The 54814-nt window shown below is 35.0% G+C and overlaps 1 protein-coding gene and 1 long non-coding RNA gene across 2 annotated transcripts; both read right to left on the bottom strand.

Moving 5' to 3' along the window:
* Positions 1-229: 229 nt before the first annotated feature.
* Positions 230-34849, bottom strand: LOC149414804 (ionotropic receptor 84a-like). The gene is made up of 9 exons (XM_089643389.1): positions 34532-34849; positions 29078-29248; positions 15186-15310; positions 12608-12775; positions 11922-12178; positions 11363-11574; positions 10845-10970; positions 6099-6247; positions 230-443 (listed from the first exon to the last, which is right to left on the bottom strand). Exons 1-9 carry the CDS (start codon positions 34847-34849, stop codon positions 230-232), a joined length of 1740 nt encoding a protein of 579 aa, XP_089499515.1.
* Positions 34850-44444: 9595 nt separating this feature from the next.
* Positions 44445-45294, bottom strand: LOC149414803 (uncharacterized). The gene is made up of 3 exons (XR_016303873.1): positions 44998-45294; positions 44798-44890; positions 44445-44637 (listed from the first exon to the last, which is right to left on the bottom strand). It is a non-coding gene; the product is annotated as an uncharacterized LOC149414803 (long non-coding RNA).
* Positions 45295-54814: the final 9520 nt, after the last annotated feature.

Below are 54814 nucleotides of genomic sequence, written 5' to 3'. Positions count from 1 at the left end.
TTGTTACAAGTTTGCTACAACTTTGTCTAAATTTGTTACAAGTGTGCTACAAGTTTGTTACAAGTTTGTCACAAGTTTATTACAAGTGTGTTACATTTAATTACAAGTTTGTTACAAATTGGTCATTTATTTTTAACAATTCTAAAACACACTCAGGTTTTTTCAATTTGCGTTAAAATTGAATAAAAATAAATTACAAGTTTGCATGTTTATAATCAGCTTTAAAAGTTTAAGACCTTGACCTCCTAGCCACGACCTCCTCCCCTACGAGGATGACGAGTGCAAGGGCGGCCCCGGCTACCAAAAGAATGAGCGCTGTGGCCACCTCTGTGATGGTGACGCTGGATATGCCGCCCTGCGCGCTGGGCGGACACTGAGGGCGGGGGTGGTGCCAAACCGCCCTCTGGTACTGCAAGATGCCGCTCTCGTGCATCTTGCGGAACCTTGACAAGATAAAAGAATGATGAACGATCATGAATGCAAATGTAGCAGGAAGTTCCTCCTTTGGCGATCCTTCCTCTCTGCCCACACAGTTCAACCGTCACGCCTCTGGAAGGAGAGACTCTGACGATGGAGGCATAGTTAGGCTATTTTTAGCCTTTGCTGATCACTAGAAATCTCCCAGTGACACGGAATAAAAATAACTCAAAAGCTCAAATAATTATAAGTAATAATTAGTCGCCAGAAATTTTTTTTTTTTTTTTTTTTTTTTTTTTTTTTTTTTTTTTTTTTTTTTTTTTTTTTTTTTTAAAAGAAAGACAAACATTCCCAGGTTACGAATACCCCAACAATGTTTGAAAATCTCCTACTACCACCACAGAAAGCCGAAAATGTTGCTTGTGTTGTGATGGAGGACTTAGCCAAAATATCAATACAAATTAAAAATATCTCCCGAGTAAAAATAAATGCCGCCAACGGGAATTGAACCCTTGACTTCTGATGTCCGGTCAGGTGCTCTGAAACCAGTGAGCTAAGTGGGCTTATTTCCAACCCGCCAAATGATTCAATATGTACTAGTACCTCAATCAACAATTAGTGCTTATTATATTTTTTCCACCTGTAAACAACCAACTTTATTTTTGTAGGAAAGACTTTGTTAGTGCTAAATTTCTCACTAGATGGCATCGAGACATATTATATCTTCATTTATTGGTGAAATATTTTTGACTTGTCAAATATTATTATTTTTTTTAATTTAAACTAATGTTTATAAGACAAAGTTTTATGCATAACAAAAAGGATGTAAAATAATTACAAGCAATAATTAGGCGACTGATTATTGCTTATAATTATTTGTTATCCTTTATGCTGTGCATAAAACCTTGTCTCATAAACATTTGTTTATCATTAAAAAAATAACAAAACTAATTTGTGTGCTAGATCAAAATTATGATCTAAATCTAAACGACAATTATTATTCTCGTTGTGATTATTTAAAATTTAATACGAATTATATGTATATTAGGGTGTCCCAAAAAAATTAAAGTTGTTATTTTTGAACGCATACCCTCTTATTTTGTTTTAATAATGACAAAACACTTATAAAAAAAATTTCGTTTACTTTGGACAACTGCAACTCGTGCCGACTTGCAAAGCTCATCGTGTTGATGAGCTTGTAGTAACTTGCTATTTTGTTAGTAAACGAAAATCACTCGTTCAGGCAAGATTTTGTTAGATTTACGCACTTCTAAAAAGAGTATATTTTTAATAGGAGTCGTAAAACACCAAATATCGGGTTCTAAACTGTCATCTAATGGACAAGTTCTTGAAGTTTTGTTCTACAATATCCGGAAAGTGAATTTAACTGTCAATATATACCAAATATAGCCATAGTTGGTATTAAAAGCTGTGTTTGAAGTAAAAATCAGTCAAGTGACTACAAGCCCTGACATACCACTCTTCAAAAAATTTCGAGATAACTGTAAAAATGTTGATCCCGATAAAATTCAGTGCTACAGAGAAAATCTTACATTGCACCTAACCGCTTCCGAAATCGATGATTTGCTTGATTTTTACCGTACTGCACTGACAACAAAAATACTTGGAGATGACCATTGAGAGTTTTTAGAGCTCTGTGTGATAGTTTTAGGAGGAGATACAGCGAGAAAATTTAAGATTCGGCCTCCAGGTGCTCGATGGATGGCAAAGGCGCTTTATTCCTTGAAAATATCATTAATTTGTGCTCAATTTAAATTTACCGGCAAGGATAAGGCGGCACTTTTAGACGTTTGCACAGGCAATAATGTGTATGAACAGTCATAGTAACATCCTATGTCAAGCCATGGTTACAATGTATTATAGCAGTTAAAGCACCTTACCAGGACTTGTGCTTTTTGAAATCGATGAAGGCTTAAGAAAAAATTGATGAAAACATCTCAATGGCAGCTTTATTTCTGTTCAGTAAGAAGTTATGGTATTTGACCGATTAAGGATCTATTTTATCGCTGTTTGACGACGCTGTGGATCAAACAACTAAAATAAAAAAGCTCGAAATATCAAAAAAAATAATTTATCAACACATGACACACGTTACATCCCATCGAAGGAAGATCTTGATGGTAAATTGTATGGTAAGTTTATTAAGTAGTTTAAATTGTGTTTTGTATTGAGGTTTTTGTTCATATCATAATTTAGTGACTTTGGTTTCAGAGAAAAATATTTACGACTTCATTTCAGTCAAGAGCAAGTATTTTAGTCCAGTCAGTGGGGGATAAAAAAGGGCTCCACCTTGCAAAAGTTTAGGTAGTAGCGATTTTCACATATGTTGTTAAGATTGGGACTCTAAAGAAAAGAAAAAGTTTTCGACCTTGGGAGGGTCGAGCTCGACCCGCCATCTTGGATTGAAGGTGCCAAAATTTGGTTTTTTCTAAATAATTATGAAGTGGTTGATTTTACAACCAAATTTTTTAACATAAACTTAAAGACAACTAAATTACCTACATTTTTTGTAAAAAGTTTTTTTTGTAAGTCTAATAGGTAACGAGTTACAGCGGTTGAAAGAAGAAAATTTTGACAAAAAATTGTAAAACTCCAGTTTTCTTGATAAATTGTGTAGGAACATATTACACAATATCATTCTAACGTATTTCTACGTTACAATATACTTATATAGCATCATCCGATATCATATCATATATCATCATCATCAAGAAGGAATGCGCAAAGGTACGAAATCATCATTTTATGGTGTTTTCGAACAACTTCCAGAAGGCGTGCAACTTGAAGGTAGCAAAATTAAAGTTGTGGATGGAGGATATCTTTTACATAAAGTTGTATGGAATCGGAATGATTATTTTGGGTCAATTTGCGAAAAGTACGTTCACTATGTAAGAAATCACTATGGATCACATGCAGTCATTGTTTTCGATGGATATCCGCTTGATGGTGGAGAAAAAAATACGAAAACCGCAGAAAGACTTCGCCGATCGAAGAAGCACGTGTCTGCAGATTTTTTTTTCGATGAAACAATGCCAGTTCAAGTTTCACAAGAACGATTTTTAGCCAATGAAAATAACAAAGTCCGTCTGATTTCGATGCTTACAAAGCAATTTATACAGGATGATTTTACAGCTAAGCAGGCTGAAGAAGATGCTGATGAGTTAATTGTCAATACTACGATTTCCGTGTGTTCATCATATGACGCTGTTTTCATTATTGGCGAAGACATTGATCTCCTAGTTCTGCTGACAGCATTAGCACCACCCAAAAGTAGTATATATCTTCGCAAACCCGGGAGAGGCAAAACTTTTGAAAGACTGTATTCCGCGAATAGTGTGAAATACAAAGAGGCGGCTGAGAATATTCTGTTTCTTCATGCCTTTAGCGGCTGCGATACAACATCGTCCTTCTTCAACCAAGGAAAAACAAAATTTTGTTCGCTTGTGCAAAACGACACAAGACTCAATGCCATGATAGGAATCTTCAAACAACATGATGCAACACCAGAAGACATAGCAGTTGCAGGAACACGCTTTCTTGTTGCTTTGTACGGGGGTGACATGGATAAGGAAACCTTGGAAGAAGTCCGCTACAAACGTTTCGCAAAGTCGACAGCAAAAAGCAAATTCAATCTTGCCTCTTTGGCACCAACGAACGACGCTACACGGTACCATGCATTTAGAACGTACCATCTAGTCCAAAAATGGTAAGGAATCCAAAAAAATCCAGAAAACTGGGGCTGGAAACGTGACACCAACGGGCTTGTTCCAGTAAGAATCCAGCACCCGAGACTTTATTAAAATTTATTTCATGCAATTGTAAAAAAGGATGCGGCGTTGCATGTGGCTGCAGGAAAGCTGAATTGAAGTGTTCTATTGTATGTGGGTGCTGTAATGGTCAAACATGCCGAAATTCGCCAGAGGTTCACATCGATGTCGAGGACGAAGAAGAAGAGATTTTGTCAATGGAAGCCCAGAATCTCAGTATCACGTGCAATGAGTTAGATGATGACATTGATGACGAAGACTGTTATTAAGTAACATAATTTATAGTAACATAATTCATAGTAATGTAACATAATTTCGAAATCTACCATCGCTGGTATATCTGTGGAGTAGACCTACACAATAAAAAAAATGCGCCATGTTCTCTACCTCATGGTGGTGTGGAAATGAGTTAACAAAATTATTATAATTATGTAATGAATAACCCGAAAAAATTACAAAGTTGGGAATTTCATCATTTTTTAGAAAAATATTCACATTTCCGCCACTGTAACTCGTTACCTATTAGACTTACAAAAAAAAACTTCGTGCAAAAAATGTAGGTAATTTAGTTTTCTTTAAGTTTTCTTTCCACAACGTGGTTGTAAAAACGACCACTTCACAATTATTTTGAAAAAAACAAATTTTGGCACCTTCAATCCAAGATGGCGGGTCGAGCTCGACCCTCCCAAGGTCTAAAACTTTTTTTTTTCCTTGGAGTCCCAATCTTAACAACATATATCAAAATCGCTACTACCTAACCTTTTGCAAGGTAAAACTCCCCACTGACTGGACTATTTGTTTGATCGTCTGAAAACAGATGCTAGTTTTCTTAACGAATTACCTACGATGTGGTCAAATAATGCTTCGTATCAAGAAGTAAGAAAGAAGGTGTCGCCGCTGAGGGTAGTGAATGATACAGCTGAAAGAACTGTTAAGTTAATGCAAGATTTTCATGGCTTAATCTCACGGTCGAAGAGGAACAAAAATAATTTTTGTTACGATGCGTTCAGGATCACCGGAAGATTTATCCTGACTGTAAAAAACAATTTATGAAGAAAAAAATTAACCAATAAACCATTTTTAAATATAAAATACTACATAATTGAACAGTTGTGCATTTTTAAATTTTATTTATCCGACAAAAATGAAAGTTGAAAATCCTTCCATATCAACTCTGTACCATATGTTTGGCATCAAGTCGGCACGGGTTGCCGTTGTTTAATCAAAATATTATTTATTATATGAGTTATTGGGATCAAATAAAATAAAATAAGAGGGTATGCATATTTAAATTCATGAAAAAAAAATTCTTCCTTATGTCCTGGGACACCCTAATGTATATATATTTATCTATCCCTTTAGGAAGCCTTTGTGCTTCTTGCGAAGACCGAACAAGATGTTATTTTATTTGCTAACCAGACATCGGATATTATATGTGATCTGTGAAAGAGCGATGAAACTAGATCAATCGCCTTTGAGAATGAAAAGTTCTTTGAAAGTTATGACACAAATTACTTACAAGTTGGTAAATACAAGCTATGAAAGTTATTTGAAAGATGTTTTTTCAAAATTGAAAAAAAAATCCATTGTTTTCAAATCCAAAATTTGTATGTTTGTTAATAGCAACTAGCGAAATTATGTGTGTTTGTTGCAAGTTTATAAATTTTTTTGTTGATGTTATAGTTTGTTATCAAGTGAGTCAGTTGCCCCCACAATTATTTATCGAGTTATTTCGAGATTTTGTTGCAATAAATTGAAGAGAAAATATATTGAAAGTTTGCTGCAAATTCATATTTGCAACAAATTTGGCTTAGATTGAAGTTATGAAAGAAATTTGACGATTGTGGTGAGAAATGACGAAAAACTGTTGAAACATTTTATAGTAATACGTACCCTTTGGTTATAATTTCTCTATAGGGGGAGTACTTGCGAGTAATTGTGATAACAGGCTTTGCGGGAAATAGTTGAATCTCTGCTAATTCACACACTGCGCGTTCACTGAAGGTTTCTGGGATCATTTTGTAGGCAGTAGCAACATCAATCTTTAAAAAAATATCTATTCGTTACATCGTTGAATATTTTTAATAAATATTACAAAGTCAGAATACGGTACTGATACCAACCCTAATGTATGGTAGTGAGACATGAAACTCGCAGAAGGATGAAAGTAGACTGAATTCTGTACATCTGGTACAACTTTGTATGACGGCGTTAAAATGTGGAGATCCGAAAATGTAAGCGTAGTGGTTAAAATAAAGGAAGGGAATCTTTGGGATTGGACTTACCAGAGAACACATAAAAATGGAACTACATATAACTAACTAACTAACTAACTAACCATCACGCCGTTTCCCCGCAGGGGTAGGCAGAGAGGACGGACCGCCAAACAACTCGGTCTTGGCACACACTCCTTGCCTCATTCACATTCATACATCGTCTCATACATACTCTTCTATTATTCTGACTCTTGACATGGCCCGACTCGAGTATCTGATTCACTTGATCGTGCCATGTCTTTCTCGGGCGTCCCCGACTTCTGCTACCATTCGCATTTGCATCATATATCCTCCTTACACTCCTATCTTCGCTCATTCGCTCTACATGCCCAAACCATCTAAGCGTCCCTTTCTTAATCTTACTCATTACGCTTACATCCGCCTTGCACTCTTTGCGGATCTCCACATTCCTCACACGATCAAACATGGTTTTACCACACATACGCCTCAGGGATCTCATTTCAACAGCATTCAATCTACTTTCATCCTTTCTTTGCCAGTTCCATGCCTCACTTCCATACATCAAGGTAGGTACCAGCACTCCGTTGTGGACTGCTAACTTCGCTTCTTTGGACAATTTTTTGTTAGCGCCAACGGCGTTCAGTCCTCCATTAACGGAATTACCTGCATTTACCCTTCTTTCAATATCTCTGTCAGCCTTCCCATCTCTCGTAAACATACTTCCTAAATACACAAACTCATTCACCTGCTCCAAGTATTCCTCATTCACAATTATATTGCACACTGTTTTCGTACTCTCTCTTTCAAACACCATTACTTTAGACTTACTTACATTCATCATTAACTCATTCTTCATGCATACTTCGTTCATTCTAGACACGAGAGACTGCAGATCTTCTATACTATTAGCAATCAGCACCGCATCATCAGCATACAACAGGCAACATACTTTCAAATTATTCAAATTCGCGCCCAATCCCACCTCTTTCAATTCTTGCATACAATTATCCATGTAAAGATTGAATAACCACGGTGACATTACGCAGCCTTGTTTAACACCTTTTGTGATATCAAACCACCCCGTAAAATCACCGTTCACCCTAACACATGCAACGCTTCCCTCATACAGAGACGCGATTGCCTGAGTCAGATTTGTATTCACTCCATACTTGGACAACACCTTCCATAGCTTTTTCCTGTCGACTCGGTCGTATGCTTTTTGTAGATCTACAAAGGCACAGAAAAGTTTCTGGTTTTTTGCCAGAAACTTTTCAGTGAGCATACGCAATGAGAAGATCTGGTCCATGCACCCCCTTCCACTCATAAAAGCACCTTGCACATCCCATATTTTATCTTTTGTTTCCTTTCTTACTCTTTCAATCAAAATTCTACCATACAACTTGCCAACTGAACTTAGCAGGCTAATAGCCCTATGATTCCCACATTCCATACGTGACCCTTTACCTTTGTATAATGGCATGATCACAGCCCTTCTCCAATCTAAAGGCGTATAACCTTCCTTTAAACATTGGTTAAAAAGATTGCACAACCATGTGAGAATTATACGGCTACCTCCTTTAAAATATTCAGCAGCAATATTGTCAAACCCGACAGCCTTACCATTCTTCATACATTTAATCGAACTTTCTATCTCATCCATGCTAATTTCGGAAACATTCACTCCATCGTCATTCATATCTGATTCGCCGCTGGAATCACTGTCACTCACTTCGCTTTCGAAGACTTCCTCGAAATAATTCATCCATCTCTCTTTTATTTTTTCCTCATTCGTCAACATTTTTCCATCTTTTGATTTTATCACTTTCATGCTTCCGTTTTCTGGGCCACTCCGGGACCTTTTGACTTCTTTCCAAAACAACTTAATGTTTTCTTGGAAATGGTTTGTCATTTTCATTCCTTCTTCCTCTTCCAGGCGTTTCTTTCGTTCTTTCACTCCAACTCTTACTTTTTTCTTACACTCCTTATATACTTCTTTCGCTCGATACTTCTCTTCGCTGGAAGCACTGCCAGCCGCAATCAGACATAACCATGCTTTCTTCTTCTCTGAGACCAGTGCTTTAATCTTATCATCCCACCACGCATCACCTTTCTTCCTACCTTGCGTACTTATTCCACAAACCTCCCTAGCAGATTCACAAAGACACACTTTTATGTGGTTCCATGTTTCGTCTATGCTTAGACCATCCATTTCCTTCGCATTCAATCTTATCTCTGCACAATTCACATACTTACTTCTCACATTATCGTTTTGTAGTTTTTCTATTTTGACTCTTGTTGGAGTTAGTACCGTTTTCACTTTAGAGCGCCAACCGCGAAAGAGGTTTACTCTTGACACTACAAGAAAGTGGTCAGTTTCGACTTCAGCCCCTCTGAAAACTCTTGTGTCCTCGGTAACAGCTCTCAACCTAGAGTCAATTACTACAAAATCAATAATTGACCTCTCATTTCCTCTTTCCCACGTATATTGGTGGATACCTTTATGATCGAAGAAAGTATTCGACACAAACAGGTTCCACTCTAAACATACTTCAAGTATTCTGTTCCCGTTGTCATTCGTTCTTTTATCCCCAAACATACCTAAGACCGAATCAAATCCGTCGCGTCTAATTCCCACCCACCCATTCATATTATGTTATAATCCTTTCGTTCATATTTTTTAGTCTCATTACATCATTCACACCAGTCCAAAAATCATCTTTCACTTCATCGCTTTCAGAATTAACAGGGGCGTAGCAAATAACAAGAAACACCCTTGTCAAACCGATTTTAAATCTGATCCACATTATTCTCGGACTTACACATTCATACTGCAACATACATTCAATCATTCTGGGAGACAGTAGCGCTGCAACACCTTGACAAGCCCTCTCCGTATCTGGTCTCCCAGACCAAATGACGAGCCTATCATTATGCTGCATTGTACCGCTACCCTTTTTCATACTCTCTGTTATACACAGTACGTCCAAACATTTGCTCACCATAGTATCACACAGTTCGTTCATCTTTCTTTCCATTCCTCCTCTAATGTTCCATGTACCAATTCGACATTGATCACGTTCCGTCCTCCTCTTTGCGCCACCGAAGGGTTGGCGATGTGATGGATAGCGAACCTCATCGACATCTTTGTCGGCCATTCCCTTCCAAGTACTACTTAAACATCTTACTTATACAACTTAACATATCGTTACACACATAAAAAAATACATATTTATACGCTTAATATAACATTAATATAACATTTAACTTAATCCTAAACTCAACCAAAGAAAAAACTGTTCCAGAATGGCTAAACAAATACACTACCACTAAAAATAGATATCTTATCACTTTATAATTGTTTTAAAACACTCCATGTAGACAGCAAACCAAAGAGTCATTATTCCACGCGCGGAAGGGCACGAGCGGTGGGGAGCGGAGGTTGCGGCAGGGGTTGCATGAGTCGCCAAATGACTCTCTTCTTGTACAGGTTAAGGGTAGATTCCGAGAAACGATGATTCTGTGGCCTAAGCAATGTCATATGGCCCACATCCTATAACGGCACTGTATGCGTCGGACAGCGGGGTTTGCAGTATTGGTGCGGGTAGACGAGGGGCAAGGGGCAAGGGCCGAAGGGATGATCACATCTGGTGAATGTTCAAAGCACTGGTCTCGTATTATAGAAACTGGAATTCACACATCTTAGGATTAAAAATATTATTTGTCACCTATTCTTAAAGTCACTATACGTCCACACTGGTCACAGTAAAATTAGTTTTTAGTACACTTAAGCAACTTGTATACAGTAAGGAACATTTATTTACACGTTTAAGGGCGGAATATATGAAATATCCCTTGTAATTGTCGAAGAACGACGAGACCGACCAAAACGCGTCAGGCTGCTCCGAGAGCCCGACAACGATATATCTATAATATAACAACATATATATCTATAATATGTTAGTATTTTCCCCATATTGGCTACTTATATCCCTATCAAGCAAATAAAATATATTTTTATATGTTAGGGAGTTTTTTTTAAATTAAAATCCCTTGAAAAGAAAGAATTTGTTGACATTGCCGAAGGGCAAAGCTGGCGTTCAACAGATAAAATTTTACATTGCCGACAGGCAATACTTGCGCACAAGCGGTTAGTGGTCGAATGAATCGGGGATGCCTGAGAACGATACGGCACGATCAAGTGAATCAAATGGTGAATCAGTGGTTATGTCATAACAGAAGATTGTGCACGAAACGATATATGAATTAACTGTGTGAGAAAGAGATGTGTGGCTATCTCATATCCTCTCGGTGAAACGGCTTGATGGTTAGATAGTTGAGTCTATTGAAGATATGTTTTTTTTGGCAGGTGAAGAATACTTGTATACATTATGAAGGTACTTACCTGAAAAGCGTAACCACCTTTCCTAACCTTTTCCAGGCCGATTTTCGGTTCTACAAAGTTGGATGTAGTGCTCTTTGGGATCACTTTACGCTTGTATAGTTCCAGCGCCACGGGATCGGTTGTGGTCTGAAATAAATTAGAAAAGGGTCCATTAGGAATACGCTTGGTATACAATAGCCGTTTACTTTTAGGACATTTCGCACACGGACCAGTGCTCATAATCTAAGAAGAAGATTACAACTGTCTCCATTTTTGCATCTGCCCTGATGATGGATATTGCATGGCTATTCGTAACGTTGACTCTACAAAACCAGTAAAAACAGCGCTGCTTCTCAACCCAAATGTCAAGAAACAGATATTTTTTATTATGTGAAAATGCACTCTGCGCAAAGAAAGAAAGGTTAAAATTGTTGTTAAATTAAATTTTAGTAATCCTACACAACGTTCGCTTAGGATATAATACTGTTTCTATAAGTGTACGCTTAGATTTGTTTGGTAAAAGTGGTAGTTAGACTAACCTCAAAGAAATCATAGTTATAAGGAATATCTTCGATTAGAACTTCGAGATCACTTCTGAGAAGATCCGCAATGCTGTTGATGGTCCGTGCGGGTTCAGATAGCAGGGAAGAAACAATAGAGGCTGAGTAGAACTGGTACAGGATGAAGGTAAAGATCAGAAGGAACAAGGAGATAGTCCTGCCACTGGGTATGGTAGGATTGTGCATGATACCTGGAAAGTTCAAGAATAATACATGAGATCACCTATCACGGGCAAAAACCCTTCTAATTATTATAAGCTATTATTGTATTATTATGTCTCTTTGAACAAGTTGCTCGTTACACTGAGAACTCAAACTTGGAGAAACCCGTGGTCACTGAAAACATGGAAGGCAGGAGAAGCAGAGAAAGATCACAGTTGTAAATATGAGGAATCAACTATATTCGGAATATCTCTCTTCGGTGTCCGCAGCTCTCCACACAGTGGTCCTGCGGGCTAAGACTGCCAACTGTAAAGCATCTCTATGCCTTGAGGTGATTTTATCGCACGACGGAGATGTTATTATAATGAATGATTACCTTGCTGAAACAATGCTCCGGGAAGCACCAAGAGCAGAGTATAATTCCACGAATCATCCTCCCTCATCTCAGCCGAGTGCTGCGTGTCATCCTGCTCGAGGAAGCTGGCTTCATGCCGCAGGGCAATCCTCAGGAGTATGGTCACCAGGGTTAGGACTCCAATGGTCGCCCACCAGACATTGGCCGCCAGAGGCTTGGTGAAACTATCCTTGTTGAGACCGGAGTCTTTGGTTGGATGCCTGAATATTAGTGCTGGCCTACAAGAGAATTGTCCGAATATCAATGTCCAATAATAGATCCATTTAAATTTAGCGGTTCAAATTTAAGAAAGTAAGTATCTTTTGCATAACCTCACTGAGGGACAGCCTGGATTCGCCTGGGTCCGCCGTTCTTAGGAAAAGCCACCGTGCCCACATGATGTACAGACCACTGAACATGTGGTCTACGAATGCCCTCTGTATAAATTCCATGGCGGGATTGATTAGGTCGACAGGGCGACGCTTGAGGCTCTAGACTGGCTTACTTTCTTAGATGTTCCCCTCGGACCCACCCATCATACGAAAGCTGAATAGTAATCTGAGTATGGCGATGTCTCCTAGTTCTACAACCTGCTTTTCCACCCGAGTTTCGGAAGGTCGTTTATATATTATTTCTGTATATTAGTAAGTATTTTTGAAGTTTGTTACCTTGCAAGCCACGTTATAGCAGTCTGGTCCACGATGTGGAATCGTTCAGACTTGAATTGGGTCGGGGTTATGGACAGTTCTGCTTCGTTCCTAACAAGAACGCCAATGACCCCAGTCCATGAACCATTCTTGATGTAGCCCCAGCTATTGGTTCGCTGAATCTTCGTTCTAAACAAATTACATTAAGTGATAATAATTACCATTATCAATAGGAATAGGAAGTCGTTGCTTTTGGGCCGTTCAAGTATAATGTAAGAACTATAGGGTGGCAGGCGGGTCTTTGCTTTGCTTATTTTTGATGACATGGGGGGGTGGGGGGCAGTGGCGGCCAGCTAATATGTGCTCCCGAGCGCCGAACAACCAACAAGATTTCCGACATGGCTAATCACAATACGAAACTCGGTTCGGTTATAATATCTCATTCAAAATGTACCTACTTATTAAGCGCGCTTAACTTGCAGACCGACTTTGACTTGTGCCTATGTTCGTAGCAGTTCGTTTTCGATTGCGATCCAAAATTTAACTGCTTTGTCGCATGTTCTGTGGAACAGTCGAAAGCGTGGGTACATACCAGTTCATACTATTCTTTGCAAATAATACCTTATCAAGGACGGCGTTCGGGGTTTTACCACCACATCAGAAGGAACGGTTTATTCAGTAGAAAGTTCAACTAAAACGCGTATGTTTGATATTATTGTCGATATCGTGGTTTCAATTTACCATCTGCTATTTTTCCGCTTCTTCGATACAAGCATACAGGATAAAACTTGTCATTAAGAGATAAGTGATGGTCAGATTACTTATTATCAGTTTAGTCAGTACTCGCCGTTGCCGGGCATTTAAAGTCTGTTTAATTTAAAACTTTTCTTACTCTGCGAAAGTTTTGAAGTTTAATTGCAGGTTATATCGATCTTGTATATCAATTATTAATAAGGCATATCATTTGCAGGTTATACTAATTTATGATTACTTTTGTATTTGTTCAACGTATAAATTAAGAATGAGTTTGAATGTGGAATACATTAAGAACAATAGGTCGAGTTTTGAAAACAAAGTGATAATAAAAAAATGCCGGTCCACTTAAAACCTAAACTGATAATAAAACAAGAGTGCAAATCTGGATCGAATAAGTTTACTCGATCATTTAAAAAAACAATGTAGGTATAACAAAGCTTCGTAGCTCTGTGCATGTGATCAATTGAATAGTTTATTTTGTTTTACGTGTTTAATTTATGATATTGATTCAGTTTGGACAATCAGCGGTGTTACTGATGTAACTCCTCTTTCTGAAAAAATCAAAAAACATAATTCTTGTCATTTACATTTACAAAAGGTTTTGAGCTTAAAGGTTTTAGGAAAAGTTGACATCAGAATGCAATTGGATTCAGGCTACCGTGCCTAAGTTAAACACCATAATGAGCTATTTAATAAAAATCGATAGAGGTCAAATTTCCCAGAACATGATTTCAATGTGACGCTTAAAACGTATGACTTTCTAAATAAAGTTCAGTAAAAGGTGAACCATGTGCAATTTACGCCCGCGACGATTTTTCAAAAGCTAACGGCGCTTTATCAATTTTACAACTTTTTTATAGTACTTGTTTATTAGAAGACTTTCCCGAGACTGTGAAATTACTAAAACATTTGTGCACCATTTATGACCTTTGGAATGACCTCAGTTGAAAGCTAAAGATTTTTCTCGACGTTAAAAAAATAAAATCTTTTTTAAACACGTTGAGCCAGGACAGACTGAACGCACTATCAGTGTTAAACATTGATAGAGGTCTTCGCTAAACAAAAGGAGCAGAGAATAAAATTTCTTTATAAATAGTTATGTACCTTTATTTAATTTATTTTATGACTTAATGTTGTAATCCGGTGAACCCCCACATATTTTGACCACCAGCCGCCACTGGTGGGGGGTCGAGATAGTGATTACGTCAGCACTGCTCAGCAGTAGTTATTTTTTTTTACACTTTGCAACCCACACATTGTCTATGTTTGAAAACCGAATACATATTCGGGGATTCCCACTAATAATTAATACGTTTAGGTACTCGCTTAAAAAACAGAATACATTAAAAGAAAAATGCATATAGGTACCAATTTTTATGTAAGCATGGGAGGGGGGGGGGGTAAGAGCTTTGCTTACTTTTGGTGACAAGGGGGAAGAGGGGGTAAATAATTGTAATAAATCTGCTTACGTAATACTTGAACGGCCCCTTTACTGTTGCTAGCAATACATGTGCTCTCATATTTCATATATTAAATACATTAGCTGACCGACTGCGAAGAAATATTAATAATTATAAAGGTGTTTATTTGAACGCTTCGTAAGCCAAATAAAAATAAGGAATTCATCATAACTTTTTATTTTATTTGGGTGCCTTAAAAAGTTTTTAATAATTTTCCTTTCAAAGTTTCGCGGTATGAGCGTGGAATACGGAGTATATCAAATATAGAAAATATAATAGACGAGTAGAATTTTTAAAAAGAGCAATAATATAAGATATATATTTTTTTTAACCTATCTGCCTACCCCCATGGAGAAGACTGATGGTTAGTGCTAGTTACTTACTTGAAGTTATACATCTCCATTAGAATGAGATAAAGGATGTAGTTATGCCTGTGCATAGTGTCCATTTCAACGTCAAATGGTGTTGACAGATAGTCCATAAAGCTTCCACGAATCTTATTAGTTATCTATAAAAAAAACGTTATTTCGCATTTAAGTGACACGGAGTTGTATAGCTTCATGTATACCTACAGGGTGTTAAGGGGAGTACTTGATTACCAGTGATACCTGACATTATTTGTAGTAAAAATCGTACATGAAATTTTGATTTCTGGTGACATTTTTTGTAAACATTTTTTTAACATTTTTTTTTAAACAACAGTGAACTCCGACACTAACCGTCTAATAGTATTTTTTTATGTCTTTGAATGTGTATGTTAGGTTTATTTTATGTTTACATTTTTTTTTATTATTTATTAAAGGAAAAAGTACATATAAGTAATAAGGTTTAATCTTCCAGAGAAGCATTAGCTTGTGGTTGGAAGAGGAGTGTACATTATATTATTGTAGATATTACATTATTGTATTTTACGTAGAATCAAGAGAAGTAGGGAAAAAAATATTGAGAGTAAATTGTACTACTAGTAGCTATAATATATAAATGTAGCTATAATTTGATGATGTAATTAGTTTCTGGAATAAAGACCATATCATTATTATTTGTATTAATACGTATATAGTATGTATACTATACTATATAAATGTTAATACAAAAGTTGCTTCCTAAGTACAATAATAATTTTCATTTTTTTGATAATTTTTCATTCAAATATTTTTTCAAAATGCTCAGGGAGTTGATTGAAAAAGTTTCTTCCTTGGTATGTATAGTAATTTTGTGCAAAGGAAGTGTTTAATTTTGGAAATGGAAAAATGTATTTAAGTCGAGTACGGTTTTCAGTTAGAAATTGGTTCTTTTCTTTTTCTTTTATGATTTGAATTAATGAATTTTTAATGTACAGATCTTTAAAAGGAGGTACCTGAAATTCTTTGAATAAGCGGTCTGTTTGGCAGTCCGAAGGTTTTTTTAAAAATGATTTTAATAATTATTTTCTCCACGACTTCTATTGGGAGGAGGTTAGTTTTATATGCAGATCCCCAACTAAAGATGGCATATTGTAAAGAGTTTATTGAACCAAAGCATAGTACGAGTATATTAAGTATAGGTTTTTTTTCGACAAAATTTCTGATTCTTAAAAATTTTTATATATTTGTTTTCTAATTTTTTTTACAACTTGACATATTTCGTCTTTCATTTAAAATTTTTATCTATAATTATTCTTAGATATTTGATTACGTTTGTTTTTTTTTTAATATTGAGCAGTTTGTGATACAATAATTTTTATCTCGTGTTTTAGAATTGTTATGTATGATAGTGTCAAAATGTTTAGAGGTGTCTTTTGAATATATTGCAAATGGAATGACGATTTTTTTTATCGCTATTTAGTGATAATAAATTAATGTCGAAGAAATTCTTAAGAGTGTTTATGTCTTCTGTGGCTTTTAGCGTTATTTTTTCCCAAGTATTTTCCTTTATTATTAGTACTGTATTGTTGACATATGAAGTAATTTGTCCATGTTATGGTTGAAAGAAAATATCGTTAACGTATATGGTAAAACGAATTGGTCCAAGCACCGTACCTTGTGGGATTCCAAAGTCCGATGTTTCTTTATCGCTATTAACGTGATTAATTTTGAGGACTTGCGGGCGATTTTTTACATAGTTGGTAATCCATTTAATCGCGCTGTCTTTTATACTTATATTTTCCAATTTTCTCAGTAGAATTTCAAGGGATATGCTGTCAAAAGCTTTTCTGAGATCAATAAAAATACCTGCACATTTTTCGCCATTATCTAATGATTCGTATATATGTGAAGTTGCATTAGCAAAAGCGTCTTGTGTGCTGTGTGATTTTATAAAACCTAATTGGTTTTTGTGTAGGATTTTATTGTTTTCAAGGAAATTGACCAACTGTTTTTAACGATTTTTTCAAAAATCTTTCCTATGTTTGAGATTAGACAGATGGGGCGATAAGTAGTTATTTGTTGTGAATCTCCAGCTTCATAAATAGGTGAAATCAATGTGTTCTTGTGGCTTGTTGGAAAAATCCCTTTATCAAACTTAAGTTTATCAAATGAGAAATGGGTTTTATTAAATGATTTTTTTTAAAATTTTAGAATATGTACCGTAATATTATTGAATCCGGTAGACAAACCTCCTTTCATGCCTTCTATTATTTTTAAAATTTCACACTCAGACGTTGTTTCAAACTTTGACATTTTTTTTGATTCTGTAAATTTACAATAGTTTATTAATATTTTTCGCTAGATTTTTTCCAACATTGGTAAAAAAATAATAATATAAGTTTGCACATTTTTTAAGCTCAATTAGCATCTATGATTTTGTTTTCATGTTCAATGTACTTGGGTTTTTTTAGTATTTTCCATGGCTAAATTAACTGTTCTCCATATTTGTTCATTGTTATTGTCTGCAGATAGTATTTTCTTTTTGAAATAGTCCTCCTTACTTTTTTTAATACAGAATGTTAATTTTTTTTTGTAAAAAATGGATGCTTTTCATTCATGGGATTTTCCAATGTTGTTTTATAAAGTTTTTCTTTGTGTCTGATTGATATTATAAGTCCTTGGGTTATCCAAGGTTTTAAACATCTAAGTTTTGATTTTATTTGAACTGTAGTTTCAATAGTCGATTATTTTTATATTATATCGGTTTTCCAAATAATTGACTTCACTTTGTGCAGATTTTTGCAATTTATATTAGTCCAGATATAGTCTTAACAAGATGGAGCGTGACATTTTATTTATCTTGTATTTTTTTATACATGATATGAAATTATGTTTATTCTTGTTATTATCTAAGAAGTTTTCATTAATATTAAGATTAAAATCTCCCGCAATAAAGCACAGCTTATTTTTTTAAATTTTAACAGTATGTGTTTAAAATCATTAATAAACGAAATAATATTCTACCCGTGTGTTCTATAAACAGCAATCATATGGTACTTGTATTTCGATACAGTTTACTAAATGTAAAGGATGTTATTTTGACAATACTAAATTTATTGTGTATAAATATTACTAGTCCACTGTTTATATTGATGTCTATTTTGGTTGAAACATAATTATATTCTGGTAAGTAAATAGAGGGTGACTCGGTGTTAGTATATGTTTCGGATAAAACTATTAGGTCTGGTTTTTTATTTAAATTGTTTAATTTTAAAATTAATTCATCACAATTTTTTTTACACGATATTTTATCGATATGAAAAATGAAGATATCATTTAGATTCCTGGATATAAGTTCGTTACACGAATCAGTGGACACACATTCATATTCTTGAATTTTAAAATTTTTCAATTTCTTTATGTATGAATTCATTCATTTGAATTAATTAAGGATTTTCTAGAGTAATGTTTCTGAAATCATCCTTAAAAGTTTCATTATATGCTTGTATTCGTTTAGCCGCCATAATAAGAATTATTTTATTTACGTTTAACTTACTATGTAAGCAATTAGCTCGCTGGAAAAGTGCGTCTTTCGCTGTGATATTTGAATAATAATATTTCACAGTTACAACAATATCGTTATTTCTATTTATCGCGTATTATGTGTTTAATTATAATTCGGTATACAAATAGTACTCGCTGGCGAATATTCAAATATTGTTGCCTGAATTATGTGTTTTTTAGGTGATAAGCGTGTAATGATTTGTAAATGTCTCGGTTAACACTATGCAGTCCGGCTGAATTTTTAAAATGTTGATGTTAATAATAAATTAATTTCAATTTCGGGAGGTACATCGAATATTTTATTTTATTAAATATGTTTTTTTCCTGGGTATTTCTTCTGCCTTTATGTCCTATTTGGAACTTTTGCTGATTTCATTCTTCAGTTTGGTTGCATCTTCTTTTTTAGGGTAAGTTGTAATTAATCGATTGTTGGTTAATTCTTTCATACTGCTTACTCCGATACCCAGAACAGATATTTTTTATTTTATTCTATATTTCTATGTTTCTTTGAGTTGATCTTGATTGTGGTTAGTACTTAAAGGTGTTATTATTATAGGGAAATTTTTTGGTTATGTTAAGTTATGTAAAATATATAGTAAAGTTATGTAAAATGTTCGGTTATGTTAAGTTATGTTAAATAATGTTATGTTTACGTTATGTTTATGTTATGTTTATGTTATGTTTATGTTATGTTTATGTTATGTTTATGTTATGTTTATGTTATGTTTGTGTTATGTTTATGTTATGTTTATGTTATGTTTATGTTATGTTTATGTTATGTTTATGTTATGTTTATGTTATGTTTATGTTATGTTTATGTTATGTTTATGTTATGTTTATGTTATGTTTATGTTATGTTTATGTTATGTTTATGTTTATGTTATGTTTATGTTATGTTTATGTTATGTTTATGTTATGTTTATGTTATGTTTATGTTATGTTTATGTTATGTTTATGTTATGTTTATATTATGTTTATGTTATGTTTATGTTATGTTTTTTTTTGTTAATGTTATGTTTACGTTATGTTTACGTTATGTTTATGTTATGTTTATGTTATGTTTATTTTATGTTATGTTTATTTTATGTTATGTTTATTTTATGTTATGTTTATGTTATGTTTATGTTATGTTTATGTTATGTTTATGTTATGTTTATGTTATGTTATGGTTATGTTTATGTTTATGTTATGTTTATGTTATGTTTATGTTATGTTTATGTTATGTTTATGTTATGTTTATGTTATGTTTATGTTATGTTTATGTTATGTTTATGTTATGTTTATGTTATGTTTATGTTATGTTTATGTTATGTTTATGTTATGTTTTTTTTTGTTAATGTTATGTTTACGTTATGTTTACGTTATGTTTATGTTATGTTTATGTTATGTTTATTTTATGTTATGTTTATTTTATGTTATGTTTATTTTATGTTATGTTTATGTTATGTTTATGTTATGTTTATGTTATGTTTATGTTATGTTATGGTTATGTTTATGTTATGTTTATGTTATGTTTATGTTATGTTTATGTTATGTTTATGTTATGTTTATGTTATGTTTATGTTATGTTTATGTTATGTTTATGTTATGTTTATGTTATGTTTATGTTATGTTATGTTTTTGTTATGTTTTTATTATGTTTATGACATAATCTAACCAAACCAGAATTATTTCTAATTTATACCAATAATTGCCTCAAAATACATAGATATCTGAAACTTACCGCAACAACACAGTCAATTGTAATTCCTTCCAAATTACGCCGTTGAGAGATTGTATCACCAAGGAGATAGATTCGCCAACGACCCAAATTTATAAATTTTTCTTCATCGGAATGCCAGTCTGAAATATATAGGCACATTTAAACGGGATTGCGTATTCAATTATAAATAATAAGTTTTTGAGAAAAGGCCACAGTATAAAAGGTTTAAAAATGTCTTAATATTGGCATCAGTTACAGTTATCCTATTTCTATAGGGTGACGCAACGCCTGGTTTTTCTAGCAGGAGTAGTAACTTCGGCTTTATTTATAATTTTTGTACTTCGAACTCCAACTAGGCTTTTTAAATAATAATAATAATCCTTTATAAATTTTCTTCTGCTTTCCAGGCAAATGTCACGAAATTTGGCGATCATTTCTAGGCGCAGTGTGTCTCTGTCCTCTCTATTTCAGACTTCTCTGACTTACTATGGGTATTTTCTATTAAGTTTATAAATAAAATTAGCAAAAAATTTGTATGTGCCTTACTGAAATAATTAGAAAAAAACTCTAGTGTGACCAATAATATGGCCATTGACTGAATTATCCTCTTTTCATCCTCACACGTCTCACAATAAAATGAAGAAAAAAAACAATGAATACTACCCATGACTTTATCCTGCCGACTAACCATCTACGCAGGGCAAGCCCTGTGCGGGCGCAATCTGAGCAGTCTGCTCCAAGCGCCAACTTGCCAGACGCCAAGGAACAATGGAACCAAGACGCTGATAATATCTAACACAGCGCCCTTGAGGTTTTTATTAGCGCTAGGCGCCGTTTGGCTTTGTGTCAGAAGGGATGTACCCATTGCTACACATCTCTTCAGACTCGTGGATGGTTTGAAAACTAGGCTATCATGGAGAGTATTTATTTCTATGTTCCCTGTGGTTATCTCCGTCACCGATGGTGTAGACTGTGGACTGTTTTATCTCCCGGCCTGCAGGACTAACTTGCCAATAGTCATGCCAGTGGGGCTCGGAATCTTGCTGTTGAACAGAATCAGTTCGAATATCGACATATTTAGCCAAAAATAAAGCTGTCCAAGGCTAGCTCTGTTACTTCTAGTATTGTTGATGTACAAACTGTTTATATTCATGTAATTATTTTTAACAAATGTATTTAAAAACACACTAAATGAACAATTTTAAAATGTTTTTAAATAATAAACAGAATTGAATGAGTCAAACTGAGACAAATCATGCACATTCGATGGTATACGATAGATCTCTAGTTCTACAGACGATCATGGATTTATATGTCTGTTACTCCTGGACTCACAGACCCACAGATTCCTACCCACCCCTCATAACAAATCATGCGCATTCGATGGCCTACGATAGATCTCTAGTTTTATTGACGTTCATGGATTTATATGTCCGTTACTCCTGGACACACAGACCCACAGATTCCTACCAACCCCTCATAACTTTTCCTTAACAGAACTTTATCTGCTTCCTTTCCTTAAAAGACCCTAAAACACAGCATCCTCAAAGAAGAGATAGGGCCCGAGGGATTTTTTTTTCTTCCGGGAGTCGGGAGTCTGGAGTTATATCCAAAACAATTTAATTAGAGACCCAATATTGCCGGTGCATAAAATATGCCCTAAATAACATTTTTAATGAGAAAATTTAATAAGGAAGTAAATAAATCAATACATCAGTTAATATTATAGATAATTTTAACAAACCTTTTTTGTAAGATTTGAATCTTTCGCATTGCTCTTTTCTGTCGCTTATTCCTCTCATAGGCGTCATATTTTGACCGAAAAACGTTCCAGGTTGAGAAATATGGCCATCTAAAGTTGGAAACCAAAAACCGTAGAATTTTACTAGGATTTTGCCGCCATACTTAAGACCAGGATTGTAAAAGTCGTAAATGGTCCAGGGATCTAAAATAAAATACAAATGTAATATGTATTTTCGTATAAATAAATAGTATTGGCTGTGTTAATTTTGTTATATCATATTTATTTTCTTCGGCCCTTGTGATGGTCCGCCATCTAGGGTGATTTTGCGAAATATCTTATTTATTTTCGTCTTTCGCTCTTTTGATGGTTCACCATCTAGGGTGATTTTGCGAAATATCTTATTTATTTTCGTCGTTCGCCCCTGTGATGGTTCACCATCTAGGGTGATTTTGCGAAATATCTTATTTATTTTCGTCGTTCGCCCTTGTGATGGTTCACCATCTAGGGTGATTTTGCGAAATATCTTATTTATTTTCGTCGTTCGCCCCTGTGATGGTTCACCATCTAGGGTGATTTTGCGAAATATCTTATTTATTTTCGTCGTTCGCCCTTGTGATGGTTCACCATCTAGGGTGATTTTGTGTAACATCTTATCTATTTTCGTCGTTCGCCCTTGTGATGGTTCACCATCTAGGGTGATTTTGTGTAACATCTTATCTATTTTCGTCGTTCGCCCTTGTGATGGTTCACCATCTAGGGTGATTTTGTGTAACATCTTATCTATTTTCGTCGTTCGCCCTTGTGATGGTTCACCATCTAGGGTGATTTTGTGTAACATCTTATCTATTTTCGTCGTTCGCCCTTGTGATGGTTCACCATCTAGGGTGATTTTGTGTAACATCTTATCTATTTTCGTCGTTCGCCCTTGTGATGGTTCACCATCTAGGGTGATTTTGTGTAACATCTTATCTATTTTCGTCGTTCGCCCTTGTGATGGTTCACCATCTAGGGTGATTTTGTGTAACATCTTATCTATTTTCGTCGTTCGCCCTTGTGATGGTTCACCATCTAGGGTGATTTTGTGTAACATCTTATCTATTTTCGTCGTTCGCCCTTGTGATGGTTCACCATCTAGGGTGATTTTGTGTAACATCTTATCTATTTTCGTCGTTCGCCCTTGTGATGGTTCACCATCTAGGGTGATTTTGTGTAACATCTTATCTATTTTCGTCGTTCGCCCTTGTGATGGTTCACCATCTAGGGTGATCTGGTGTAATATCATGGACCTTATGGGGCTTTTAAGGTTAATCGGTAATATAGATCATTATATTCGTAGATATTAAACACCGCAATGTAAAAAAAATTATGTTTGGGATATGAATTTGACTTTGAAAGTGAAATCCTTGATATTTGTTACATCGATACCTTTTGAGTTGTTCCCTGGAGATGCAAACAAGATGCTACTATCCAGTCTCAGTCCTAAAGGGGTCAAAAGTGTGGTCGCTTTCTTCAAATCCTCTCCAATAAGCAGCCAATGATGATTTTCGTCCAAAAGCTCCATCTCGGAGGCCTGAGTGGAAATAACCATCGACATTAAAGGGATGCATATTCTGAAATTATCTTGAAATTCCGTAATGGCCACATACACACCGTAAAATGGTAGCGATGAGGTTAAAATTGACAGCTAGTCACGAATTACAAAAAAAATCACCAAAACGTATTTGAAATGCTCGGGTATTTTAATCAATGTATGTGTAATCATTGTAGACAGTATTAATTTTAATCAATATATTTTGTAATCATTGAAGACCGCATTAATTTTAATCAATGTATTGGGTAATCATTGAAACAGTATTCATTTTAATCAATGTCAATACATTTTTAACAGCCGCGTCACCGCTGCTAGGTTCATCATATTATCATAATCAGACCGCACGTATAGGATGGCGAAGAAAACTGCTGATAATACGAACGTGAAGGAATGCACGGTGATGCAAAACGTTCATACAATGAACCTAGTCAGCGGTCCTGCCGGTTCGATGTCCAGACGCTGCTCCAACCCGTGGAAGACGAGAACAAAGGAATCAGCACCTATATAAGCGGAGAAGAACCTAAGTACATCATCATTGCATTCAACAAGTCCGACTCGGCATAACGTTAGTCTGCGCCTCGACCCCGTGACATCGTCGCCAGTCAGCATCTCCCGCTCATCTGCCGTCATCAATCATTGAAGACAATATTAATTTTTATCAATGTATTGTGTTATCATTGAAGAAAGTTATAATTTCCGGGGTTCGCTCTACTACTGAGCTTATTAGACCTTATCCCCTTCAGTAATATCTTTCTCAAGGCTGAGGTCCTGAGTTCAGTTCCTAGATGCGACCAAATCTTTTTCTTACTTTTCTGTTTCAAATTTTCCTTTGAGAGTGGTTAATATTGTCTTCATGGATTAAAATAATACAGGGTTTTCCAATAAGAGGTGTTATTTTGATATTCAATCTTAAAATATCAATGGTTTGATGCTTGTGTGGCACGTAGCGCCGTCTTGTTGAAAGTAAACGTTGTCCAGATCAATACCATATAATTCCGGCCATAACAAATCATTAATCATCTCTCGATAGCGCAATCCATTCACCGTAACTGTTGCTCAAGCCTCATTTTCGAAAAAGTAAGGTCCAATGACTCCGCCGGACCATAAACCGTACCAAACAGTCACACGTTGAGGATACAGAGGCTTTTCAATAATAACTCTTGGGTTTTCCGAGCCCCAGATGCGACAATTTTGCTTGCCACCGAGGTGGAAATGGGCCTCATCATTCAAGATGATTTGCATTTGATTCACTCAAGTGAATTTTGATAATTTCAATGCGTTGTTGAAGCGTGTATCGTTTACTAATGGCGTAGTTTCTACTTGTCAAATCTCAAAAAATGACAGCTTCAAAAGTAACAGCCACCGAAATAGCGGGCCATTCAAAATAACACCTCTTATTGGAAAACCCTATACAATTTGAGGTTTTACTAATTAAGTTAGATAAAAATAAAAATAAAGTATTATATACTTACTCCCGCTAACATTCTTAGCAACTCTTACAAAGGTCTAGTGGTTTCCTGTCAAACATTATTTTTTGTTTATTTTAAAAATTTGCTGTAGATAAATATGTATTGGTGAAATACGTTAAAATAGGCTATATTGTGTTTTCTTGCGTAAGCATCGCCTGCATCTGAATATAGCGTGGGATCCCCTAACATCACACGCTACGTCATTGCGTACACAGAAGAAACTGCTTGATAGTGAGAATAGATCTTTGGCAAGCCTTTAAAAGTTAGTCAAATAAAAATAATAATAAAGTTAAAGTAAATAACTCGAAAATATAAAATATTTAAAAAATCATTCAACTGACAGGCTGCTGCGATTGATACTCGACGAAATCATTTCACTGGTTCGACCCACTCGTTGTTCGAGTGGAATGACTTTTGACGTTTGGCGTATATGTAAGTGTGTACCTTCGACGAGACTAAAGAATAAGAATGTCGACCGATGTATGTTCTTTCGACGGCGATTGCGAGCGGCCTGGATTGGAGAATCGATACCCTGGTCGACAGACCAAGAAATTGTGCAGTGGGATGATCGAGACTACAAGTTATTCATTGGTTTCATTCATGTACTCTGTTATAATAATGGCCTCGTTAAATTAATGATACTACAAAATATAATTGATAAGTTTTATTCTTTAGAACACACATCACTGGTAACAAAAAACGACCATCCTCGAATTCCGTAATTATTTGATTGTTGTTATTGATCCGTTATTTAGAGAGAGAAGAGAAAGAAAATGGGCTTGCAAGCCTATTTATAAACTAATTCATTTGAATGTATTGATACATAATCACAATTATTGCCCTTAAGGGATACATCTGTCGGATATTTCAATTACTCAATACAGATACAGGTGGCATTTTCGTTGGTTTGATTCTTGGCTAAAGTCGGAACATACTCGATGACGTAAAATTTAAGATTTTTTGGCAACTTTAAATCCTGCTGCCTGCGAATGCTCCAGGCTATTGATATACAAGGCTTCAGGACCATTCTTTATGCACAACTCTCGTTCAAATGAACTCAAATTTGCTTTGAATTTAAATTTCATTTTCAAAAATCGAACTGATTGTGTGAAGAATTCGGACTGTCCCGTGAATTTTCGCAGAGCTAGTTATAAAATTAATCATCGTAAAACTATTTGTAAGTTGGAAATGTGCAGGTCTAATTATTATAGCTTGGTTGGGCAGTGTAATTAATATTTATCATTCCATAAAACTGTCAATTAATGAGCATAAAGCCTGTTGGCCTATTTCAGCACATCGCTCGACATACATTCCCATTGGTAGTGTATGCCGAGCGATGTGCTGAAATAGACTAAGCCATGATGTTCCTTATGTTCTTAACTTTTTTATAATCATTTTATACTCATACCTGCTTCCGTGGGTGGTTTGTATTGAATTAGGTAACGTGAGATTTGTTTGTGAAAGGTTAGGTTCATTGATGTATTATACTAGATTAGCCCTGTCTAGCTAAATTCATTTTTAAAATGACCCCACATAGCGTACGTCACAAATATGGAGATGAACTTAACAACCCAACTCTGTTTAAACTCCTTGTACAAGCGTTCAAACTCGTAAGCGAAACCACGGAGAATTTGTTGTCAGAGGTGTTGTAATATGGACATAAAGCCAAAAAGAAACAAATACTTACAGCAAATTGTATGTGCTGAATAAGGGCTGAATCAGGAAAGAATTGATAAATAACACAGAATGATTTTTATTTAATTTATTTTTGTTTTTGAATTCTATACGGGTCCTATAGAACAAAAAACGTTTACAGTTTTATTATTGTGCATAGGTTTTTTTTTATTTACCATATTATTTATACAGGGTGTCCGGGGGTAAAGTGCAGTAACTTCGTGGGGGGATTCTACATGATCGTAGGAGTAAAAAAGATAAATAACTTTTTCCGAAATTCCAATTTTTTATTTTTCATACAAAAAGACATACCTGCTAAAAAGCCATAGTGTAGGTGCAAACTTACCCGATAAATTCGCAAGTGTGAACGTGGCAACGTTGCATATTTGTGAGTGGCGCGTATCCATGGAAACCGCATGTGAATTGTAAACAATAACAACACAGAGTTCGCCGTATGTTTTGATATTTTACCAAATTCAAAAAGAGAACTGCACTAAAATCACGTTACACTTTTTATTATAAAAAATATTAATAACTCATTGAACACTTAACTAATTTCATCGCTTTTTACTAATAGGCCACTTGCATCATATTTTTTAATTTTTTTTCCGGTTAAGGAAAATATTCTAAGACATTCTGTACTATCATTATTTTTTTAATCGTATTTTTGAAACCCTGGGGATTTTTTGAAAATTTCAATCCGAAAAATCAGACCTTTTTTTATAAACCGGAAAGATGGGACATAATTTTATAGGTGAGAAAAAACAATGATTACATAGCCGAAAATCATTTTAAAAAAAAGAACGTTTTCCACACGAATGACACAGCAAATAACGAGGCATACCAAAAATATTACATCTCATAAATATTTTTTTCCTTGATCCATCTTATTGATCATAAATCATTATAATGTACAACGTCTATATTAATAAATCCAATGTAATATACTTGTACTTGTAAATTATAATAATAATAAGAATATTATAAAATTTGATTTTGATAAAATCAGCACCATAACCATTATACCTCTAAAACACGTACCGACATCTAAATTGTACGGGGTTCTCTTCACATCTGTCAAAAATTCAAACCAAATGAAAAGTTCGCAGAGAACAAACAATAAATCTAGTGAACGAATTCAAAAATTCTTAGATAAATTAAATTTTCAAAGTTGTTTACTCCGCCCGTCAAATTTTGTGACACATTACATTCAAAGCACGATTTACTAATAGCGGGGGGTGCAGGAGGGGGTGCGGGGGACAGTTTACCAGCTGACCGACTGAATTCGGGTGCCGGGGGTAGTGGGTATTAGTTACCGGGGGGGCGCGGGATGTAGATTTGGCAACGACGAAAAAAATAATGCCGTCTAGGCACGTCGGAGAAATTTTTCGTTATTAGCTTAAAAGTACATCTAAAAGTTGGAATTTCAGAAAAAGTTATTTATCTTTTTTACTCCTGCGATCACGTAGAATCACCTCCCGAAGTTACTGCACTTCAACACCGGACACCCTGTATAGAATGATATATAATTATTGAAGAAAGAATCACTTTGTGACTTTACACATTTAATTTAATTTGGTTTTTTCCAGTCGGGCTTTTGCATGCATTTTAAAACAGAATATATGTAGTAAGCTATCGAAAATTATACAACATAATTAAAGCTGATGAATATAAAATAATATTAGTAAAATATTTAACAGTAATATAAAAATTATCAAGACTAGAACAACACTACGTATCATTTAATAATTATACTACTATAATTAAATTAAAAGTTATTTTGTCTTCAACCACTTTGTTAGAATTAAGACATTGTGTCAACTAGTTTTGGTCAGCTAGTTTTTCAAGATAGCATTATTGAAAACTAACTTAAGTACTAAACGACTTTACATTAAATACAATGTAAGATTAACATAAAGAGAGAGATAAATCATAAAATGTTGCGTGTTCGCGAGCTGAACCACGACTTATGGGAAAGGAACGAAGCAACCTAATATGTCTTCGTTCCTTTACCATAATTCGTAGTTCGGCTCGCGTTCCGGTTCGCAAATGAATAAGCAACAATGATGAGGACAGAGCTTCAGAGAGCGTATGGGTAAGGGGTAAGGGGGGTGGAAATTACATGATTAAAATATATACTTATTTATTTATTTACGCCCGGTAAATAGGATTTTACGTATTATTTACGGCATTCAGGCACATCGGTTGTTGCAATTCTGATAGAGAAACAACCGGCTTTTCGATTACAAAAGAAGTTTCAGCAGGATCGAGAACCAGTCCTGTTCGAGATGAAACAATGACGGTATCTCTATTCGCAGGACCTGTGGCCATGCTGGACAGCGACTGTCCGATATCAGCCTGAAAACAACGACATTATCAATTAAAACGTGATCAATCCATAATAAACTTTCTTAAGTTTTCAGACAAAAATCAAACAAAATAATTACCGGAAAAACAGGCAAAGCTTTGCAGTCTACACGTCGGAGGCCTCTTGCAGTTGGATAAATATGTTTGGCGTGAAAATTATTAGAGCAAACGCGGTTTCCTGCTGATGGTACCCAGTTATTGTCACATAATTGAATCCGGATTGTTTCAAACCATTTCTCCATTTTTTTCCGGTTTGTGGGGAAACCTCAGCAAAAATACACATAAAATAAATGAATTAATTAAATGACGCAAATTTATTTCTATCAATTCTTCTGCAAAAAATCGAAAAGGCGAAGCAGATATTACCCGAAAGGTAATAACGACTTAATACAACTCTGATTAGCAAAATGCACGGACCATTTAAATCACACACACTTGAGTTGTCGCGCGTGTCAATGCGTGTCAACGCTAGATGACGAATACATCAATAATTATCACACATTTGTTGCGTGATATTTGAATGCCCCCCACGTGATAATAATTAACATGAATCACCCTATTGGTGGATTCCTTGTGGGTGTGTTATTCAAGTGACGTCAGGAATTTTACCAGCAAATAAATGAATCTCGTTGAATTTTTGACATTTGTTAATACGCTGCCTTCAAACTATCTGTAAGGTACTTATATTTTTTTGTATTCAGATAGCTGATTACATTTTCTAAAATAAAGTCCGCGATAGGTACAATCTAAAATATTTGGAACTGGGTTATTTTTGTGATTAAAAAAATGAACTTGCCCAGCATAGCTGACATGCAAAATAGCTTAACTCTAGACCAACAAAAGGTAAAACGCAATGCACAGTGCCCATTTCGAATTGCGACACAATGCGTGCGCCTTTTCATAAATATGCACGTGAACCAAACCAAAATTGTGTTTGGGTTATTTTTCAATGGTTATGCCGTGTCTAGTCCTATTTAGTCTATGGTTAGGTTAGATAAATCTGAGTAAAATTAGATAAAGTTAGGTTGGGTTGGCTTATGTTAGGTGGGGATACACAAACTTACGAAATTCAGTATCAGGATGGATGTCGCACAGTCCACATCGAGAATGATCGCCGTCCTGTGAATTTTGGTATCCAAGAAAACCTTACTTGGAAATAGTTTCTTTATATTGTTTTGTTGCCAAAATTCCTCGGAATCAATATTATTTATGGAAAAACGAATATTTGCTGTCCGGTGAAGTGTATTCGACAATACTTTCAAATCTAAAAAGCATAGATATTAAAACATATACTTGCTTTAATACATCTTTTTGAATTACCGTTTTGTTTTCTTGATTTAATGAATGAATGAAATGGAATCTTGGAAGTGCAAATTAACCGACTTCCTGAAATGTGAGAGAGCTAAAACTCGACAGATAGATTATTTTGATGGCAATCACGTATACACACGCGAACATATATGTATTTCACTGAAATCGGATGATACTACAGCAGTTAATATACAAAATAAATATCGGTCCTACCCGATCGGTGAGTTTGGTCGAGTTGTCGACTTCAGTTCCTGAGTATGAAGGTTTAATCCAAAGTCAAAAAATATGTATCGTTACGTAGTTACGTTTTATTTTGAATTTTTTTTTAAAGATATTCAAATGTTGGGATCTGATATCAGAAAGAGGGTTAATTTCCGCTTCCAAGATTAGCATTAATTTTTTCCCAAAAACAAAAGCTATATTCAAATTTATTTTTATTTATTTATTTATTTATGTCTATTCTTGAATACACATTTTACAATTTTTTACAGTGGTTTATATTGTAGTACAGAAAAATAGGTATAAAAAATAAAGAACATAGGTTGATGTAGGTAAAACTGTGTGTGGTTGATATTGTATGTTACGTGAACACCTCACTAGGAGAACCTGTGCTGAGGTGTTTACGTGTTTGTGATTAAGTGTGACAGGTATTTATGTGTTGTGGTAGAAAGTTATTATTATTTTTTTTTTTTCACAGACATATTGAAACATGAAAACACACATATATATGTGCGTGTATGTAATTTTTGGATAATTCTTAAGGAACGTGTATAATATTTAATTTTATTTATCATATTTTGGTTATGTTTGGTTTGGAATTATAATCTTTTGAATAAAGTGAATATCTTGATTTTTTATCCAGGCTACGATATGTTTTTTGAGAAAGTTTGTAGATGTATTTGTAGTCATTAGTTGTTTCAAAGTAATGGGCATACTGTTAAAAAGTTTGGTTGCGTAGTATTGAAAGTGTCTTTGTCCGTGTGTGGTGTGTGTTATCGGAATGTTCAGTGTTTTATTTGTTGATGACCTGGTTTTTATTATGGCTTTTGGTTGATTTGTAATATGAAGATTATTATGGATGAGATGTAGGAGAGCAGTTTTGGCGTAAAGTTGTCTTATTGACATGACGTCTAGAGTTTTGAAAATTTTGTTTGAGTCTGTGTAGAATGGTACTTGCAGTATGAGTTTTATTATTGCCTTCTGAACTTTTTGAATTGGGTCAATTGTTATGTTTGTAGCGCTTCCCCAAGCTAATATTCCATAAGTGGCAATGGATTGACACAGTGCAAAATATATTGATCTGAGTATTGTTAGTGGAAAAATGTTTTTGATGGATTTTATTAGGTGCAAGACTCGTTTTAGTTTATTAGTGATAAAATTAATGTGTTCAGTCCATTGTAAGTGTGTATCAATGATAACTCCTAGGTATTTTATTTGTTTTACCCTTTCGATGTGTTCGCATAGGCAATAGGATGATGTTTGTTTACAGTCATGCAAAAACAAGTTCAAGTTAGAAGGAGGTTGACCTCTTTGTGTTATACTATGTGTGATGTATTTTGTTTTGACTGTGTTAACGGTAAGAGTATTTCTGTTTAGCCATTTTATGACAATTGACAAACTTTTTTCAGCTGTTGTGAATAAATCTTTCCATGTGGCTGCTTGACACAGAAGAACTGTATCGTCAGCGAAGGTCACGATTTTACCATCAATTTCAATGTCACATAATTCGTTAATGTATATGAGGAATATTAGTGGGCCAAGTACACTCCCCTGTGGGACTCCGTACGTGATTAAAAGTGGTTCACTTGTCTTGTTGTCAATTTTGACTTGTTGTGTTCTGTCAGACATGAAACTTTTCATTAATTCCAATTCTACTCCATTAATGCCAATGTTTTTTAGCTTCTTGAAAAGTTGTTTGTGCGAAATTGTATCGAAGGCTTTAGATAAGTCCAAATAGATTGAAATTACCTTTTTTTTGGCATCTAAATTATGTGTAATAAACTCGGTTACAGTGGCAATTGCGTTTTCTGTATTCCTATTTTTTCTAAAGCCGTGTTGGTTAACTGAGAGTATTTGCATGTTTTCCAGATAATGTTGCAGCTGTTCTTTTATTGCTTTTTCAAGAATTTTTGACAACGTGTTTAATAGTGTAATGGGTCTGAAGTTGTTTACATTATTTTTAGGTCCTGATTTATGAATAGGAATAACCAGACCCTTTTTTAGGATGCTCGGAAAAATTCCTTCTTTCAGGCTAAGATTAATAACGTATGTTAGTGGAGTAAGTAGTTGTTCGCTTAGTGTTATTATTGTTTTAGAGTCTATTCCGTCAGGACCTGATGTTGTGTTATTCTTTAGGGAATGTATTAATTTTTTGGTGTCTTCCAGAGTTACTCTATGTAATTTGAAAAGACTGACACTATTTTTGTGTTTGCACTGAGTCGGAATTTTTTGAGGTTCTTGATTATCGTTACTAGACGACTTTTGTTTTATATTTTCGGCTAGGCTTGCTCCGATATTTGTGTAATGTCTGTTTATGTAATTAAGGATAAGTGTAGGATTTTTGTGGAAGTCGACTTCTTCGTCGTTGATAAGTATTTTTTTTATTTCATCATCTTTGTTTTTTTGTGTATTTGTACTTTCCCTCAGAATAGACCAAACGCTTTTCGGGTCAAAGTTAGCAGTAATCAGTTTGTTTCTGTAATATAATTCTTTGGCTTTTCGTATAATTAGAGAACAAGTATTTCTGTACCTTTTATAGAAAGAGTTCAGAAAAGTATCATTTGGGTTGCGTGTGACTTGTTTGTGTAGTTTATCCCGTTTTTTAATGCAATTTATTATGCTTTGAGTAATCCATTTTTTTTGTCTTATTTTGCGGTGCGTGAAAGATTTGAATGTTTTTGTGGTGTTTTGAGTGATGAGGGTTTGTAGGTATGTTATTAAGTAATTCCAGGCTTCTTCAGTGTTGTTAATTTTTTTAAGGTGTTCCCACGTTTGTTTTTCTAGGCATTTTTTTAGGTTCACGTAGTCAGTTTCAAATTTTGTGATATTGTTTTGAATTGTTGGGTTCAATGTCTGTGTGGTCAGTCCTATCATTGTTGTGTAGTGGTCTGTGATTGTGGATTCAAATACTACGCTACAGAATTTGTTTTTGGATTTGATCATTATGTGGTCTAAGCATGATTCCGAGTCTCTGGTAACTCTGGTTGGAGTGTTGATGGCGCTTATTATGCCATGTTCCAGGAGCATCAGTTGGTATTCGATATTCTGGGGATGGCCTTGTGGAAGTATATTTATGTTGAGGTCACCAGTTACGATGATGTTTTTGAAGTGGGTAATTTTTTTTATATGAGTGTCGAGAGCTGTTAGAAAGGGCGTAATGTTGTGTGATGAAGGTGATCTGTAAATAGCGAGTATGCACGTATCTGGGTCAGCGATTATTTGTAAACAATTTGAGTTTTCTAGGGTGAATTCTGAGACAGATACGTTAAGATTATCTTTTATGTAAACGACAACTCCATCATTTTGGTTTTGGTATTTTGTTGTGAAATATGAGGAGTAGTTATTTTTGTGTTTTACAGTAAAAGAGGTTGGGATCCAGCATTCTGTTAGTATAATAATATTGAAGTCTATTTTAAAGGAAGACAAGAGTATGTCTAGTTCGTCGTAGTTTTTGTTAAGGGATCTTATGTTTTGGTTTAATAGAGTAAGGGTGCCTGGGGTGCTAAATATTGAATCGCATAGTTTTGTATTATTGGTTGAATAATGTGAGTGAGTGCTAGTTGAGTGGATAGTATTTAGTAATTCGGCCATATTAAATTATTAGCAATGTATTTAATTTACTTTAGGTGGATAAGTCGTCTAAGTTTGTTTCCCCATTTTTTTTAGGTCATTTTCGTGTTTTATTTGGAAGATTTTATCGCCAGTTGCTTTGCGGACAAGCAATTTATTTGATTTAAACCACACGTATTGGTAGTGGGTTTCTTTAGCCGTCTGCTTAGTTTTCCACAGAAGTTCCTTAAAGTACGGTGAGAGCACCTCGCTGATGAAAATGGGAGAATTTGAGTCTATGGTTTTGGCCGCATTTTTTTTTGAGAGCATAGATTCCCTTGTATTTTGATTATAGAAGGTGATGTGGAGTTTGTCTGGGGTGTTTTGTCTTCGATCTTGAGTCCTGGTCACCATGCGTATATCTTGTGGTTGCAAGGGCAGTCCCAGTGAGTTGGCTACTCGAAGTACTGCTTCCGAGGCTTGTTCTCCCGGCCGCAATTCCACGCCCGCCATTTCCAAGCTGTCGGAGAGCTTCACTTGCTCTAGATCTGCAAGACGGCTTTCCAGGGATGAGATTCTTGTGTTTTTTTTTTCATTCTCTTCTTTTAATAATTTTATACCTTTGAGGCCCTCCTCCAAATCTTTAAAGCGTGTGATCAGGTCATCATACTGGTTGCAAATAAAGTTAGTGCTTTTCTTAAGATCGCTGATTTCTACCTCAAACAGTTTTTTCATTTCACTTATTTTGTTGTCAAAATGTTTAGTGAGGCGATCAAATAATATATCGGCTTCTGAACCTAATGTTGAGGCCGACGGAGCAGGTGAGCTCGGCCGGCTTTTACATTTTGGGCATTTCCATGTTTGTTTATTTTTAGATGCCATTTTTTTAAAGCTGCTATCAGAGATATTTAGGCAGTTATTATGAAAGGCAATGTTGCAGATGGCGCACGTAAGTGCATGGTCATTTTTGGAGATAATGTTCAAGCAGGCTTCACAATTCATTGTAGTTCGATTTATTTTTGTCTTGCGTCTGAGTAATGGTATCCCGTTCTCTTTCTTGTTATTAATTTCAGTTGTGCACAAGGAAAAATAAATAATATAAAAATAAAAATCTTTGGCGGCAGTTGGGATCGTTCCGGGGTCCTTCGGATGTCTGGGCCAATGCGATATAGACTGCTAGCTATTCGAGCGTTCTAACCACTAGACCACGAACCGGTTACAGCTACTCGACAACTAAGAGTAATATTAACTTGCTCACTCTTGTTATTATTTGGTGAATCCGATAATGATGATTTTTTGTTTTAGGCAACAACACTTCTGTCACAACACAAAATATTAAAACACTTAAAATGAGAGTAAAACCGAATTTTTGTAGTTCACTAAAGTAGAAAATTCACTTTATTGGTTTTTAGGAACACGTTTACCGGTGAATTGCTTGGATAACTGTGTATTGTATAGTTTAATTAAGGTGATTTCAGAAGAGCGAAATTTGACGTGCGGTCTGTTTGTGATCCAATTACTTTTTTTTGATTTTACTTATTACTTTCTTTTCCAATTACTATTTAAACAAACGTATTTAAAAATGTTAATGTGGGAATTAAATAATATAAATATTAATTTAATTTTTTACCGAAAACAGGACCACAGATAAGAAATGTTCCATATTTATAATTTTGCCGCTCAAAAAAATCCTTTCCAATCAACGGAAAATTTACATTCAAAGAAAGGGTATTTTTTGAATAAAGTATTATTGTGATAAAAGTTAAACATTTTTGAATGAACTGCATAATGCAATAAATTTTGACTGATGACTTTGGTGATGACAAATGTTTTTATAGTGATTGTAGGTACACCGGGTGCATTTTAAAAATGTATAACCAACACGAAGAAAATAATTTTGTAAAGTGTGCCAAAGAGAATATTAAATAAGAATCAATGTTGACAGGTAATTCGAGATGCGTGTTATGTCAATCACTGTACATATGTTGACTGCAGACACTGAAGAAAAATATTCCTTAGAAGTGCTTACATAGAATATTAAAGGCGATGCACCACGTCGTGTAACATTTGGAAGCGGGCGGAGTAAGCGTTTTTTGGGCGTGGCCTGTGACGTCGTAAGCGCCGGACTTGCTCGTTGAAGGCGCGCGCTCAAAAAATACAGTTAAAAAGTTGTCAAAATTGTAAAAATAATAAATAAAATTTATCTTTTTTTCTTATTATTTTTGATTTATAATATTATTTTAGTGAATAATAGATTAGCTATACATATAAATTGAACGCTTGAATCCTTCGAGGATAATTTCAGTTTCCATGGCCTGATATATACACTGCATCCTGTGCCATTTATTAGCTAATCAGGAAACAAATAGTTCATTTCTCTTTAGTTCGTACTGGCTGTTTGTGTATATAAATCCGAAAATCTTAAGGGCGGAGCAGCTAGGCTAACGTATACCTGCTCGCTCAAATGATAACATTCCGTAGAGCGACCTCAAATAAACCCTTGAAAATAATACTTTGATGACGATTTGATCTTCATGAAATTTCTATACAATATTTTTGGAGTAGTCTTTTTTCTGAATCCATAAAAAACGTTTAATGAACCCTTAAATTAATTATCTGTTCAATAAATAATTTCACCAGATGTAAGGAAAAGCTGGCTTTATTACCCATACCCGCATACCCGCATACCCGCATACCCGCATACCCGCCTCAGAACAGAAACCTTCTAGTGAGGCAGGTTACTTTCACATTTGTTATATTAAACATGTAATTGCAATAAACGCCCGGGTTTCCGGCAATTTAAAAAAAAAAAAAAAAATCTCCACTCAGACGCCCACAACACACTTTTCTCGGTTTATTTATTTAGTATTACACCCAAAACTATTTCCTAATAATTTAGTAGGCATATTTGATATAAAACCAATCAAAGTATCAAAATAAAAGGGAATAAAATATCAAAGGGGTGAAAACTGTAACGAAAGCGATTTCCAATAATGTCTCTTTAGAGGGGTAAATTCAAGGGCGTGTATTAGGAGGGGGGGGGGAGGGTTATGGGGTGCAACTCCCACCTTCCCATCGGCCTCAGTATTTTGCAGGAAGATATATAATTTTATACATAGATTACATTCCTGGAAAATACACAACAATATTATTTGCACCATCTCTTTCATCAATGTGGTAAATAATAAGTTTTGGTAAGAATTTCAAAAAACTTTTTAATAAATTTTCCCTTTTTAATAAACACCCCACCCCGTCCTTTCCCCCCATCTGGTTTGAATAATTTTTATCATCGAATCAGTTATCTCTTAAGATAAGATAAGTTGAATACATTCGCTGCTAGGAATAATACAACGGTTTTCGTGCAGCGCTGAGAAATGTTTATAATCTTCGAATTCGTGTAAGTTTCCAATTGCGAGATTAAAGAGCCATAGATTCAATAAAGATTTTTTTATTGTTTATGTTTTTTTTGCTATTAATTGAAGTGATATTGTTGATTATATTTACTTAATTCCCTAGGGTCTTTGAGAGTATCTCCTCCTCCCCCACTAACATTTCTTGGAGGGTACTCTCGGGAAACTGAATAAGGGACTCGGTTGCTTGTGTTCGTTGTGGCCAGGCCGCTCGCCACAACCATTCTTACCGGGACTGCCCTGTGATAGTGAGGTAAACTGCCCTCGACAAAAGGCTTGTATATTCATACTTATACCTGTAAGTATTGTTTTCTTTCTTTATTATTTAACATGCCAAACCATCAGGCGAACACATCTCTGATGTGTCCTCATTTTGTGTTACTATTAGTGTAAGTATGCATACATTATTTCGTACTAACAATCATGCATGCAGCAGACATTAGAGGGTCTAGAATCGTTTAAAAATAAATGTGGCTTCTTCTTACAAAAATAATTAGAGTCCTGACGTGTGCGGCTAAAGAGGTTAAACAATCAGATTCCTCACACAGCCCGTTGGGAAAGGGTGGGTCCTCTCCAATGATGATTATATCATAATTTTAACTTTCCCATGGACAGGCGTCCAAAGACATGTCCACACATTTGAAACGTTGCTTGGAATGGCTTTAACCATATTTGGTGACCAGATCTGAACAGCCCGGAACTTTCGAATCTTTCTCTTGCACTTCCTTCTTTTCTACTTTCTTCTCTTCCCTTCTTCTTTCTTTCTTCCCCAAACCCTTTCCCTCCCCACTACCTTCAGCCTCGTGACATGCCTCATTTGGTGGATTTCGTAGTCCACTGGCTCTAGACGCTTATGAGTAATTGGGACTCTTGTGTGGTATTCTGTGGGGTTATACTTGATAGTAAACTGAATTTCAATAAACATATTGACCACGTAGTCACTAACGCATCTTCTATGCTGGGTTTCATAATCCGTTCCTGTAAACAATTCAAAGATATTGCTACTTTCAAAACACTGTATTTCTCATACGTTCGTAGTATCCTTGAATACGCATCACAAGTGTGGAACCCAGGCTATGCAATACATAAAAATAGAATTGAAAGTGTTCAAAATAGATTTTTAAGGTACCTTAATTTCCGCTCTTTTCGATCTCATATCAGTAATGAAGACTCTGCAAAGTTCTTCAATATACAGACGTTAACTTTCCGAAGAAATATAGCAGATTCGGTAATGTTATTCAAAATTACACACAATTTAATCGATAGTCCTGATCTTCTTCAACGCCTATTATTCCATGTTCCCAATCGCAACAGCAGACAGTCGCTTACTTTTAATCTCCCTCATTGTAAGACGAATTCCAAACAAAACTCATTTATCTACAGATCCACACACTCTTTTAACTTAAATTATTACCATATTGACATATTTAACTCGACTTTAAGCGACATAAAACAAAAACTCAATAATCAACAAAACTCAAACTAGAAGTTCAATTCCTATATATTCCCGTCCTTTGCCTCTTAATCCTTATCCTATATTTCCCCCTCCTCCCCCCCACCCTCCTTTATTTTAATATTTTCTAACTAAACAAGAAATTAATTTAAGAGAACATCTCTATGCCATTGTACACCATTGTAACACCTTTAACTATTCATCAGTGGAAAGTTCATAATTGGCATAATTAATAATATTATTATTGTATCATTATATAATTAAAGATTTGCTGTCAACTTTTCCAAATAAATAAATAAATTCTGATAAAAAAGATAAAAACTATTCCCATTGGCTCCGAGCATTCTAAACTCTTGTTCAGTATTCACATAAAAGTTACAAGATTATCTAATACAAATTACAGCTCATTTGGTCTCATAAAAATGTCTGTGTCTCGCTTACAATCATAGTTAGAAATATAAACTAAACGGTGTTGGAAAGAGAAAATGCCAAGCTTTATATTAAAATATAGAAGTTAACCAGAGAATAATGAAATACATCTCTATGAAACCAAATATTCCGACAGCAATTAGAGAAAAAATTAAGCAACTGTGAATTTTTATTAATTATTTTTATTTGCGAAACGACAAAGAAGTGAGGTGACTGTAATGTTTATAGTAAATCTTTAAATTAAAAATAAAAATAAGCTATTCACTAAAAAAATTATCCACATAAATTGCATAAAATCGTCACCTTCCCACATATTTCACTCCCATAACACTAGAGATAAATCTAACAATCATTTACAAGTGCCAAAAATTAAATCCACTCTTGCTAAAAAACATGAATCTTACCTCCCTCCTTCCATATTCAACATGTTCTTAAAAGAAACACAACATATAACTCAAACCAACAGAAAATATACATATAAAAACTTTAATATATGGTTGATGAACAAAAATAGAAATTGCATTAACAAGTTACTTGCAAATCGTCCGAGTTAATAAATATAATTTTTGAGTAAATGTAATTTTTACACCGAAAACGGTTTCTAATGTGTCTCCCATATATTGAATACTCTTTTTCTCTCTCTCTCTTTTTTTCCTTTTTTCTTTTTTCTTTGTTGCATTTTTTCTCTCACACTAAAGTTTGTTCATTTTTTTTTTGTTTTTATATATGCATGTAATATTTTACATCAACATTATTTTTTTTATTCCTTTGTATTTGTATTAAGCCTGATTTGTCTACAAAATATATGTAATTGTACTGCTATCCGGCTCAGAACAGATATTGTCTAGTGAGTCGGGTAGCGCACATGATTTTGTTAATAACCTTAAATAAAAATTAATAAAAAAAAAATAAAAAAAATAGTACAGTTGTCTAATTTAATGTGTGTGTTTTTTTTAAATTAATCTGTTATTTTAGTTCAGTTTTTAGACGAAAATACATGTAAAGTGAGCCATTTTAAAACTTTTATTGTTTGCATTCAAAATTTTAACACAAAAAAATTGAAAGCGTATATCAATAACAACACTTTTCAATTTTTTAGCTTTCCGATTCGTTCAGAAATATCTCGTTTTATTGAATTCTCAGAATTTCTGACAGTATCTTAAGAAATATAACGATTAATATGACAGATGTCTAAAGTGTTAAAGAAATGATCAGATAAATTCAAACATATTTTCAAAGGTGCACAACACATTATAGATATAGTCTAAATCTAGAGACGGTAAAAAATGTGCGATTCATTTACATAATAAGTTCATTGAGTTTGGATGTAATCAGTGATAGTCGTCGTGGGCGATGGTATTGTCGGAAAAATCAGTATTATTTTGTCGTATAGCTATGGAACGTTCTTTAAATTAATGGTCCTTATCGCATTCGATAACTACAGTGTTAACCCTAGATAACTAAACTTATTGTTTCATTGTAACTACACTTTCGTCGAGTGGATTACGCAATAAAACACTAGAAATAAATCAAAAATATTTAATTAAGATAGGAACTTGTTACATGGCACAAAAGTAAGGTTTATAATGAACAAATTTATTTCAAAATATCATTCTACATAGTGACCACACATGTCAACATTATGTGGACCACAAATAGCCTTTCTACATCTGGTGCAACGGTGTTTGGTCATCCTCCGGGCCTTGGATGGACACAGGTAGCAAATTTTATTGACGTAGATGGAACCGGAGCTTCTATTGTAGAAGATTTGCCAACATTAACAATAAATATATGAATGTACGTAGCTTAAAAATAAAAATTGTTGTTATAACTAAACTTTCGTCCAGCGGACGACGAGATGGTCATAGGGCACGTCCTAGTATGCGTGTGGCTGCAATCGCGTCACGTGCTGCACTGTTTACTCAAATTAGGAAGGTAATGAAAGAGCCAAGGTCGAGGAGCGGGGAGCGGGGGGAAGTAGGTGATTTCGAATTTCGCCGAGTAGCGCGTCGTCGCCTCGACGAGCGATTAGTTATCTAGGGTTAATATTAATGAGAAAAATGTGGACTACCACTAAGAACTTTTAAATTTAAACTAACTTACCAACCATCACGCCGTTTACCCTCAGTGGTAGGCAGAGGGGACGGACCGCCAAACAACTCGGTCGTGGCACACACTCCTTGCCTAATTCACAATAATATATCGTCTAATACATACTCTTTTATTATTCTGACTCTTGACATGGCCTGACTCAAATATCTGGTTCGTTTGATCGTGCCATGTCTTCCTCGGGCGTCCCCGACTTCTACCATTCACATTTGCGTCGTATATTTCAGTAAGTGATGTCGTGCTTGGTGGAATTCCATCTTATTCATTTTATTTTTTCGGTTTTATGGATGCTTTCGTGATCCTCTATCTAGCTGGGCTTATAACAATACCCTTTCATCTTTCTAACTAAATAGTACTGCTGCTCATTTGGTCTTATTCCTATTACCATCTGATGGTTGTATTTACAAGACTGATTTTACGTTAAATTAATGTGTTTTATGAGGAAAAATTCTAACTGGCTAAAAAACCTCATACAAATGGAAACGAAAAGAAAAACAATAAGTTCTGAACTTTTTACTCTATTTTTATTATTTATGCCATTGTGATTTACTGAATGTAAATATTTCATTTTTTCATCATTGGGCTGCGTCCTTTTAGCTTTGGTGGTCCTGCTGCACCTACATATCTGTGTTTTACTTGCGTATCTACCTGCAGCGAGAAAAGCATTTGGGAGAAAAACAGTTTATGACATGAAAAGGATACATTATTAATATTCTTCTTCTTCGCTGTTGCTGTCGTCATTCTCGTGGAACTTCATGGTGAGGTGTTTAGGCATCCTATGTTTGTAGTGTAGGTAAATATTCTCGTTCGTGTAGCTTTTTGAGGTTTGTGTATCGTGGTGTATTGTAGGCGATTTTGATGCATTTGTTTTGTGTCACTTCTTACTTCCAAATGTTAATTTCCTTGCTCTTATGTTTGTACCGAGACGAATTAATCGATAAAATGTTGTTTTAACAAAAAACAATGTGGTTGACAGAAGCGAAAGGTGAAAAAAGACAGGGACGCCCGAGGAAGACTTAAAGCATTATCTCTGCATATAGTAACATTCTGGTGTACAGCAGCGAATGGCATAAAAGTCGGAGACGCCCGAGGAAGGCTCAACGCATTAACTCGTCACTCGATGATACAATGAGTTTAATTAAAGTCCATATAATCTAGTTTTTTTTAAAAATATAATGAAAAAAACATTTAAGAAATAAAACACGTAAAAGGGGCATTTTTGGGGGTCAAACTTTAAAATTTGTGTTCCAACGAATGTCGGTCAATTGTAATTAAAAATTTAAGCCCACGGAAATGCTATTTTAATATTTTATATTTGCATAGCAGATAGGACAACAAAAATGGTTTTGTTTTCTAAAATGGCAATAGATGTCGGTAATTTAATTCCGTCATTATTTAATAATAATAATAATCTCACAAATTAATCCTGTCCCCAAATTAATTGACACCTCTGTCGGATTCTTTTTAAACTAAATATATTTTTTATTTTGTTGGTGTTACCCAAATCGAAATTCTTTACATGGAAGGCTGGTTCTTAAGTCCTAATTCAATTTTTGTATGAAAAAAGCCGCGCAGCCGTTCCTCGCATAATATGTTTTCTACGAATCTTTTTTCTAGACAATTTATGAGAATGTTTTAGAGGGAATATCGACGGTTCCAAAGCAAAGGAACCGGTTCCCTGTTACCAGGGCAGGATTTATAGGATAGTAGGTTATCCTACAGGGATATCAATATTGAAAATGTGTATGGAAAAATTAAGATAAAATAGTTAATGAAATAATAAATGAAAGTAAGCAGTATAACCTAAGATAACACTGCCTCCACAACGAATAAATCTTATTTATTTTATCGACCAACTTATTCATTGATTAAAGATTATCCTGTATTATCTTATTGTTTTGGTGAAATTTTTTGTAAATGTAAACATGTAACCATGAGTTCAAAATAAGCAGAAAAATGTCAAAATTTCATTTGTAGTATTTTCGCACAATAATGTTTTGCAAATTTTCTTCAGTATTCTTTGTTTTTTCATTAGTTCAAATTTCTTGTCATTTTAGTTTTTTTCTGCTCAGATTAACAAGTTTAACAGAAAAAGTTTAATCTTGAGAAAATAAGCAGTAAAATTTCATTTTCTTAGTCAGATGAACCTTGCCCTCAGGAAACATTTCGATATTTTTCTGCTTCAAGGACGTTTTTATTTTTAAAATAGTTTTTTGGGCTAAATAATGAATTGCTAGGTGCATTGATATTGTCTATGGTCACACCTTTTTATGGCCTTGTCTATCATCACCGCTCTGTCAGATATATCCGTGGTTAAGTTTACAGGTGAGTCCTGTGAGTACTTTCCGATATTGGGTACAATGAGTACACGTACAAAAAAATACCCGGTACAAAATACTTCCAAATAATTTATACCTACTTTGAGTATCTGGGTACTGGGGACGGAGACTGACGGGGACCTGAGGCGTGCGGAGGTACAAAATATTCTTAAATATTTTATACCTACCATGGGTATCTGGGCACTGAGAAGGGAAGTTGGGGGGAAGGGAGGGGATGAACAAGAAGGAATAATATTACTTACAGGTGTTCAAAATAAATAATGTTTGAGAGTTTTTTTATGATTTTTATTTTTTGTACATTCGTAGCGTAATTTTGTAAGGCGTATTACACTGCCTAGAAATTATTTATTAAGCATGAAACAGTAACATCATTTTAACAAAACATATATTATATGGTCATGAAATTAAATTAACACGTTTTCCTACATTGCTGTCTGTAATATTATCTCTACAGGTAACTTACTGTTAACTCAAAACCTGTTTAAAACGCCTCGACATCGGCAGCAGAATTTGGATTTTCTGGTTCATTCCAATCAACGCTAATACTCATTCCTATTCTTCCTGAAAGCATTAAAGCAGTGGATTAATATATTTATTGGTTTTGCCAATGTTTTCGTTTCAATTGATCGATATGAATATGACACTTTTTCAACACAGTCATTTGGCCGGTGACATTGTTGATGAATTACATGTAAAATAACAAGTGTTCTCTTTTACTAACCATTTTACGTTGCCCTGAATTCATCTTCGTAAAGATGGTAGACCCTGGTGTGGGATTTGATCAGAGTAAGTGCGCACAAGTAGTCAGCAATACCTAGGAAATTACCAGAATTTTTTAACACATCATAACCTCACAAAGATCTGTATTTTATTTTCAAGACATAAGATTCTTGTTATTGAATGTTTATGTTGATTTTTTACCTGATAAATTCAATGCAGGAGCCTTTCCGTCATCTCTACCGCCGTATTATTTCTGGAATACTACGGAAGGTTCATTAAAAGTCAACTATTTCGTGACTTTATCTTCGAATTCGCAATGCGAAGTATTTTTCAATAGTGGAGTTTTCCACCCTCCACTATCTTGTAGCGGATGTGGAAGATCCCAGTGGTACAAAGCCATCTCGCTAATATCGGATAAACAATTTATTAAAATCTCTACAACGGCGCAGTATGTACACAAAGTTCAGGATGTGAAGATGTCAAACAACAATAACATAAATAAACCATTCTATCAAACACCATGCCATAGACATTAGACACTCAGCTGTCAACAGTTTTACCATAGACATTCACCATCAGACAATGGAGATTACCGTGGCTAAATACTCATAACTGTCCTTTTTCCTCGTACAACTTTCTAAGAGGAAAGAGCGAAAAGGCATCTGTATTTTACAGTGACGAAAGCAAAAATATTTCTTTGTCCCTTTTCCTCATATAACTTTCTAACCGACGAGAGTGAGAAGTCAGTAATATTTTAAAGTACGAATACTTCAAGACCTGTGATACAAATATTATACCAAATATTTTGGAACCAGGTATTTTGGAGATTTGTCACAAGTACAAAGTACGGTATGAATATACCCGGTACTTTTACTGGGTACTATAAATACGCCTCTCCTCTAGTTAAGTTGCGTACAAACTGTTTTCATACAAAAAGGCCGAAGACATCGATCTAGTGAGTGGTTTATTTATGAAATAAGCCGAGTGGTTTATTTAAGAATAAACCGTGGATGCTTTATTTAAGGCGGATGCAGAGTGGTTTAATGGTGGTTTATTTAAGAACGATGCCGTGAGTGGTTCATTTATGACAACACCTAACAACTTAATCTCAAAAAAGTAGTATTTTTGTAATTTGACAATGCCCAAGGTAATGCTATTATTAAGTTTATTTGAAAGAATGTAATATTCTTCTGTTGTCTTTTGGATTACATTAAATAATTGTCATTTTAAGGATAAGCCGATATCGACGGAAGACAAGAAATCGCTTCATTCGAAAGATACTTGGAGTCCTTTCGCCAAAATATACGATCCTTTGAAAATTGGATCGATTGACGGTGATTATCAACTTATTTTTTCAATCACTATACTTAATCAACACTCTATGTGTGAAATGCTTGGAAACCTGCTTTAGATTGTCTAATTCTTTCATAGATGTATTATATTTAGATGAGACATGAAGAAAAAAAATAGCTACCACCTTTTTTACCTCCGATTGACCTCCAACGCTCTAACTAAAGCTGTTGAATCCGATCTACGCGCACCGCTTATCGCAATCTAATAGTGGAACAGGTTTCGACAAGATATAAGCACGCAATTGTGTCTCTAATTGTACAGCTCTACGAATTCTAAACAGTTCTGGGTACTGGGATTTAATCATTAAGGTTATATAAGTGGAGTTAGCAATAAAAGCAAAATTAACCGAAAACAGTGTTCCTATTCGAACATCACGGATAATGGGAAGGCGGGGTGTGGGGATAACTCGCCGGTAGCAAGCGGCGAGCTATCTATCATCTCGGTCGTGCTCGTTTGGCCGAGCGTAGAGTAAATGAGACAGAAAAACTACTTCGCAAAAAGTTTGGGTCCCTTCACCATTTGCCGACCAGTAGAATGTTCTCCAGCGGCCACCCGTGAATTGAAAACAGTTCCGAGAATTAATAAAAAAATTCGCAAATTTTAATTTAAAATACAAACTGTATTTGAGATTGTAAAATGAATCCTGCATACCGAAAATGTAGGTACATGGGGAAAGTTTTGTACTAATATTATTTATGTTTTATTGGAATCAGTTTCAGATTCTGGTTTTTGGGTTAGTTTCATCAAATTGTTATTTCGTAATCAGAACATAAATTGGATTTTGTAATGAGAATATAGCACTTTTTTCAAACGATTTGGATAACTTCACAGTATCGAAAATTATTTCCGATAACTTAAAATAAATATAAATGCACGCAAGTGATAAATAAACATGGCAAATCTATGTAGTCATAAACGACATTCAACAAAAGGTTGAAGTGATGGATGACATTAGTCTAACGTCTAACCCAAGTGTGTGTGATATGTTTTCTGAACAAAATATCGACAACGCAAGAAATCTACTTACAAGTACACTCCAGGCCGAGGGAAATCAGCAAGGGAAAAAAGAAAAGGTCAATCACTGATTTGTTTAAATACATGAGAAATATACATAGAAATAAAAAAATTCTACGGATCGTATCTCAGAACTGTAGGTCAATTCGACGGAGAAAGCATTTTATACAAGATTAGTGCGAAACTAATGATATAATACAGCTTCAGGAAACATGGGTTCTATCAAATGAAACAAACATATTTTTAAAATTCATCCCCAATTTTCAGGATATGGAACATCAGCCGTAAATCAAGCTGATAACCCTCTAATTTGACAACCTTATGGTGGGGTCGCAATCCTATGGCAGGATTCTATTTCTGTCGACATAGTGGAATGCTCTGAGCCAAGACTGGCGGCAATACAAGAAACTGTAAACAGTGGCAAAATATTATTTTTTTCAGTTTATATGCCGACAAACAAACCCAAAATCTCGAGGAATTCACAAACTGCTTGAATAAGGTAAATGCATTAAAAATAATACAATCAAAGAAATTCTTAGAGCGCGATTATTTTAGACGATTTCAATGCAGATCCCAAAAGTCTTTGGCCGAGAACTAGAATTAGTTTGGCTATGTTTGTGCCGATATGAAGTTGATGAACTCTGATACTTTAACATATGAGTGATGCCCATAGTACCACAAGCTGGCTAGATCACTGTGTCATCACAAAAGCTCTGGAAAACGCTGTAACTAGCGTAGATGTCCAATATGATGCAGTTTGGTCTGATCACTTTCCAATGATAATAAATCTCAACCTTCAAGTTCTACCAGCCTTTGGAATCGTGTACTGGTAATATGATTGATCCTTCTAGATGGAATCCAAAATCTAATGTTGAAATAATAAAATATACTGAAACTATTAACTTAACTTCTAAAAATAATTCAAGATTTCAACCAATCAGAACTTTATATACAGTCAGCGACAAAATCACACGAAAATCAAATAAAGTAAACAAACGCACAGCAAAGTGCTGCCTCTACCGCATTTAATAACACGAATCGAAAAAATAAAAACATCCTGGGATGGAATCATATGGTTGCAGCCTAATATGCAGAATCGAGACGCGCCTTTCTTTCATGCCTTGAGGCTGGAAAACCACTCTCAGGATCGGCTGCCGAATACAGGAAGAAGAAATTACAGAAAGAGAAATTCAACGGCGAATGGATGGTATTGCCACCTCACTAATAAATAAATATTTCTATAAATTTTGGAAAAAAAACCTCTTCAGAATTGAAAACAAATATGAAAACTCCTCTCTGTGTGAATGGAGTAAGAGGAAAGGAAGATATCGCTAATGAATTTCGTAATTTCCTTTCCATGGCGAGTGAAAGAGTAGCGGAAAAATCTCTGAACGTTAATTTTAGTTTGAAAACCGAAGATAATATTAGCACTAACAGCATTACTCCGCATACGGTAGAAAGATCTGTAATAGAAATGGCAACAGGAAAAGCCACAGTTAGCTCTATAATAGCTCTTGAGCACATTGAGTTTGCTGGGCCAGCGATTTATATTATCCTAGCAAAACTATTTTCAAATATTATGCGTTATAGGTACATCTATCATTGCACTACCCCTGCATACATTCTTGAATAAACTTTTATTATTATTATAACAAAAAATATTTCCTGCGACACTTTCTTCGCGTAGATATTGCATACTGAAGACTTCATTTAACATAATTTTTTTTGATTTTTACTTTACATTAGAGTGAAATCTCAATTGTCAGAAAACTTTCTCCAATGGCACGGCACGCCGCAGGGCACACCAATTCGACCTTTTTCGGACAGTTCCGATAAACTGGAACGACTTTCTAACGAAATGGTTCCAGGGCTGCCGCATTACATATGACATTGTAATCATAATTGACATTAATTTTGCCAAAAAATATTAAATGGTTTATTTAAAATATTAACAAATAAAAATATAATGCAATGAAATTATATTCTACCAATCACAGATCTGTTATTCTCTCTTAAATCTTCTGTTATTAATTATAACTAACTCTTCTGTTATTTTGACTCTTGACGTGATCCGACTGAAGCATTTTATTCACTTAATCCTGCCACGTTTTCCTCGGGCAACACTGAAGAATAACAGAAGAGTAGATGTATGAGATAATGTATGACTGAATGAAGAAAGGAGTGTGTGTCAAGATAGAGCTGTGTGGTGGTCTAGCATATCTGCCTACCGCTGCGGGAAACGCCGGGATAATTACGCTACGCTAAGAGTAAAAATATGTTTGCTAGTAATTTCAACATTGGTACATAGGTTTAAATACAGCAAGGACATAATGTTTTTAGCTGGTAAATAAGTGAGAAAGAATATCCACAATTTAAAAAAAAATACAGCTTGCCACAAGCCTACGCACGACGGAAGTGAAACTTTTAGTATTCTTCTCTCTCTCTTTTCATTTCATTCTCTCTTTTTTTCTGTCTATTGACATATTTATAAGTAGCATGTGATAAAAAATAAAAAGTTATAAAAATATGGGATTTAAACCCGGGTCCTGCATAACGAGTGTCGAACGCTCTGCCTCTAGACCGCGGTTATTACGTATTCGACCAAAATATCATATAGTCAAAATATCTAAAAGTCTTTTATCACTTTAAAAAAAAGCATTTTATCACTTTAAAAAAATATATTGTTAAAAAAATCACAAAAAGAAAAAAAATTAGTTTAAGCGGGGATCGAACCTCGGTTCTTCACGACGAGAGTCGCGCGCTCTGCCTCTAGACAGCGAAGCTGAGTTCGGAGAGTGACCTAAAAAGGAATATAATATTGGCTAGGCTCCTATAGCGAAATGATCACGGTTTTTCATGACGGTCATGAGTTGGTTTTACTCCTGTCCTCGAAATTGCATAACGCGCGTAAAGAAGTTTCACTTCAAAAATAATGATATCTTTCACAACGCAACGCTCCACGGTCGGCCGAATGCAAAATAGTTTTTTTTAACATTAAAAGAGTCAGTTTACATGAATACTAATTATGCTAAAACCCTATTTACAGATGAAAGGTTATACCATCGCTTTCCCTATATTTTCTAGTACGACTTGTACAACAGCGTGCATGTCGGCATTTTGAAGTTTTCGCCGGAGACCTGCGCCCAGCGAGCGCTAGTAACTGACTGATGCCCGAGATATCTTACATCGGATGATGATCCGATATGCGTAGCCCATACTTCGCACGCCAAAGCTGGCTCTATCTATATACATCATTAGATTTAATCCACTTTTCAATCATATCTAGTTTAGACTGGAAACTTTATGTTGGTGTTTTTCGTGTTCAGGAACGGATACCGAGCCCCATGACAATGGCATCTGGCGAGCCCTGCGTTCGGTCTATGTGCCAAATAAACATGTGTTTGGGAAGCCCCACCACACGGTGTTCGTAGCGAGACTCAATCCCAGAACTACGCAGGCAGTGTTCCCGAAACTAAAAATTCAAAATCGGGAGAATTTTCTCCTAAAAATCGGGAGAAATTTGAAGAAATCGGGAGATGACTAGAACTATTATAATAAAAATTCTCCCTTGTCAACAATCCGAATCCCGTTTACTATTTCCGAAGCAGACCATTAACAACGATCTAAAAAATCAAGAAGCAGCATAATTGTAGATGTTGCCCATGGAATGACGCAATTTTCCGTATCATTTGATGGAGACTTATTTTTACGTCTGTCAACACAGAACATTTTTTGTGAAATTTGAAGACGTCAAAATTTATTGAATACCTATCTATGTACATTAAAATTGAGCGGCATTCAAACAAGTAACGATTTTTGTCCTCGGGATGTGTCTACGATTAAATGAAACTAAACAATCTTTTTTTTTTCAATTTTAATAAGCAACCATCCAATCACCTCATGAGCTTTTTCTTCATATCACCTGGCTTCACATGTAAACATAGACAAAAGAGATCTCCTGCTTTTTATATGCGATTGTGAGGACGAATGCCTTGTCAACGCATCTCTTCCTGAACAAAAATGTATATCCTTGTTGCAACTTGGATAAACTTTCCCACTCTTTCTTATAATATTGCGAATATTTTTTTTAGCACCCATGCTTCTACTCGTTCCTGCACCGCGATCAGAATCTGAATTCGAACTCGACATGTTAAAAAAAAAATAATATGTACGAGGAACCAAGAACCAAAAAAGCTATTGGAGGCGTTACGTAATAAATTCTAAACTCTCGCTCGTAAAATTCATAGATTATCGGTTTGTATAGGTCTAATACATAAATATGCTTAGATAATCAGTATTCCCTAATTATTCTTGTTAATACCCTATTCAGGGGAATTTTTTTTGCCTGTTGAGCAGACCATAAACAAAAAATCGACGAGTGACGACGATTCGCTGCTTGCTTTGAAAAATCGGGAGATATTGATGCCATTCCGGTAGATCGGGAGATGAAGTGAAAAATCGGGAAATCTCCCGAAAAATCGGGAGCTTCGGGAACACTGTACGCAGGTCAGAACACAGAACATTCTATTTATGTAATAAGGTGTTCCACTGATTCCTCTTTCACGTACAAGCAAGATGGTTACCTTGTAGCATGCTTCAATTGAGTAGAGATAAGATGAAAGTTTTGTTTCGAAGGCCATCCTTTCCAGCTTACTTCCACGTTACATTCTTAATTGATTGTACTTGTTATCTTAAGTGAAAAATCGGGAAAACTCCCGAAAAATCGGGAGCTTCGGGAACACTGTACGCAGGTCAGAACACAGAACATTCTATTTATGTAATAAGGTGTTCCACTGATTCCTCTTTCACGTACAAGCAAGATGGTTACCTTGTAGCATGCTTCAATTGAGTAGAGATAAGATGAAAGTTTTGTTTCGAAGGCCATCCTTTCCAGCTTACTTCCACGTTACATTCTTAATTGATTGTACTTGTTATCTTAACTTAATCAGTAAATCTACCGACCTCCGTGCGTGTCACACGTGATATCAATACTACATATTAATTAATGTACTATCAATCGGGTTCTTATTACACAAGTTCAATTTTAATCTAGTATGTAGTACAGCAATTGTGCGTGGTCTCAGAACAATAACACATGAAATAATAATATCAGTGCTAATATTTTAATAATACACCGAAGTGACCGTGTTTTCATTATCTACCCACTAACAACATTATCAAAATGTCAATCGAGCAGCTGAACGAAAAATTTACTATTACAATGAGCGATTTCGAAAAGAGACTGAACACGGCATTAAATAAACCCGGCAACTCGCAAACTGACTTTAAAAAGATCCATGATGATTTTGCGGCCTTCAAGGTTAAGATTACTGCTGATTTGTGCGCCCTTCAGGAGGATGTGACCAGACTGGAGCTTCGTGTGGATGCAATTGACGCAGCTTCCAGGAACCATGTTCTTCTCCTGCACGGTGTTAAAGAATCACCATCTGAAGACACCCGCTCCCTGATGAGCAATGTTTTGACCGGTCTAGGATGCCCCGACGACGCCATCAAGGGCATCGAGTGCGCCAAGAGACTGGGTCGTGCCTTGCCCAATAAGAGCAGGCCCATCCTGCTTCAGTTCCTGCGCCAGTCCGATCGTCGATCCGTGTGGGAAAGAAAAAAGGGTCTGAAAAACTCTGCTCTCCTCTTAACAGAGTCGCTCACTCCCATACGGCAGAAGTTATTCTCCAAGGTCCGTTCGATCTTTACACCATTCAAATGCTGGACCAGTGATGGAACCATCGTCGTTCTCCTTCCGGATGGCAGCAAGCGCGCCATCAACTCCCAAAAGCAGCTGGATATCGTGACCGCCCTCTTGACGAGGGCCAAGGCTCTTAACCCAGCAGCTCCTCCAGTTAACAAGTGCACCGGCGCCGTGCCCGATTCCGATTCCATTGCTGGTTCTGTTAATGATGACTCCAGACCGATCGGTCTGCGTTCCAGAACCAATAAACATAAATAATAATCTCTTCAAACTTAGCATAAATACCTTGTGGCATCATTATCGGTATTTTTAAAAGTAGGTTACTAAAGATAATAATAAAAAGTGATTTGTTTTTGATAATATAAATAATAATCTCTAAAACTACGTTATTAAAAACATATTTTGCTCGAATGGTGAATAGTTTGAATTATCAACAAGTACGTAGGTACATAGATAATATACTTAACTTACATTATCGCATTATAACTTATCCTACATATTATAACTTTATTATTAATCTGCCCACAAACCATAATAACAAACATCTTATGAATACCTATGTAGTACCCGCTCGCCATACAATTAAGTAATTATTATTATTCAATTCAGCCTGCTAAAATATTATACACATTTAGAAACGCCCGTATTATAATACTCGTGCAGGCAATACCGCGCATCTTACAGTTGTCGATACCTACTTACAATTAGGCTACTGGCAGCGTGTGTACTTCACGACATTTATTTACAATTTCGACGATATTGTGTACCTTTATCTCATTGTATACCTATATCTCATGTACCTATGCTCAAAATGCAGTGATACTATCATTACTGTTTATTATTCATGTTTATCTTATGTTTTCCATGTATATCATGTTAATAATACTATAACATTGTATATCTCTCATGTACATATCTATCTACAATGCTACTAATAGATATTGTCTATATTTCAAGAATGCCTACTAACAATAATCCTGATACTATTGATACGGTCTCTACTTTATTTTATTCGTATATTTACAAGCTATAATCAAGCTGTTCATATTATTTCCTGTATTTATAAACATATTTTAAGATCATTCACACGATCTGCATTTTTCTTTTAATTTTAACTTACCGTTGTATATCATGTTAATAATACTATAACGTTGTATATCTTTCATGTACATATCTATCTATAATGCTACTAATAGACATTGTCTATATTTCAAGAATGCCTACTAACAATAATCCTGATACCGTCGATACGGTCTCTACTTTATTTTATTCGTATACTTACAAGCTATAAGCAAGCTGTTCATATTATTTCCTCTATTTATAACCATATTTTAAGATCATTCGCACGATCTGCATTTTTCTTTTAATTTTAACTTACCATTGAATAATGTTATTATTTTTATTTTTATTTTTATCTCTATTTTTATGTTTATTTTTATTTTTATTCTTATTCTTATTTTTATTTCCCATTTCGTTTATACCTGGTTATCTTATAAATTTTGCTAAAATAGTCTGTTCTGTTTTCAATATTAATTTTTGTATATTTACAATAAGGAATGTATATACTACCCAATATAGAAGATACACTCCTACACTCTCCTTACCCATTTTATCTCTCTATCCCCCCTCCTCCTGTACTTGATGCTCACTTTTGTACATTATTCTATCAATTTAATATCGTACATGTCATTCATAATACACTACTCTTCAGTTATACTCATATATTATAACCAAATTGTACCCAGGTATTACTCAACTAAATTAAAATGTTAAATATTATATACCAAAACTGTAGAGGACTACGTACTAAAACTGAGATTCTTCACAATAATATTCTTTTGAATGACGATTGCTTCATTTTCGGTATATCTGAGTCTTGGCTTATTGATTCTATTTTAGATCCGGAACTGGCACCAACTGAATTTTACAGTATTTTTAGACGGG

The sequence above is a fragment of the Hesperophylax consimilis genome, chromosome 19 (assembly GCF_061612785.1).
Source record: "Hesperophylax consimilis isolate HC1 chromosome 19, BYU_Hcon_1.0, whole genome shotgun sequence".
NCBI classification, from domain to species: domain Eukaryota; kingdom Metazoa; phylum Arthropoda; class Insecta; order Trichoptera; family Limnephilidae; genus Hesperophylax; species Hesperophylax consimilis.
The sequence above is the reverse complement of the archived record's forward strand: the minus strand, read 5'-3'. Positions and strand labels throughout refer to the sequence as shown.

What these genes read in the sequence shown, in the direction of transcription:
- LOC149414804 (XM_089643389.1), bottom strand. Translation starts at nt 34,849, where the DNA reads ATGGCGGGCGTGGAATTGCGGCCGGGAGAACAAGCCTCGGAAGCAGTA. An exon ending in ATAACTATGATTTCTTTGAG is followed by an intron (nt 10,971 to 11,362) that starts GTTAGTCTAACT and finishes AATTTATTTCAG; the next exon opens with ACCACAACCGATCCCGTGGC. An exon ending in AAGGTGGTTACGCTTTTCAG is followed by an intron (nt 6,248 to 10,844) that starts GTAAGTACCTTC and finishes ATTTTTTTAAAG; the next exon opens with ATTGATGTTGCTACTGCCTA.